Source organism: Gossypium hirsutum, chromosome A04, assembly GCF_007990345.1.
Source record: "Gossypium hirsutum isolate 1008001.06 chromosome A04, Gossypium_hirsutum_v2.1, whole genome shotgun sequence".
In the NCBI taxonomy this organism is placed as follows: domain Eukaryota; kingdom Viridiplantae; phylum Streptophyta; class Magnoliopsida; order Malvales; family Malvaceae; genus Gossypium; species Gossypium hirsutum.
The window spans coordinates 7,980,861-8,052,949 of record NC_053427.1 but is presented as its reverse complement, the minus strand read 5'-3'; the positions used below and the strand labels follow the sequence as shown (position 1 = coordinate 8,052,949).

The 72,089-nt window shown below is 29.6% G+C and overlaps 4 protein-coding genes, 2 long non-coding RNA genes and 1 pseudogene across 16 annotated transcripts; 1 reads left to right on the top strand and 6 right to left on the bottom strand.

Moving 5' to 3' along the window:
• The first annotated feature begins 6,188 nt into the window (after window positions 1-6,188).
• Window positions 6,189-8,485, top strand: LOC121227913 (uncharacterized). The gene is made up of 2 exons (XR_005925449.1): window positions 6,189-6,615; window positions 6,842-8,485. It is a non-coding gene; the product is annotated as an uncharacterized lncRNA (long non-coding RNA).
• On the bottom strand, window positions 6,723-9,338 carry LOC107948751 (D-amino-acid transaminase, chloroplastic-like; annotated as a pseudogene).
• A 39,038-nt stretch (window positions 9,339-48,376) lies between these two features.
• LOC107948753 (probable disease resistance protein At1g61300) lies at window positions 48,377-56,535 on the bottom strand. Of its 10 annotated transcripts, XR_005925445.1 has the most exons (5): window positions 56,281-56,535; window positions 50,739-53,744; window positions 49,662-49,858; window positions 49,034-49,351; window positions 48,377-48,946 (listed from the first exon to the last, which is right to left on the bottom strand). XR_005925445.1 is itself a non-coding variant. In XM_041110855.1 (3 exons), exon 2 carries the CDS (start codon window positions 53,732-53,734, stop codon window positions 50,783-50,785), a length of 2,952 nt encoding a protein of 983 aa, XP_040966789.1. In that variant the 5' UTR covers window positions 53,735-53,744; window positions 56,281-56,535; the 3' UTR covers window positions 48,377-49,351; window positions 50,739-50,782. The 10 variants fall into 10 exon arrangements, 2 of the variants coding, with proteins under 2 accessions (XP_040966789.1, XP_040966788.1); XR_005925444.1 differs by having other exon boundaries at window positions 49,662-53,744; XR_005925447.1 differs by having other exon boundaries at window positions 48,377-49,351; window positions 49,992-53,744.
• Window positions 55,985-56,913, bottom strand: LOC121227911 (pentatricopeptide repeat-containing protein At1g63130, mitochondrial). Its single transcript, XM_041110856.1, has 2 exons — window positions 56,754-56,913; window positions 55,985-56,633 (listed from the first exon to the last, which is right to left on the bottom strand). The coding sequence occupies exons 1-2, from the start codon at window positions 56,911-56,913 to the stop codon at window positions 56,404-56,406; spliced, it is 390 nt and encodes a 129-aa protein (XP_040966790.1). The 3' UTR covers window positions 55,985-56,403.
• Window positions 56,913-58,130, bottom strand: LOC121228033 (pentatricopeptide repeat-containing protein At1g62590). The gene is made up of 2 exons (XM_041111149.1): window positions 57,990-58,130; window positions 56,913-57,563 (listed from the first exon to the last, which is right to left on the bottom strand). Exons 1-2 carry the CDS (start codon window positions 58,128-58,130, stop codon window positions 56,913-56,915), a joined length of 792 nt encoding a protein of 263 aa, XP_040967083.1.
• A 6,246-nt stretch (window positions 58,131-64,376) lies between these two features.
• On the bottom strand, window positions 64,377-65,070 carry LOC121227910 (uncharacterized). Its single transcript, XR_005925443.1, has 2 exons — window positions 64,739-65,070; window positions 64,377-64,627 (listed from the first exon to the last, which is right to left on the bottom strand). It is a non-coding gene; the product is annotated as an uncharacterized lncRNA (long non-coding RNA).
• A 1,096-nt stretch (window positions 65,071-66,166) lies between these two features.
• Window positions 66,167-68,161, bottom strand: LOC107948755 (pentatricopeptide repeat-containing protein At1g63330). Of its 2 annotated transcripts, none has more exons than XM_016883392.2 (2): window positions 66,822-68,161; window positions 66,167-66,608 (listed from the first exon to the last, which is right to left on the bottom strand). In XM_016883392.2, exons 1-2 carry the CDS (start codon window positions 68,038-68,040, stop codon window positions 66,169-66,171), a joined length of 1,659 nt encoding a protein of 552 aa, XP_016738881.1. In that variant the 5' UTR covers window positions 68,041-68,161; the 3' UTR covers window positions 66,167-66,168. The 2 variants fall into 2 exon arrangements, with proteins under 2 accessions (XP_016738881.1, XP_016738880.1); XM_016883391.2 differs by having other exon boundaries at window positions 66,167-67,940; window positions 68,037-68,161.
• Window positions 68,162-72,089: the final 3,928 nt, after the last annotated feature.

Genomic DNA, 72,089 nt, shown 5'->3' with positions numbered 1-72,089 from the left:
TCCCTTTCTAACTTTGCTTTGTTCTCAACTGTTATCCTCTACTTTCGTCCAAGGATTTTTTCAATTGTCTCTTTAACTGTCTCTCTCTCTCCCCCCCCCCTTTTCCTCTTTCTTGTTGGGTTTTACACATCCTCCTTTAGAGTAGGCCCACCATCCCATGATCTTATGATCTTTTTCCTCTTTTTTAGGCTGATTTTTTTGGTACATGTACAGTAGGGCTGATAACGGTTAAGTGTTGACTAGGTTGTTTCCTGGCATTGCCATGACATTCGTGTTGGCAAATTGTCCAACCTTTTGCCACAACAAACCTTCACTCATTTACTTCTTTTCCTACAAAATTTGAATTTATTTTTATTATATAGTTTTGAATCTTACATTCTAAGCTAAAAACAAAGAAAAATATTTGCAATGAATTAAACTAATTACTTGTTGTTCATTCGGGTAAAGAAGTGATGAAAAAAATTTGAGTTTTGTTTGGCATGGTTTCCAAAACAAATTTGGCTTAAGAGTGTAAAAAGTCCTCAATTTTTTTCAAAAAAAGTAATTAAGCCCCTTCTTTTTTTGCATTAAATTGGGTACTTAACTTTCAAAATACATCAAAAAGACCCTCAAACTTTTTCAAAAAAAAGTAATTAAGCCCATTTTTTTTTGCACTCAATTGGGTACTTGAACTTTCAAAATGCATCAAAAAGACCCTTAACTTTTTTAAAAAAGCAATTAAACCCCTCCCATTTTCACTCAGTTGGATATTTGAACTATCAAAATGCTTCAAAAAGGCTTTTTGACCGTTAAAGTTAACCACCCTTTGTTTTTTCAGTTAAAGTTACCATGTGTCACAAACACAGTGTGACATGTGTGACAAAAAAAAAGATAAAAATAAAAATAAACAAAATTTATTAAATTATTAAATTTTAATAAAAATAGAAAAAATATAAAATTGTAATAAAATTATAAAAAATGTAAAGAAATATAAGATTCGTAAAAAATATATAAAAATTATAGTATCAAAAAAAGTATTTTATTATTTTTCTATATCTTTATTGAAATTTTTTTCAAATTTCGCCATATGTCACGTTGTGTTGCGACATGTGATGACTTTAATTGAAAAAAATAGGGGTCATTAACTTAACAATCAACGGTTAAAATTAATATTTAAAGGGCCTTTTTTATGCAATTTATAATTTTTTTATGATTTTTATAAAATTTTATAATTTTTATATATTTTATTGATTTTATTTTTTATATTTTTTTGCAACATGTCACGTCATTGGTGTGACACGAGGTGACTTTAACTAAAAAATTAGGGGTAGTTAAATTTAACGGTCACGGGGCTTTTTTGATGCACTTTGACAGTTCAAGTATCCAGTTAGTGCAAAAAAAAAGTAGGGGGTTAATTGCATTTTTTTGAAAAAATTTGAGGACCTTTTTAATGCATTTTGAATATTCAAGTACCCAATTGAGTGCAAAAAAAAAAGCAGAGGCTTAATTACTTTTTTTAAAAAGTTTGAGAGCCTTTTTGATACACCTTGAAAGTTCAGGTATCCAATTGAGTGCAAAAAAAAATGGGACTTAATTGCTTTTCTTTTTTTAAGTTAAAAGGGTTTTTTACACTCTTAAGCCAAAATTTTTGTATAATTTAGAAAGAGATTAATTTAATTAATTCCAATTTATAGTAACAAATTGACTACCACTACCAAGGGATAATTTTTTTTTCAATAATTTATTTTTATACTCCTATTTAAACCCTTGATTGAGTTGGTATCACAATTTAATTAGTCATCAATCCAGTTAGGGAAATCACAAAATTGTTCTTTCATATTTAAAATTAGTAACATTATTCGATGGTGCTTTAATTTTTTTTATATTAAAAACAATATGCACATAGAGAATTTGAAGCCAAACTGATAAAACCTTTACCACTTATTCCAAGTTTTATTTTGATTTTCCTTTTATACATTTTCCTTTACCACATATTTTATTATTAATTATTTAAATCATACATTTCATTATTTATTATATGTTATTTTAAATACAAATTTATGTTCAAAATACATGGTTTCCACACGTTGATTTGTGTGATAGAGTTTCTTATTAATAATGTTGTTAATAGAGTTAGTGTCATAAATTAATTTGACTCCAACTTAAGATTGATGTAGGGATGAGTATTCGATCGAGTCGAGTAAAAAAAATTTGAGTTGGTCGAGTTAACGAATCCTATCGAGTCAAAAAATTTTGAGTCAAGTCGAGTCAAGTTAACGAATCCTATTATTTATTCTCAATATTGCGTTTAAATAGATCGATTATTTAACTAGTAGACGAAGTATAAGATTATTTAACTACATAAACAATATAATGGTTTTGCCTTTTAACATAATGAGCAAACATTTATCAAAACGACGTAGTTTTGTCTTTTCTTATTCGGATTTTCAGATAACTTGAATTGTGTAATTCATATTCGAGTTAAACTGAAAATTTTATTTTTTTATTCGAGTTGATCTGAATAGCTTCATTAACTCAAATAATTCTAACTATTTAATTCAAAATTTAAATTTATTATCGAGTTTTTTGAATTGAATCGGATTTTGCTCACCCCTAGATTGATGTATTCATTTAGGATTCTTGATATGATGTATTTATATGATTAAATTTTGTTTTACTTACAATTTAATTTATCTTTTTTTATTTTAGGGTCTGTTTGTTTCACTGAAAATGGCTTCCAGAAAATAATTTTTGGAAAATTACTTACTTTACTGAAAAAGTTAATATTTTTTGTTGTTTGATAGATTTCTTAAAAATATTTTATAAAAGTTGTTTTCAATAAAACAAACATATATATTTGAGATTTTATTATCTTTTTATTATTTAATTGAGTTTATTTTATATCTATAAAATTATATTTTACATTGTTTTTGCATATATTAAAAATATTTTGTTAAATTCAGATTTTTTACAACGTCATTTTTTAGTTACATAACTATCAAGTGAGTACTTTTTATTTAAAATTGTGACATCAACAAAATTGAAAAAAAAAATAATGTCAACAATTAGACTTGATTTTCAAATATGAAAAGTAGAGGAGCTAAATTCTTGAAAATAAAAGTACTGAGACTAAATTACAAATTTGTGAAAAGTACATAGACTTATGACATATTTTAACCTTTATACTACAAAATATTAATATTGAATATTTTCAATAATTTGTGAAGAATATTATTTAAAATTATCATTTTTGAAATTTTTTGTTAAAATAAAATTGGAATATTAAATAATTTATTAAAATAATAAATTATATTAATAATTAAATATATATGTTTAATAATTTTAAAAATATAATATTTTATACTAATATTTAAATATTTTTAAATATTTTTAAAAATAAAAATAGAAATTATTATCAATATAATAATATTAAGCTTGATTTAAGTTAATTTTTTTATAAAAAATAAAATTACCTAAAGATGAACTCTTTTTCGAAAAATGACTTGCGCTTTCCAAAATAGTAAGTCATTTTTACAGAAAAATGGACTTATTTTACGTTGACCTGTAAGTTATTTTCCGTTGACGAAGTTATTTACTATGTAACAGACACTGAAAAATGCAGAAAACATTTTCTGTAAAAAAATTTACATGTAAGCAAATGGACCCTTAATATCGTACATATTTCATGTATTATTATTAATTAGTTTCAAATTATACATTTCATTATTTATTATATGTTATTTTTAAACACACATGTGTTTTAAATATTTGGTTTCCACACGCATACACACCTTATAGAATTTTTAATTTTTTATAAAGCATTTTATTGAGTTGGTGTCACCTATTAACCGAATCCTAACTCAGTTAGGGAAATTACTTTAATGTCCATTCGCATTTAAAATAAATTATATTATTTAAGGGTAGTTTAGTATTTTAAAAAATAATTAAAACATGCACATGGGATTTGAATCCACACCAATTGGATATTTTTCATATGTTTCATTTTGATATTTCCATATGTTTTTATTTTAATATGTACAAATTATTGCTTTTATCAGTTGTATATCTATACTATTATTTAGCCCTTGCCTGAGTTGGTGTCACGAGTCAACGAGACACCAACTCGATTAAGAAAATTACAAAAATGTCTTCCCGTAATTAAAATATGTTATACTTTCCAAGGGTACTTTAGTCTTTTAATTTAACAAAAACCAATAAAAATAAAAAATATATATTACATATGGTGAGTTTGAACCCAAATTAGTTGAATTGCTAAAATATTAAATTTACTACTCAACTAAGCCATCACTTTAATGTATTATATACTTTTTTTTATCTTAATTTTCACAATTTATTATCTACATTAGCCGAATTTATATTATTAATTGAGCTACTGAGTGAATTGATGTCACTAGTGATTTGAGCATAACTTAGTTACGAACATTATGAAATTTTTCTTCCATAATTAAAATAAGTTATATTATACGAGGGTATTTTAGTTTTTTTATTTAAAAAAACCAACAAAAATAAAAATATGCATATGTTCTTAATGTCACAAGTCAACTTGACACTAATTCATGATTAATGACAACACTATGATAAACGACTGTAGTGCATTTAGTATTGTTAATTTAATGTATTTATCTGTTTAAATTTCATTTCACTCGCAATTTGATCTACTTTTTATTTTAATATAATACATATTTCATATGCTATTATAATTAATTAGTTTCAAATTATACATTTCATTATTTATTGTATATTATTTTTAAATACACGTTTATTATATTCTAAATATGTGGTTTCCATACACATACATGTGTGATATGATTTCTAGTTTATTTAATTGATTTTGATGTTTTGAGATTTAAATTTTCAATATTGAAAAAAAAAAGTAAAACTTTCAGTAAGGGGATAAACAAATATAATTTGACAATTTTGTAAAGCATTATTTTAGTTTATATTACTTTTTCACTTTAATCCTTAATTTTTTTAGCCAGATAATACTTAAAAAGAAGATATTTTCGACTAATCAAAATGAAAGCGACTAAGAAACTTGGTGATTAAAATGAAAGTGTAAATATAATTTGGCTTGTACAATTTACCGTTGTTAGAGATTTCATAGTAAGGTGACTAAAATAAAAGAGTCTTAAAAGTTAAGTGACGAAGTTGCAAGAATTTCATTTTGGTTGCACCCTAAAAATTGGGTTCATAGGATGGTGAAGCTTTCACCAAAGTAAAAACTCTGTTAATGTATTGCTTGATGCTGATGGGGATAAGCTTGTTTCATTCCCAAGATTTCTCAAGAAGCAGTTTCCTCGTTCCGAAGCAATTATATCGATCATATTCTTATTGTCTGCCCTCAATGCCTTCTTTTTGTGCTCTTACAAACAGCAATACCAGAAGAAATACAAGCCGAAATGATCAGGCCTATCACAGGAGAAGAGATCAAGGCTGCTATGTTTGCCTTGAATGGTGATAAAGCTCCCAGTCCAGATGGTGAAACTGCCTACTTCTTCAAGACAACCTAAACATTGTTGGGAGATAAGTCAATTTCATGTCGCACGGTTTTCTTCAAATGCATTACATGGATGTTGGCTAATAGATCAAAAGATAGTCTGCCCTCCACTGTTAGCAGTAGCCAAAGTGCATTTATTGCTGGTCGAAGCATCACAGATTATGAGCTCCTTGCTCAAGAGCTGGTGAGGCATACGGAAGAATAACTGCTCACCCTGTTGAGCTGTCAAGATCAATCTTCAAATGCCTTGATTCGTTCCATTAGAGGCTTGTTGCAGTGGAATTGGGAGGTGAGGATTATGTATACATACAAGGCAATAGAGTTGCTAATGCTACAGCCAATCCGGCAATTAACAAGCCCGTCGGATTTCATGTTTACAACAATCGACCAGATGAGATATTGCAGGTTCTTCAGGATAATGTGGAAGGTATGGCTATTCCAAGCTTTATTGTGATGTAGTTAATTTCATTTTGATCTCTGAACTTTTGAAGACTTTAGCCATTGTAATGCCTCAAATTTAAGGTTTAACTCCATTAGTTTGTAGGGTCATTCTTAAAAGTTCACATTTCTAAAGAATTAATAATATCAAATTTACAACCCAAACTTCTGTATTCATATTGCACTTATATATTTCATCATATTTTTTCCTTTTTAATGTTGAGTAATCCAACTTTATCTAATATTACCTGGTCTAAACCCATGTGCATGCCCTCACAAAATGCCAAACTTCAACGCATTATTGAATCACTAGATAAGATAATGGTGGAAATTTTGAGTTTCTCAAAGAAAACATAGCATATCTTTCTCCATTTCATTATATTTATGCAGGCATGATGTTGTAAGATGAGAAACCAATGCTTTATAAAGTTCTAACGAATAAATAGTTCGATTTTGCAGTTTTCGTGAAATGATGCAGCTGGTCGCAGCAATAATTCGTTCTTCAGAATGGGTGGTGTCGGTAAAATTGTGCTGTTTTTTCTAGACTTAGAAAAGAGCTGAGAGTCGTTCTGCAATGACGAAACCTAGCTGTTTTCGAGATTGTAAAAGAAGGTAGTTACAGAAAACTTCGAAAATCTTGTGCCGTTTTGCTTCAGCACGAAGATATGAGAAGTACTCAAGTAAGAAACTCAGTTTCATATTCCGTATTTCATGTTATTTTGTATTACTATGTTCTGTACTTTAAGAGAATTGCTCTTGGAGTCATTCTATGGATGTGATGCATCAATTTGATCTAATAACTGAGTCATTAACATTATGTTCTTGCTAAATAACATGAACACGAACATGAACAGCAGTACAAGCAACCAGACTCTTATTCGGAACCTTTTCGTGAATTCAATTTAGGAGCAGAAAGAAAACATTTGGAGGCGATCTATCTTGGATATGCAATCGGAATTACTGAGATGCCAAGGTGTATGATCTCTTTCTGAGCACCCTCGATGAATTTCGGATTCAGTAGGGAACACAAATCCTGTGTGTATTAGAACCGGCTAACATATCATGCCAAAGCAGATCGGAGAGTGCCATTGTCAAATCTCCCACTTTTCCTGTAAGGGAAAATAAGCAGACTTTGGTAAGAACATATGCACTAATCCGTCGTTGCTAAGCCAAAAATCAGGAGGCGGACTAATCAAGCAAGGCAATATTATTACATATGCAAGGAATAGATGCACTCAAAACAATAAATCATGTTCGATTCTACTAGAAAAATAATGTCTAAAGCATGTTTGGATGTATTTTAAGGCTTTCGAAACATTAGATTGTACATACCATCTCCGATGGGCTGTTCGTCCCACATGATGATTGGCAATATCGGTAGGTACTTCCTATATACATCATTTCCGCTGCACCTTTGGCTTCCATGATGGTAAGATTGGAAGTTTTGACACTTTTAAGACGCCCTTGCTCGACCAACTTAGATGCTAATTCGAGAAGCCTTTTTGCAGTACATCCGCTTAGGATCTTATCGAATGGAGGCAAAATAAGTTCCTTATCATTGGTTATAAATGCGACATTCACATTAGGGCCCTCCGCGATAAAACCATCATCGTCAACCCAAATCGAAGCATATGCACCCTTGTCTTCGGCTTCCATTATTGAAAGAACATTCGGCAAGTAATTTACATTCTTCATTGTAGCAAACAGAGGTGCTTTCATAGGGATAGTTGAAGTTATCACTTTAACCCCGTTTTTGCATTGCGAGACGTTGTCGGCAATGACTACAGCGTAGAATGCAGAAGTAGGGCATTTGGCGGGAGATAGCAAGAAATTACCAGGACCGGCACTCAACCAGTACCGTAGAGTTCCTTCCTTGCACTGTGATGCGGCGGTCAATTGCACAAGAATACTACGAAGAGTTGATCGAGGAAACGGAGGGCTGATTCTTGCTTTCGATGCTGATCGAAGGAAGCGATCTAAATGAGCATCCAGCTCATAGAGGTAGCTACAAAAATAGGATAGGTTATATTAAGCTTATAATCATGGGTTCTTCTAACAGGTTCGGGATTCGAATCTCAACACCTATAACACCTCACTCGATCCCAAACTATCGGTCTCCTTTGTACCAAAAATAGAGAAAACAGGGACCTACCCATCTAGAATGACTGCAGTATCAAACACACCGTGGCCTTGATGAACCATGTGATCATCTATGGGAATTACCATCATGGCAGGGTCGAGAACAATCCCTCCGAAAACACTGGAATACATAGCAGGATATGGTTTCTTCTTCACCGGACTCCACTTCTCGTGCAGCTTTTCGATCAACTGATAGACACACACACAAAAAATCAGGATATACCAATGACACGAGACTGGTTAAAATATGCTTCTGGTCATTATCTTCTTCATATGTTTGGAATTTAGCCCCTTAACTTCTATTTGATGAAACTTAACACTCTACTTTTCGGATTTTTTCAGATTTAAAAATGCAAGTCTAATTGTTAGTGTTGCTTAAATTGTTCTATTAAATTTAAGTTCATTACAACATTTTATTTGTTACATGGTTACGAAATATTTGTTTATTTTAAAATGTCACACTAATGAACTTAACAAAAGAATTTAGAAGTGTTAATAATTGCACTTGAAATTCGAGAGACTAAATTTTCACATGTATGAGAACTACATATATTTGGAGCATATTTTAACTATTATTTCTAGAAAATTAGCAGTTAAATTTAATCTTTTTTTTAGCTTTGACCAAATGGAAAATTACATTTTTGACTCTAAAAAAATTAATTATTCAATTTAAACCATATTATCACAAATTAGCCCCAATTTTTTTAAATTTTATCTCGACCGAACACAAAATCCCATTGAATAAGGGGCTTAAACCAGAGTTCATTCAAGACCCGCCCCCAAAAAAAACCCAAAATTTTCTCTTCTTTTTTTTCTGTTGAACTAAAACAGATCAAAACATCAAATGAAAAATCAAAAGTTGAGGTCCTGGGTTCTAAGTTTTAAGTTTAACCTCTGATGATGAAGAGAAGACATGAACTTTAACATCATTGTCATTTCCAACCTCCATCGAAGCCATTTCATCTTCCAAACACAAACAAAGAAGAAACAAAAGCAACAAATAAGCTCAAAAGTTAAAAATAAAAACACCCAAAGAACTATCATTAAGAAAAAAGAAGAAGAAGAAGAAGAATGGTTCACCTGGTTTCTGATCAGAAGAAGGGTTGCAATAGGCCATAGTTGTTGAATGAAAAGAAATGAGGCTTTGGATTCTATATATAAAAGAAGTGGAATGGAAAGTGAGGGTCTTTCCTTATTATTATAATTATTTTGTTGAAGGGTCTATTGCTGTTTAAGAGAGTGGAATCTACTGAGTGTTTAATTTGTCTTGCAGTGCTTGGGTTTTGGAGAAACGTGGTTTTACTAGTTTTAAGATAGTACAAGTTAAAAGAGCTCCTGGTCATTTTGACGTTGGGTTCTCTTTGGTGATACGGTATATTACATTATAGGTTAAAATTAGTTTTTCCTTTTTTTTATCCGGTGCTACGGACGAGTAGAATTCTACATAGTAGTGTGCAATTTTTAGATAAAATCGAATTAATTCGGTTAATTGATCGAATTTAGTTAATCGGTTGATTAATCAAAATAATTCGATTGGAGTTATTTAATAATTTTTTGAAAGTTCGGTTAATGGTTAATTCAGTTTGAAATCGGCCGTTTAACCGAATTAACTGAACTTAATAAATATATTATAATATATAAGTATTTAGTCAGGGGTCGGTCGGTTCAGTTAATTTTTTGGAAGTATAAATTAATCGGTCGATTAATTTTTTATATGTTTTATACTTGTTTTAACCAAAAATCACAAAACATATAAATTTTAATTAATTTGGATAACCGAAAAAGTTCGATTTGGTTAATTGTTTTTGAAAAAAATTTGGTTCGATTAATGGTCAAGGGTTTAAAAAGGGTGGTTAATTCGATTAATAGTAGTTCGAGTCGATTAACCGATTGAGCACCCCTAATTGTACAAGGATCGGGCCAAGCCCTAATAAAATCCTAGGTTCGGTCTTGTTTGAAAAATGAGTCTAAATTTTTGCCCAAGTTTAGTCCGGATAAAAATACTAAAACCCGAGTTATATAAAAAAATTTAAAAATATAATTCACTAAATATACTAAAAATATTAAAATAAATGTTTCCTAACAAATTAAAAATAAATTTAAAAAAATCTTTAATACTTAAATAACACTAAGATAAGTGCAACTTAACAAACAAATGCCTCTAAAATAGTAGCAAAATTAACAATAAAACAAGTGTTATACAATATCCAAATATTAACAACAAAATAGTAGTAACTTAATAGTGAAATAGTAGCAAATTTGTGGTTAAAAAGTAAGGAAAACAATAATAAAACATGAAAAAATAGTAGCAAAACAGTAAGGTTTTTTTTTAAATTGCAAATTTGGGCTGGGCCGGGCAAAAAAACATTATCAAGGCTTGACCCATGTTTTAAATGGGCTTTATTTTTTTACCCAAACTCATTTTCCAGGCCTATATTTTTGTCCAAGCTCTCTCATTTTTCGAGCAGGTCTTCAAGCCGGGCCCATGGAAAACACTATGGACGAGTTAGTTTTATGTATTAATTTTAAAAATATTAAATTTATTTGTAAAAAAAATTAAAATTGTGTACATTATCACAAATAATATGAAATAATATATAAAATATTTGCGATATATTTAAATACCGTAAATATACATATATTGTATGCTATAAAAATTTAAAATTGTATAGATATTGTTTGAATTTTGAATAATTGTATAAATAATTTATTATAAAATTTATTAGTTAATATGTTTTTAATTAATTATTTTAAAAATTATTATAAGTATAATTTTTATATTAATTATAATCCTTGAGTTGAAATTGGATAAATGTACTATGAGCTTTCCAATAAATTAAAGAACAAAGTAAGAAGATAAACTTTACACTTAATTAAAAACATTTAAAACAAATTAGAGTTAAATTATATGCCTGGAAAAGTTGAAGGACCTAATCTGAAAATATTTCAAACCCCACTCACATTTAGGAGTGTTCAAACGGTTAATCGGATCGAACTAGTATTCGGATTAACGAAACTTTTTAATCCTTTAATCGTTAACTGAACCGAAATTTTTTCAAGAAAAATTAATCGAACTTTTGGTTAATTCGGTCGGTTAACCAAATTAACTAAAATTAATATGTTTTTTGTTTTTTATTAAAACAAGTATAAAACATATAAAAAATTGATAATATTTGTTTGACTGAATTAACTGAATTATAACTACATATAATTTGTATTATTAATTATTAAGTTCAGTTAATTACCCGATTTAGAACCGAATTAACCGAACTTCCAAAAAATTATTAACTGACCTCCGTCCGAATTAGATCGATTAACCGAATTAAATCTGTTCAATCGATTAATTCAATTTTAATCGAAATTTAAACATCCCTATTCATATTTATTAATTTCCAATAAAAACTTTTTATAATGTTGAGTATACCGGTTACATTTGATGCGTGAAATAATGGTAAACAAATATTAATTTCAAACAGCGACTTATTTAGAAATTTAATTATGGAAATATGATAGAGAATATATATATATATATATTATGGGGATAATTGCATAAATTTGCATTCTTAAAATTTGATATAATATGATGGAGATCAATGAAATTAAATAAATGTGTATTATAATAAAATATGTTACTTAGTTAGTGATCCAACTGATTGGAAAAGTATAAAATAAAATAAAATAAATATTAAGGTAAATTCACTAATAGTAACTCAACCTTGGGGTAGCTAACAAAACAATCACCTACGTTTCATTTCAGTCACTCAACTTTTAAAAAATAACAAAATAGTTACTAACATAATAAAAAAGTGACAAAACAATCACTAAAAACAGTTTCCGTTAGTGTCTTAACGAGACTACTGATGTGGCTAGTTAACTTGCCACGTTGGATGTCCACAGTAAAACTAACCAAATTAAGAAGAAATTGAAAAAAAAACCAGAAGAAATAGAAAAAGAAAGCATCGAATGATTTGCTAAGGTTTGAAATTTATACTTACAAGTGGCATTCAACATCGGTGCCATTGTTACAAAAGGGACAGCTGAAAACAGTATCAAGCCTATCCATTTGCTTATTAGAAGTAGGCTTTGCTCTTGATTTCCTCTTTCCCATCCTTAAATCCCTTCAACGCATCAAAATTACAACCAAAATCAGCATGAAATTTTCCAAAATCTTGCAACAAATTTAAAGTTCTTACTAGAAATCAGATTCAAATTTCAAACCCTAGAAAATCATTTGATGCTTTGTTTTTAAAGATAAATAATTAGGTTAAGCAACAAAAAAAAAATCTATTTTCTTAAATTTTCTTTCTCCGGAAGAAAAACGTAGTAGAAAATTTTGGTTTTTTCTTCTTCTTCTTCTCTGTTATTAAGGGTTTTTTTTCAATTTCTTCTTAAATTGGGTGGGTTTCCACTGTGGACGTCCAACGTAGCAAGTTAACTGGCCACATCAGGTAGTTAACTTGCCACATTAGCAGTCCCGTACAAAAACTGTTAATCAGTGATTGTTTTGTTATTTTTTAAAAGTTGAGTGACTGAAATGAAACCTAGGTTACTGTTTTGTTAGCTACTCCAAAGTTAAGTGACTGTTGATATGATTTACCCTAAATATTATCTTGATTTGTATAGAGTGCTGATTAAAGTTCTTATCAAACATCTATTTGGTACGGATTCGAACCATGTGACCCTTATCCCCTGCCAGTGGTAGAGCTAGGGGGTCTTATAAAATGGAAAATTTTTCACTCAAGTCCTTTATGATTTATAAACTTTAAATTAATAATGGAAAAATTGCACTTTACTCTCAAATGATAAAAATTTAATTTAATTCTTTAAAAATTATAAATATATAGATTATTAAAATGATAAAATTTTATTTTTATTATCGTAAAAATACAATTTAATTTTGGCTCTGCCAATATCTTCTACCTCAATATTGTATAAGAAAGAAAAACATTATTTTAAAAATGTATCTAATATGTATATTGAAATTAGGAGCAAATTAATTGTATAAGAAAGAAAAACATTATTTTAAAAATGTATCTAATATGTATATTGAAATTAGGAGCAAATTAATTATAGTTATTAATGTTAAATATTTGTGATTAACTAAGTTTGAATTGATTCTTATAATCGAGATTATAGGATACTTATAAAGGCATCTTGAAGTTGTAGCAATTATGTTGCCATTTTATTTTATTTTCATATCCTATACATTTGAAAATTAATTTTCCTCGATACTATATATAGTGGTCGTATTTAATCGGTAAAGATATGAAATTAAATAGTATATTAACTGCTAAAACGACATACAATGGTGGGAGTTCACGATGTTTATGGACAAACTGCTGCAAAAATCAGAGTAAATTATATCTCTATTTTTTAAAAATTCACCTTCAACAACTTCTCTATAAAAAAATTTTATTTTTATTATATATAATATTTAGTGCATAATAAATTATTAATATTTACAAAAACAATATCACCTCCTATAAATTACAGACTTACTTCCAAGTTTGAATCTACTTAGGGCACATGTGAAAAGTAATATTTAGTTATTTATATAGAGATTAAAATCTAGGTCTTAATATATTTAATACTTGCCATAGATTAAAAATTAATAAAATTTATTTTGCATATTTTTTTATATTTTTTTGGTTATTAAATTTTAACTTATAAAATTTAAATAACCAATTTTTTTTAAAAATTAAAATGATACATTTTAAAATTCTCGAAAAATTTAAATTAATTTTCCCACCCAAACAACCTTTTAAATATGTTTTCATGCCGACCGGAGATTGATAACAAGACATCGCCAGCCGGCGAATGCAAAGGACAAATGATTTTTCATGTCAGACCCTGTCTTTTGCTGCGTCATTTTCTTACACTAAAATGTCAAGCAATTTAATTATATAATAGTGAAAGACATAAACATACTATATATGAGCACATGTAAAGTGTTTATAATTTTCAAAAAAAAAAAAAGTTAGGGTTGCGTAATTTAAACTCCTGTTAAAAAAATAAAATATATTGGTAAGATAAAGAGATTTGTGACGATGCAGGTCGAGCACCGCAGTTTGTGGTACGGTACAATTTATACAAAAAGAATCCGTATAGAAATTTATTTCTTCTATTTAATATTGATTAAGATTTTTTAATTTTATTACACTGTTTCTATTTGACATTGATTAGAATAATATTTTTTAACCTATAAATAGATGTAATCATAACTCCTCTTGTATCATTCGAATTCAACATTAGTGAATTTTCTTCATCTTTGTCTATGTTTTTTCTGAAAAGTTTTCACGTAAAATCTATGTGTTTTACCTTTCTTTTTTTTTTACGATACATTTTCATTATTGACATTCAAATTTCACCGAAAATATAAATTTACTAAAATTTATATAAATATAAAACACAATTAAAATATAAAAAAAAATACCAAATCCATACATGGGCAGGTTTTAGTGAAAGATTACATAAAATCAAAGCATTGAAGTCCAAAAGTTGTTGTGGGAATAATGGAGATTTGTATTTTGGCTAAATGGCCTTCTTGATGTACGAAGAGTTTTACCTAACATTGCTTTACATTATCTAAAATTTAGAATCCTACTGTTTTCTTTAATCATTCAATTAGTGATCATGAATGTGTATTTAATATTGTTGCACTTATCTTATTCTAAATGGAGTGAATGCGAAACTATAAATACGTATTTTTATTTTAGTCACTTAATTATAAAAAAATTTTAATTTAGCTACTAACGTTTTAGATAATTTTTGTTTCGGTCACTTACGTTTGAGATCAAATCTATTTTGTTCATTCTTCGTTAAATGGTTAACGGAAGTGATGATGTGATCTTTTTTTAAACTGGTATAATAATACATTTGGTCCTCAATATTTACATATTCTGTCAGTTTGATCTAATTTAAAGTAATTCAATAAATTTAACCATACACTTTTACAAGTTCTATTGATTTGATCCTCAAACACATATATTAAATATAAATATAATTAGATTTAAACGCATATAATTAAATCTTGTTAAACTTATATATAAATTTGTGATTTTGGTAAACCCAAAAACTCAGAACCCTCCAAAACTTAGTAAATTTATAATTTTTATAAACTTCATTCATGATCGTACTAATGGCATTCTCAACAGAGGAACTTGACTTTTCTTATGAAACCTAACAAATAAAAAAAAATTCCTATAAACCTTTTTCAAATCATCATATTTTGCATTCTTATTAACATGAAGAATTATCTAATAATCTGCATCCATCTCTAAGCATAAAATTTATAGTAAAATTTATCTTCATCTAATTTGTTTGCAATTTATTTAGAAAAAAGATGTAAATTTCAAGGTTTTTTATTTTTTAAACTTGAATTTTAGATTTTTTGTAATATTTTTAATTTTTTAGATACACATATTTTTATAATTTATAATTTCTTTTATATTTTAAAAATTTTATATATTTTTATATATTTTCTTTTAAATTTTAAATTTTTTTATAAAAAAAATATATTATGGTATCGTTAGGGCCACATGTCACAACCTAAGAGTGCCATGTGTCCTATATTTAACATTGTTACAAAAAAAAAGTACCAAAACCCTTGATGTAATGAAAATTTGGTTATTCCTTCAACCATATATGTTTTTAATAAGTCTGGTAGCATGCCTGATTAGTTTAATCTTTTTTAGATCAATATTGGGTTTAGATATTTTAAATTTAAATTGACTTTTCACAACTTGTTTTACTATTTAAAAATAGATTAAACTATATTTAATGCCACTAAACTATTAGTAAATTTACGTTTTAGTTACCCAACTTTAAAAACTATAAAATGGTCAATGAACTATCAAAAGTTTTCATTTAAGTAACCAGGTTGTTAAAATCGCTGATGTTGGCCTTCTCCGTTTGTGCCACCTATACCAATAGAAAGTTCTTTTTTCCCATTTTCTTCTACAATTCAATTTTTTCATGAAATAACTCGAAATGTTACTAATCTGCAAACAAAAATCCAAATAATTTTTTCTTTGATTTTTGACACTAGCCATTAGCTTGACTTGTATATAAGGTATGTTCTTCAACTAGTTACTGGATATTGATCTACCATACTGATCATCGAGTCATCGCTTGGAGCTCACTAGTCAAACTAAAAAAAACTTAAACAGTCTAGTGATTTAAATAAAAAAATTCAAATAGTGACTTGAATGAAAACTTTTGAATAGTTTAGTGACCATTTTATATATTTTTTTTTTAAAGTTGAGTGACCAAAATATAAACTTACAATGTAACATTCCAAAAACTAGGTTAGAAGAAATTGAGTTGTGAAATCAAGAATGGTTATCTCTTAACTTTGAGTCTAGATTTTGGAAACTTTAATAAGAGTTTAAATTTGGTCCAATGATTAAGTGTTGTGTTAAGGTGTGTGAGGTTCTAGGTTCAAATACTATTTTTGGAAATTTTGCTATTTTGATTAAACCTCTATCTTTGGACATATGGATTATAAGTTATTTTTGATCAATTAATATCAAGAATGAGCTTTTTGGTTCAATAGTTAAACTTTTATCTACCCTCTGGTCTTGTGTTCAAATCTTTGCGAAAACATTATGGAAACTTTTTTTATATACAGCTTGTGAGTTAGTTTTGACTTTTAAAAAGTTAATGAACTTCCCAGAACTCCGATCTCATTCACTTCATTTATTTTTTTTCTTCATATCGTTCTCTTCATTTTTCTTCTTAATGGGATTGATCCCTTCTGTTCGAATTACTTTTCTTTTAGTATGTTACGTTAAATAGCTTCCATGCAGGCTTGATCTTGTCTCTCAGTTCCTTTCTTAGCATCAGTAAGAGTCCAGTTCCTTATATCATTAGTTGGTAGTTTTTTTGTCAGTTTATGTGTCTTGGGAATCTGTTAATTAGTTGTTTGAATCAAGACAGGATTGAGCGACATCTTGCATTCTTTCAACTATTTAAGAATTGTATGTCTACTATTCGTTTTCCGGTAAGTTTTGATCTAGGTTGGTATCAAAAAATTATTCGACATAATTATAGTTCGAATGTTTGTTCAAGAGATTTAATCTGGTTTAATCATCTAATTTGGTTAATGTAACATTGTTTTTAGGTTTGAGAATCGTCTCTGTTGCTTCCACGTCAAAACCGTATCAAGTGGGTATCAGAAACCCAAACTTTTGCAATTTGCAAACGTCGAAAAACGTAGCCTCTGACGCCACACGACTGTATGGTAGGTTGTGTGGTAGACCGTGTGAGGCACTGTTTAAGGTCACACAGGCTAGGGACACAGGTGTGTGTCTAGGCCGTGTAACTCATTATTTGGGACCATATGGTTGTGTGCGAGGCCGTGTGAGTCATTAAAAGAGCCACAAGGGTGTGTTGGTTGAAATTCTAAAATTTTCCCTAAGACCGTGAACGTCATCTGGTTCGAATGTAGGCCTTCCATAGGGTCTATATAGTCTGTAAAGCTATAAAACTCAAGAATTGTTGATCTGTTAGTGTATAATCTGTTATCTGTATGTATGACTATTTTGAGTTAAGATAAGTAAAGATGATTGCTAATGTATAAGGTACCTCTGTTTGGATGCGTTTAGATATATGACTTATTCAGGTATGATCTGTATTCTGTTAACTATGATGGTACACCCCTGTGTTACTCTGTTGATTTATAAAATGTGATATCCGAATATGTTGAATTGAGTGGTATTGCTTCTGATTTATAATCATGCGTATGTCTTCATGGCAATCTGATGTGATCTATTGAGATTTGATAAATCTGTTTTATAAAGAATGAACTCCCACGCCTACTAATTTTGCTATTGTACGATAGCATGACCTACATGTTTATCACATTGACTCTATATCTGCATACCATGACATATTGCATGGGATTTGGGGTGATGTGAAAGGAAGAAGTTTCTAACAGTTTAATTATTTGCATTAGCTAGTGGTCTATCCACAATTTTGTTTTGGCAGCTTGACTACAACATAGTAACTTGACCACACATGTCTCTGATCTGACAATTTTCACTGCAAATTCAAGTGGCGCTGTCCACAGTTATATGCTGGTGTGATTAGGCTGGACGAGTTCTAGGGAACTTTATTTTGGTGTGTAGCAGAGTTGGATACGATATTTTATGATAAATCTGTATTATGATTTGCTTTGAAAAGAACATACTGCATCGACATCGATATATATTTTCTATTCTGTTCTACTTTGTTTGATTTGTTTTATTCAATTTTGTTGCACTACCATTGTTGAAATATCTGTGACACTCTAGATCTGTTCTATATTAGGTATACTTGTTACTAAGTTCTCTACATTACTATGATTTGTATGTTATGATCTGTTTATTTGTATTTGAGTTTGGTTATACGTTGTGCTTGGTAGCTCACCCTTTGTCTTACCTTTATCTGTTCAGGGGGACGTCTGACTTAGGATCGGACGGTGTACAGGAGTTTGGATTGTTTTTGCATTGATGTAACTATGATTTGATCTCTGGGATTTGTAATTTGTTTTTGAACCTGCCATGCTTTTTGATAAACTCGTTAGTATCTGACAATTCCAAACACGAAACTACAAACATCATTTAAATCGACTAAAAATGATTTCTTGTTTTCAAAGTTAAAACTATAAAAAGATTTTCGCTACAAATCAAGTAAATTTTTGAATAGTTTCTGAACACTTACCGAAATCAATTTTCAATATGTTAGTGTAACTCTTCCAAATTTGAATTAAACTTCTAGGCCAGATTTGAGTTGTTACATACAAATAATTTCGTGACCTTGGGTGTAATTTACCTTATTTTTCTCTTTGATTTAATGTTGAAGACTAATTTATCATTTTTTAAATAGAATTATAAAATATAATCTAATTACATCATTACATGACTAAAATCAACTAGAGTTTATTTTATTTTATAAAAATCAATTAAAGTTTTTGTTTTGGATAAATTGCAAAAATAATCACTAAACTATTCACTTGTTTTGTTTTAGTCACTCAGTTATTAATTTTTTTCAATGTAATTATTAAAATTTTCAAAATTAAATATTTTCATCATTCAACATTAATTGTGGTTAAATTTTTAACAATAATTTTTTTCCTTTTTTCCTTTATTTTCATTATTTCTTGTTAAATTTGTAACAATAATTTGTTTTTTCTTTTTTCCTTTATTTTCATTATTTCTTGTTAAATTTGTAACAATAATTTTTTTTCTTTTTTCCTTTATTTTCATTATTTCTTCTTATTTTCTCTTCTCCTAGCCTTAGTTGCCGCACTTACGTCACTACCGTTCATAGCTTTCTTCGACCAATTATGACACCAACGTGATTCTCAGTCACTGTTGAATCCCAAGCAGTACATATCTTAATAAATGGTATAAATTATACTAAATTTGATTGAATCTCTTCTTCTTTTTCTTCATGTTTTATGGTGAAAAGAGAGAAACACCACTATTTATTATTAACCAAATTTGATATTAAAAGTTTTAACCCAACATTCATATCTTTAATAAATGGACTAAATTGTACTGTTTGATCCACTTTTATTTTCTGCAAAATGTTTTCATTTAAAGAGTATAAGGACTAAAAATGATTAAATTAGATACATAATAGAAGACTAGTAGTAGAATTTTACTTACGAATTCAACTGTTACTATTTTGATTAGAACTGAAATTTTAAATTTTAAAAAGTACAGACTAAAATTGAATAAATTAGAATACATGGACTAAATTCACAACTTATACATAGTATAAAGTCTAAAGCATAATTTTACTTCAAATAATATGTTGTCACCAAGGTTTTTAGAACCAAACAAATTCAACCAAATTTTAACATTGTTCAACCAATTCCGAAGGCAATCAATCTAATACTTTTCTCTTAATCAGTAATTTCCAATTCGACCAATCAATTAAATACGGTTCAAGCAATCATGGTTGTCTTGCCATATCTCATATTTTGTTAAAATGGCATTAATTATTTTTTGAGCCTTTTTTATCTATCAACCTTTGTTCATTTTTCGATATGTTTTTTTCTAACATATTTAATGAAAGTACCATTAAAAAAGTTAACGGGATGATATAGAATTTCATATATGGAATATTTTTAATAAGATGTAATTTGTTACTTAGATAACCCAATAAAGTAATTACAAGTGGAAAATAATAAAATAAATAATACATTAAATTCAAAAAAAATTCTTAATTTAAAGAAAATAAACGTAATTATCTAAAAATTAACTCAGAATTTATTCAGTAAATCTATTAGAAAAAACAGATTGAAAAAAAGAACAAAAGTTGATGACCAAAAAAAGGCTCAAAAATACAATTAGAGCCATTTTGACAAAACATGTAAATGTTAGTGGCGAAATTTGTTATTAAACCATTTTTAAATATCATAAATGTCAGCATGCATTGCATTTGGAAGACATCTCATGCTTTTAGAAAGAGTTAATCTGTTGACTTTATTCACATAATACCATTATCTTCATAAAGAACATGATGATGCACCTGGATACCTACAGGTTCATAACATGTGAAACTACATATATATATATCATTTCAAAGGCATATATCACTGTGAAGCTAGAGACATTTAGAATACAATAATACATTTGGTATAATAATATATTTGGTATAATAATACATTTGGTCCTCAATACTTACATATTCTGCCAATTTGATCCTAATTTAAAATAATTCAATAAATTTAACCATCCACTTTTATAAGCTCTATTGATTTGATCCTCAAACACACAAAAAAAATATAAATATAATTAGATTTAAACACATATAATTAAATCTTGTTAAACTTGTATATAAATTTGTGATTTTGATAAACCTAAAAACTCAGAACCCCCAAAACTTAATAAATTCATAATTTTTATAAACTTCATTCATGATCGTGCTAATAGCATTCTCAACAGAGGAACCCGATTTTTTCTATAAAACCTAACAAATAAAAAGAAAAAAACTTTCTATAAACCTTTTTCAAATCATCATATTTTGCATTCTTATTAACTTGAAGAATTGTCTAATAATATGCATCCATCTTTAAGCATAAATTTATAGTAAAATTTATCTCCATCTAATTTGGTTGCAATTTATTTAGAAAAAAGATATAAATTTTTTAGGTTTTTTATTTTCTAACTTGAATTTTAGACTTTTTTGTAATATTTTTAATTTTTTAGATACACATATTTTTATAATTTATAATTTCTTTTATATTTTAAAAATTTTATATATATTTTTATATATTTTCCTTTAAATTTTAAATATTTTTTATAAAAAAATAGATTATGGTATCATTAGGGCCACATGTCACAATCCGGGTCCGACCCGGATAAAAATGCTAAAACCAGGTCCAACCCAGCCCGACCATATTAATTTTTTATAAATTTAAAATATATATAAGACATAAAAAATACTAAAAATATCAAAATAAATATTTCCCAATAAATTGAAAATAAATTTTAAAAAATATGTATACTTAAATAACACTAAAATAGATGCAACTTAACAAGCAGATGCCTCTAAAATAGTAACAAAATTAACAAATGTCTTTAAAATAATAACAAGGTTAACAATAAAATAAATTTTATACAATATCCAAACAATAACAACAATATAGTAGCAACATAATAGTAAAATGGTAGCAAAATAGGGAGAAAACAATGAGAAAATATTATTTAAAAATAAAAAAATAGATTTTTTTGTCCTCTAGTTAATTCGGGCCAGGCCAGGCCTGAGCCAAAAATGTCTTGCCCGAGGCTGGGCCCGTATTTTAAATGTGTCTTTTTTGTCCAAGCCTTTTTTTGGGCCTATATTTTTGCCCAAACCCTCCAACATTTTGGGCGAGCCTTCGGGCCGGACTGGGTGGCCCAACCCATGAACAGATCTAGCCATGACATACTGCATCGGATTTAGGGTGATATGAAAAGAAGTTTTTAACAGTTTAATTATTTGCATTATCTAGTGGTTTATCCACAATTTTGTTTTGGCAGGCTTGACTGTAATATAGTGACTTAACCACGTGTCTCTGATCTGACAGTTTTCACTACAAATTCAGGTGGCACTGTCCACAGTTATATGTTGATGTGATTGGGTTGGATGAGTTCTAGGGAACTCTATTTTGGTGTGTAGAAAAATTGGGTAGGATACTTGATGCGGTCGTTGAGAGCACCAAAAATATCCTATTCCCTGCAAAATAGTAAAAATAACAATAAAGGGGAAGTAGGGTCAAATTCTCAGGAACCGGATTGTACGAATGCTCGTTCCTTGAAATCTTGGACAATTTCTTGGCCAAGAAAACTTGTGTTACTGAAAAATAAAAAACAGAATTAAGAATTTCGAAAAATAAAAATAGAATTTAAAGTGAATTGAAATTGCGAAATTAAATAAATTGCAGAAATTAAAATGAGGAAAAATAAATAGAGTTGGGAAAAGAGAAAGTTTCTTATGTGGCGAGATTCTAGCCTCCGGTTGTCTCGTTCCGCCTTGGGTTCAATCCTTGGCTTTTAAATAACCCTTCTCGAGCAGATAAGCCAGTTACAGTGGAAGAGGACGCCTACGACCACCAGCTCCAAAGATTTAGACTTAAGATTTGGCGGAACCTGATTCTACCCAATAATCGCTTTTGTGGGACTATCTTCTGCTAGATCACCATTTCCCAATAGCGAATACCACACCGTTTTGTCTCTTGTATTCACCAACCTCTGACGCAGAAAGCCAACGAACCGACTGTGTAATCTTCCCACAAAGTACAAAGCGGCCGTTCTTTGCACAAGTTGAAAAGATCACCTATTAAGGGACATGGACGAAAGCGTCAGCCTCGTAGTGCGGAGAAGCGATGAATACCCTGTTGAGAAGACTAAGCGCAAGCCTCATGAACCTTTTTGGGGAATTTTGACAACCTTCGACTAGATTGGTTTAGTGGCTCATGATTTTTGGGAAAGATATAAATAAAATAGATATGAGATTTTTATTGAAGAAAATATAGAGAGAACAAAAGATAGAGTTTTGGGGAGAGGGAGTGATTACAGAAAAAAAAGAGATGTCAAATATGTGTCACTCCATCCCCTATTTATAGTACTAGAAAACCTAGTCTATTCCTAATGAAATTCTAAAAGATAAATACAAATAAATAAAGATAATTAGAGATAAATAAAGATAGATGGAAATAAATCCTAAAATTTAAATCTAAATAGAAATCCTTAATAATTATCCTAATATAATTGAAATTAAAATAGTCTTGTGCTATAAAATCTCTTCTTTTGCATTTTAGTCTTCAGTCTTCCATGTTTGCATTTTTGGCACCACTTCTCTCTTTCTTTGCATGTTGGCCCATTATATCTTCAAATTGATACTTTTTACCCTTAAATTTCCTCTTGCCTCCAATTTAGTCCCTAAAAAATAAAAGACCATAAAAAGCCCAAATTAGTATCATCATACTCAAAATAAATATATAATTAGCACATAAAAATAGGACGTTCTAGAGTATTATCAATATTAAAATATGTATTATGATTTGTTTTGAAAAGAACATACTCCATCGACATCGATATATATTTTGTTCTATTCTGTTCTGCTCTATTTGATTTGTTTTGTTTTGTTTTGCTTTGTTTTGTTTTGTTCGATTTTGTTGCACTACCATTGTTGAAATATCTGTGATACTCTAGATCTATTCTATACTAGGTATAATTGTTATTAAGTTCTTCGCATTACTACGATTTGTATGTTATGATCTGTTTATTAGTATTTGAGTTTGGTTATACGTTGTGCTTGGTAGCTCACCCTTTATCTTACCTTTATTTGTTCAGAGGGACATCTGACTTAGGATCGGATGACGTACGGGAGTTCGGATTATTTTTGCACTGATGTAACTATGATTTGATCACTGGGGTTTATAATTTGTTTTTGAACTTGCCATGCTTTTTGATAAACTCGTTAGTATCTGACAATTCCAAAAACGAAACTACAAAAATCGTTTAAATTGACTAAAAAGGATTTCTGGTTTTCAAAAAAAGATCTTCGCTACAAATCAAGTAAAGTTTTGAATGGTTTCTGAACACTTACCGAAATCAGTTTTTCAATATGTTGGTGTAACTCTTCCAGATTTGACTTAAACTTCTAGGCCAGATTTGAGTTGTTACATACAAATAATTTCGTGACCTTGGGTGTAATTTACCTTATTTTTCTCTTTGATTTCATGTTAAAGACTAATTTGTCATTTTTTAAATAGAATAATAAAATATAATCTAACTCTTAGTTAGGTGTCTTGGTACTTTTACCCTTGATAAAATCTTATGAATGTTTACATCATTACATGACTAAAATCAATTAGAGTTTATTTTCTTTTATAAAAATCAATCAAAGTTTTCGTTTTGGATAAATTACAAAAATAATCACTAAATTATTCATTTTGTTTTGTTTTAGTCACTTAATTATTAATTTTTTCAATATAATTATTAAATTTTTCAAAATTAAATATTTTCGTCATTCAACATTTATTATGGTTAAATTTTTAACTATACTTTATTTTTCTTTTTTCCTTCCTTTTCATTATTTCCTCTTATTTTCTCTTCTCCTAGCTTTAGTTGCCGGCTTTTTTATAAAAATAACCCAAAAATTTAATTAATTATTAAAATGACCCATTTTTTAATTAAATACGAAAATAACTTGAAATCTACAGTAAAAGTTGGTGGAGCCAAATCATTTGGCGCCACCAACATGCCACGTCAGCATCCATGAAAAAATTATTTTTTTTGTGGAGCCATGTAGAATGGCGCCACCTATATAAATACCAGGAAAATACTAAAATTTTTAAAAATATGAGGGGACTTAAAAACAATTTACCATTTTTGGTGGAGCCAATTAATTTGGCTCCACCACATTCCTGACACCACCTTGCTGTTACTTCCTTTTTCTTTTTCTTTTTTTTTTTACTTTAGTTTATTTTTATTTTTTTATGTTTTGTCTTTTATCTTTATTTATTTATTTTGTTTATTTTATTTTATTTTATTTATTTTTTATGATTAATTTTAAAAAACTTGAAATTTATATTTGAAATATTTTATAATATATATATTTTTAAATTATTTTTCTAAATTTTAAATATTATTTTAAATTTTAAATTTTAAATATATTTTTAAATGCTAAATAATATTTAATATTTAAAAAATAATGTTTAAAATTTTAAAAAAATATTTAAAAAATATTTAAAAAAATATTTAAAATTTATAAAAATAATTTAAAAATATATATTTAAAATCTACAAAATATATTATAAAATATTTCAAATATACATTTCCAAGTTTTTTAAAATTAATCATAAAAAATAAATAAAATAAAATAAATAAATAAAGATAAAAGACAAAACATAAGAAAAAAACGAAAGTCAAAAAAAGTAAAAAAAGAAAAAGAAAGTAACAGCAGGGTGGTGTCAGGAATTTGGTGGCACCAAATTAATTGACTCCACAAGAAAGTGGTAATTTTTTTAAGTCCCCCATATTTTCAGAAATTTTAATATTTTCTTAGTATTTATTCAGGTGGCGCCATTCTACATGGCTCCACAAAAAAATTAATTTTTTTCATGGATGTTGTCGTGGCATGTTGGTGGCACCATATGATTTGATTCCACCAACTTTTACTGTAGATTTCAGGTTATTTTCATATTTAATTAAAAAAAGGTCATTTTCAATTAAATTTTTTGAGTTATTTTTATAAACAAGCCCTTAGTTGCCTCACGTCACTACCGTTCATAGCTTTCTTCGGCCAATTATGACACTAACGTGATTCTCAGTCATTGTTGAATCCCAAGCGGCTCATATCTTAATAAATGGTATAAATTGTACTAAATTTGATTAAATCTCTTCTTCTTTTTCTTCATGTTTTCATCTTTTATGGTGAAAAGAGAGAAACACCACTATTTATTATTAACCAAATTTGATATTAAAAATTTTAACCCAACATTCATATCTTCAATAAATGGACTAAATTGTACTGTTTGATCCACTTTTATTTTCTGCAAAATGTTTTCATTTAAAGAGTATAAGAACTAAAAATGATCAAATTAGATACATAATAGAAGACTAGTAGTAGAATTTTACTTACGAATTCAATTGTTACTATTTTGATTAGAACTGAAATTTTAAATTTTAAAAAGTACTGGACTAAAATTTAATAAATTAGAATACATGGACTAAATTCACAACTTATACATAGTATAAAGTCTAAAGCATAATTTTACTTCAAATAATATGTTGTCACAAAGGTTTTTAGAACCAAACAAATTCAACTAAATTTTAACATTGTTGAACCAGTTCTGAAGGCAATCAATCTAATACTTTTCTCTTAATCAGTATCCCGACCAATTTCCAATTCGACTAATCAATTAAATTCGGTTCAAGCAATCATGGTTGTCTCGACATATCTCATATTTTGTCAAAATGGCATTAATTGTTTTTTGAGCCTTTTTTTATCTATCAACTTTTGTTCATTTTTTCAATATGTTTTTTTTAACATATTTAATGAAAGTTTCGTTACAAAAGTTAACCAGATGATATAGAATTTCATATATGGAATATTTTTAATAAGATGTAATTTATTACTTAGATAGCCCAATAAAATAATTACATGTGAAAAATAATAAACTAAAAAATACATTAAATTCTAAAAAAATTCTTTATTTAAAGAAAATAAACGTAATTATCTAAAAAATTAACTCAGAATTTATTCATTAAACCTATTAGAAAAAGCAGATTGAAAAAAAAGAACAAAAGTTGATGACCAAAAGAAGGCTCAAAAATACAATTAGAGCCATTTTGATAAAACATGTAAATGTTAGTGGCCAAATTTATCATTAAACCCTTTTTAAATATCATACATGTCAGCATGCATTGCATTTGGAAGACATCTCGTGCTTTTAGAACAAGTTAATCTGTTGACTTGATTCACACGATACCATTATCTTCATAAACAACATGATGATGCACCTGGATACCTACAGGTTCATAACATGTGAAACTACATATGTATATCATTTCAAAGGCATAAATCACTGTGAAGCTACAGACATTTAGAATACAATAATACATTTGGTATAATAATACATTTGGTCCTCAATACTTACATATTCTACCAATTTGATCCTCAAACATATATATTAAATATAAATATAATTAGATTTAAACACATATAATTAAATCTTGTTAAACTTGTATATAAATTTGTGATTTTGATAAACCCAAAAACTTAAAACCCCCCAAAACTTAATAAATTCATAATTTTTATAAACTTCATTCATGATCGTGCTAATAGCATTCTCAACAGAGGAACCCGATTTTTCTTATAAATCCTAACAAATAAAAAGAAAAAACTTTCTATAAACCTTTTTCAAATCATCATATTTTGCATTTTTATTAACTTGAAGAATTGTCTAATAATCTGCATCCATCTTTAAGCATAAATTTATAGTAAAATTTATCTTCATCTAATTTGTTTGCAATTTATTTAGAAAAAGATGTAAATTTTCTAGGTTTTTTATTTTCTAACTTGAATTTTAGATTTTTTTTGTAATATTTTTAATTTTTTAGATACACATATTTTTATAATTTATAATTTATATTTTAAAATTTTTATAAATTTTTTATATTTTTTCTTTTAAATTTTAAATATTTTTATAAAAAATAGATTATGGTATTGTTAGGGCCACATGTCACAACCTAAGAGTGCCATGTGTCCTATATTTAACATTGTTAAAAAAAAGTACCAAAACCTTCGACATAATGAAAAAAAAATTTTATTCCTTCAACCATATATGTTTTTAATAAATCCAGGTAGCCTGTCTGATCAGTTTAATCTTTTTTAGATCAATATTGGGTTTAGATAGTTTAAATTTGGATTGACTTCACAGGACTTGTTTTACTATTTAAAAATAGGAGTTTAAATTTGGATTGACTTCGCAGGACTTGTTTTACTATTTAAAAATAGGTTAAACTATACTTAATGCCGCTAAACTATTAGTAAATTTACGTTTTGGTTACTCAACTTTAAAAACTATAAAATGGTCAATGAACTATTTGAAAGTTTTCATTTAAGTAACCAGTTTGTTAAAATCGTTGATGCTGGCCTTATCCGTTTGTGCCACCTATACAAATAGAAAGTTCTTTTTCCCCTTTTCTTTTACAATTCAATTTTTTTTCATGAAATAACTTGAAATGTTACGAATTTGCAAACGAAAAACCAAATAGTTTTTTTTCTTTGATTTTTGACACTAGCCGTTAGATTGACTTGTATATAAGGTATGTTCTTCAACTAGTTGATGGATATTGATCTACCATATCGATCATCGAGTCATCACTTGGAGCTCACCAGTCAAACTAAAAAAAGACTTAGTAGTCTAGTGATTTAAATAAAAAATTCAAATAGTTTAGTGACTTGAATGAAAACCTTTGAATAGTTTAGTGACCATTTTATTTTTTTTAAAGTTGAGTGACCAAAATATAAACTTACAATGTAACATTCCAAATATTGGGTTAGAAGAAATTGAGTTGTGAAATCAAGAGTGGTTATCTCTTGACTTTGAGTCTAAATTTTGGAAATTTTAACAAGAGTTTAAATTGGTTCAATAGTTAAGTGTTGTGTTAGGGTGTGTGAGATTTTAGGTTCGAATATTGTTTTTGGAAATTTTGCTATTTTGATTAAACCTCTATATTTGGACATATGGGCTATAAGTTATTTTCGATCAATTAATATTAAGAATGAGCTTGTTGGTTCAATGGTTAAGCTTTTATGTACTATTTGGTCTTGTGTTTGAATCTTTGTGAAAACATTATGGAAACTTTTTTTTATATACCGCTAGTGAGTTAGTTTTGACTTTTAAAAAGTTAATGAACTTCCCAAAACTCCTATCTCCCTCACGTCATTTTTTTTTCTTCTTCCTACCATACTCTTCATTTTTCTTCTTAGTGGGATTGATCCCTTCTGTTCAAATTACTTTTCTTTTGGTATGTTACGTTAAATAGATTCCTTGTAGGCTTGATCTTCTCTCTCGATTCCGTTCTTAGCATCGGTAAGAGTTCAGTTCCTTATATTGTTAGTTGGTAGTTTTTCTGCTAGTTTCTGAGTTCCGTAGTAAGGGACGATGTTTCTTGGGAATGTTAATTGGTTGTTTGAATCAGGATAGGATTGAGCGCCGTCTAGCATTCTTTCAATGATTTAAAAATCGCATGTCTGCTGTCCGTTTTTCGATAAGTTTCGATCTGGGTTGGTGTTGAAAGTTATTTGACATAGTTATAGTTTGGATGCTTATTCAAGAGATTTGATTCGGTTTAATCATCTGATTTAGTCAATGTAACGTTGTTTTTAGGTTCGAGAATCGTCTACGTTGCTTCCACGTCAAAACCGTATCACGTGGGTACCAAAAACCCAAATTTTTGCGATTTGTGAATGTCAAAAAACATGGCCTCCGACGCCACACGACTGTGTGGTAGGTTGTGTGGTAGACTATGTGAGGCACTGTTTAAGGTCACACTGGCGTGTGTCCAAGCGATGTAACCCACTGTTTGGGACTACATGGTCGTGTACGAGGCCACGTGAGTCATTAAAAGAGCCATACTGGCGTATTAGTCGAAATTTTAAAATTTTCCCTAAAGCCGTGAACATCGTCTGGTTCGAATGTCGGCCTTCCATAGGGTCTGTAAAATCTGTAAAGGTATAAAACTCAGGAATTGTTAACCTATTAGTGTATAATCTGCTATCTGTACGTATGACTATTTTGAGTTAAAATAAGTAAAGATGATTACTAATGTATAAGGTACCCCTGTTTGGATGCGTTTAGGTATGTGACTTAACCAGGTACGATCTGTATTCTATTAACTATGATGGTACACCCCTGTATTACTCTGTTGATTTAGAAAATTTGATATCCGAATATGTTGAATTGATTGGTATTGATTCTGATTTATAATTATGCATGTCTTCATGGCAATCTGATGTGATCTGTTGAGATTTGATAAATCTATTTTATAAAGCATGAACTCTCATGCCTGCTAATTCTGCTATTGTACGATAGCATGACCTACATGCTTATCACCTTGACTTTGTATTTGCATGCCATGACTAGAAGTGTGCATGGGTCGGGCCGAGTCGAGTTCAGTACAGACTCAACTAAAAATTCAAGCCCGTTTGCTAGGCTCGGGCCTGAAAAATGGGCCTAAAATTTTGTCTAAGCCCGACCCGAATAAAAATGCTAAAACCCAGGCCCGACCTGGCCCAACCATATTAATTTTTTTATAAATTTAAAATAAATATAATACATCAAAAATACTAAAAACATCAAAATAAATATTTTCCAACAAATTGAAAATAAAATTTAAAAAATATGCATACTTAAATAACACTAAGATAGATGCAATTTAACAAGCAAATGCCTCTAAAATAATAACAAAATTAACAAATGTCTTTAAAATAATAACAAAGTTAACAATAAAATAAGTTTTATACTGTAATGGGCCAAATTTGCCCGGCCCACATAAACAAAGAACAAAAAACCAAAAATAAAATGAAACCCAAAACAAAATTAAACAGTCCATTTGCAAATCTAACCCAGACACAAGCCCAACATTACAAGGCCCGGTTGGCCCAAAATATTTAAAATTTTCAAAAACCCTAGGGTTTCTATCCACTTCAGCGCCGCAGCCTCGGTCGCCCCGCACCCCACGTGCCTCCGTCAGCGTACCCTCTACCCGATGACTACCTCCTTGCACCAAAATGGCATGTTTTCGCCCTCGTTGACCCTCTAAGCCTGCAAAATAGAAACAAAAAGAAAGCAAAAGGCAGAAACGAAGCAAAACAGTAGAAGGAATAGACTAAAGCACTTTTTTGTATTCGGCTACATAGCCACAAACACGAAATATTGTAAGGGGGGAGATCTTTTTTTACAGCATATTAATCAAAAAATTTCAAAGCCAAAAAAGGTGATTCTTTTTTCGATTTCGCAACTATTTCTAGCAAGTTTTTTCTTATTTCGGTATTATAGGGATTATTTACAAAAAAATAAGAGGAAAAGGACAAAAGAAGGTCACTTACCCAAGCCTTGAATCGTTGGTATCATCAGAGTTCTTCTCCGTTAAAATCAAATCCAACAAAAGGGGGAGACTTTCTTTTTGATTCTTCATAGTTGAAAGCGTTAAATCCTTGAATATGGATATAAACGGGGTAAAGAACGAGAAGTCCAACCCTTGTCGACCACCGTTTGCGGTGGCTACATGGTGGCTAGGGTTTGGTCTCTTCAAGGTTCGCATAAGTGGGGGAAAAAGGGGCAGTTTTCCTTTTTTTTTTTAGAAAGGAAAACAAATGGCAAAGAAAGAAATGGAAAACTAACCTAAAAGGCAAAGCAAAACGGTATCGTTTTGCGTCAAGGAAATCGGCGCTAAAACGGCGTCGTATCGGGTTATCCACGGGTGACCCGACCCGCTCCAAAGGGTCCGCGCGTTTTTAGACATTGGGCTATTTGCCACTATGATCCTTTCGTTTCTATGCGATTGTCGACTTAATCCTTTACTTCCTTTTATTTTATTTTTAAATTTTGCCCCAGGCTTTTGTGTCTGATTCATTTTAGTCCAGCGTGAAATAGTACGCAGAGAATTTAAGGGTTAATTTCTGAATCAGTCCCCATTCTTTTTTTACGTGTTCATTTAAATCTCGATCGATGTTTTGTAATTTTTATCTTTCAATCCATACCCAAGTTCTATTTTAATTTGCATTTCCATCCTTAATCTTTTAGTTTCATCTTTTTATATATTATTTATTTATAAACTGCCTATTCATTTTAATTTATTTCATGTGTTCTAAGTTATGCTTATATAATTTATTGCAAAATGTTTTATTATATAAAATTGTTCATGCTATTTACCTTAAATTACCTTATGTATATATTGCTTGTTTATTTATTTTTTTATATACACATATTCTGCATGTTTCGAAGACCATATTATTATCATCATTATTATTATCTTTTCTACTTTATTACTATTATTATATTGTTACTAATAGTATTATCATATCATTAAACTAATTCATTTTATATTAATCCTGTCATATTATATATATATTCTTTTATTCTTTTATTCTTTTGCATTTATTTATATCATTATTACTATTATTACTGTCATTACTTTTGAACATATCACGTATTTTTTAAAAATTATTATCAACTTTAAATATTTTGTATGTATCATTTCTTTAAAACTATCATACGTAACATTTATTTTGGAACTTTTGTTAGGATCGTCCCGAATAAGCAACGAACAAGTAAAATAGTAGAAGAAATTGAGAAGATGAACACACAAATTTAACGTGGAAAAACCCCTCAAAAGAGGATAAAAAACCACGGGCAAAGATAATTTTACTATAATGGCAAAAGAATGAAGAGTACAAAAGATGGAGATAAAAACTAAACCCCGAAAACCCGAAAAACAAAGAACCCTCAAACGTAAACACAAAATTCTCTGAATGTGTTATGAGTTCTAATCTAATGGTGTCTCTTAATTCTAAGATTGTAAAGGAGCCTATTTATAGGCTAAATTAGTAAGTCAAATAAACTATACTAATAAATGCTAAATATATTATACTAATAAATACTAAATCTTCTAGAAAGAAAATATATTTTTGTTTAACTTGACTTGCAAGCAATCTCTTAGAATTTGGGTCACACAATTCTAACAATCTCCACCTTGACACGAATTCTTTCAATGCCATCTTTGCCAAAACCCGCCACGAGCCTATCTTGAACTATGCAGGGAATTAACTGAGTCGAATCTATGCTTAGAAGCTGGAAGACTTCTAGCCTTCGACTTGTGCACTGCCAAATCAAAACTAACCCGGGTCTGATTTTCACGAATACAGTGCCCTAACTTTTCAAAACCTGCATCCAAAAGAGAACCTCTCTTCAACGAAACGGTCATACCTTTTTCCCTCCTATGACCAAGTTGCCTCCGCTTCAAATGAGTTGACTTTGACTCCGTAACGGACGAGGGACGTCCGATTTCACCGGTCACTGTAGAACCTTCCAGAATATAAAGACTGCCGGTTCTTTTACCTTTTAACAAAACGAGAGCTCCACGAGATACTTTAATGTCGCTCGACTCGATGTTGATTCTGCATCCTTTCAAGTCTAAAATACTCAAGGAGATGAGATTCTTTCGTAAATCAGGTACATACCTGACATTTGAGAGTGTCCTAATCGTCCCATCGTGTATCCTAATATTAACAGTACCAATACCGATTATTTTACTAGATGAATCGTTTCCCATGTGCACAACTCCACCTTCAACTGAACTGTATGTGGAGAACCATTCTCTATTGGGACACATGTGGAAAGAACATCCTGAATCTAGGATCCACTCAAACGTAAGCTTGGAGTTATCTCTCGTTGACACTAACAAGAAATCATCACCGCCTTCATCGACCAAATTAGCACCAGCTACATCTTCCTCGTTACTCTCAGCAGCTCTTTTATTTCGCAGTTTATAACAATCTGCTTTGACGTGACCTAACTTTTTGCAATAGCGACACCTTTTGTCTCGTTTCTTTGATGCTACCAAAACGGAAGCTTGTCTATCTGCTTTGCTATTCAAATCAAACTCATTGTCGAGTTTGTCTCTACTCAACAAATGACCCTTCACATCTTCGAACGAGAGTTTGTCTCTGCCATAAATCAGGGTCTCCCTGAAAGACTTGTATGAAGAGGGTAAAGAGCACAATAATAGCATAGCTTGATCTTCATCGTCAATATGAACCTCAACGTTCTTTAAATCATTTAAAAGAGTAATGAATTGACTGATGTGATCTTTAAGAAGCTCACCTTCGTTCATGCGAAACGTAAATAGACGTTGTTTCAACACTAAACGGTTAGCCAGAGACTTAGTCGCATAAAGAGTTTCTAACCTTTTCCACAAGGCGAATGAGGTCTTCTCCATCAATACCTCCTGCAATACTGTATTCGCGAGGCACAACTAGATTGCAGACAAGGCCTTTTCATCAAGCTCTTCCCATTCTGTTTGATTTAGATTCTCAGGCTTTTTCCCTGTAACAACCTTTTTCAAGCCATTTTGAACTAGAATTGCCATCATCCGAACTTGCCACAGATTGAAATTTGTCTCACCATCGAACTTCTCAATTTCAAACCTTGTTGCTGCCATCTCTGACCGGGCTGATCTATGAAAGTTAAACTAGCTCTGATACCACTTGTTAGGATCGTCCCGAATAAGCAACGAACAAGTAAAAATAGTAGAAGAAATTGAGAAGATGAACACATAAATTTAACGTGGAAAAACCCCTCAAAAGAGGATAAAAAACCACGGGCAAAGATAATTTTACTATAATGGCAAAAGAATGAAGAGTACAAAAGATGGAGATAAAAACTAAACCCCGAAAACCCGAAAAACAAAGAACCCTCAAACGTAAACACAAAATTCTCTGAATGTGTTATGAGTTCTAATCTAATGGGTGTCTCTTAATTCTAAGATTGTAAAGGAGCCTATTTATAGGCTAAATTAGTAAGTCAAATAAACTATACTAATAAATGATAAATATATTATACTAATAAATACTAAATCTTCTAGAAAGAAAATATATTTTTATTTAACTTGACTTGCAAGCAATCTCTTAGAATTTGGGTCACACAATTCTAACAACTTTCATATGCATCTTTGCATTTTAAGTTAATATATATATTCATACATATTTTTACATTGTTACTCTTATTACTATCATTTTATCATTCATTTTATTTATACCTTTTTAAATAATTTCAAACTTTAAAATATTTACTATTATTATTATCATTATTATTATTATTATTATTATTGTTATCATTATTATTATTATTACTATGAAGTCATTCATTTATTTGTTACCTATTCTTTGCATACTTTTATAAATCAACTCATTTAGGTTTTCACTTATAATATTATTATTGTCATTCTTATTATATGGTTATTATCATTATTATTCTCACCATTTTTTATTTGTTTTGCCCAATATTTTTTTTATCTATTTTCTTAATTAGTTCTTATCATTATCATTCGAGCTTCCTTTTGTGTTATTAAGTAATTTTTGTTACTTATTTTTTTCATTGATTCTTTATTTATTTTATCGATTATTTTGTACTCATTATCATCATTTATGTCATTACATTACTACATTTTCGGTATGCATGCTATTATAATTTCATTTCGCATAACACAATAGAATCGTACCATAGCCTTTATTCGATACATAAAAAAGGGATTTTTTTTGACATAAAGGAAATATTCCGTTGTTTGGAAATTTCGAGGAAATTGTGCCCTACGTGTTGGTTTTCGATTTATCGATTGACCGAACGACCAAATATCCTTCTTAAGGCTTCAATGCATAAATTTGGAAATTATGAGACGATTTTGATATCGAAGGTTTGAAATATTGTGTCCTACGTGTTGGAAGTGATATTTTATTTCTTCAAAACAAGAGAATCTTGATCGTTTCATATTATTGCATGTTTGCTCAAGGCCCTTTTTTTTAAAAAAGAGGCAATGTTCCGTTGTTTGGAATTTTTGAGAAATTGTGCCCTACGTACTGGGTTTTGATTTATCGTTTGACCGAACGATCGGATATCCTTCTTAAAATTTCAATACATAAATTTTGGAAATTATGAGACGATTTTGGTATCGAAGGTTGAAATATCGTGTCCTACGTGTTGGATGTGATATTGTATTTCTTCGAGACAAGAGAATCTTATTATCCATTTCAAGGTTTTTTTTTTGAATATTCATAACAAGGGATTGTATTTTAAAATTTATTTCAAAATCCTTTCAATTTTCGACATTAAGACGTTAATTAATCAATTAGGTACCAATTTTGAGCGTGACAGGGTGCTAATCCTTCCTCACACGTAATCGACTCTCGAACCCGTTTTCTCAAACTTCGTAGACTAAAATCGTTGTTTTAGTAAATATTTTATTAAAATGACCAAACTTCAAGGTGATCCGATCACACCTAAAAAGATTGGTGGTGGCTCCCAGTTTTTGTTTTTTTTTCAAATATAAAGTTGATCCTCGTTCTTCAAAAAATGGTTTCGACATATACAATGTCCAAACAATAACAACAAAATAGTAGTAACATAATAGTAAAATTGTATCAAAATAGGAGAAAACAATAAGAAAATAATATTTAAAAACAAAAAAAATAGATTTTTTTGTCCTTTAGCAAAAATGCCTTACCCGAGGCCGGACCCGTTTTTTAAATGAACCTTTTTTGTCCAAGCACATTTTTCGGGCCTATATTTTTGCCCAAACCCTCCAACATTTTGAGCGGGCCCGACCCACGAACAGATCTAGCCATGACATATTGCATGGGATTTGGGGTGATATGAAAGGAAGAAGTTTTTAACAGTTTAATTATTTGCATTATCTAGTGGTTTATCCACAATTTTGTTTTGGCAGCTTGACTGTAATATAGTGACTTAACCACGTGTCTCTGATCTGACAGTTTTCACTGCAAATTCAGGTGGCACTGTCCACAGTTATATGTTGATGTGATTGGGTTGGATGAGTTCTAGGGAACTCTATTTTGGTGTGTAGCAAAATTGGGTATGATATTTTCTGATAAATTTGTATTATGATTTATTTTGAAAAGAACATACTGCATCGACATTGATATATATTTTCTATTTTCTTCTGTTCTGTTCTGCTCTGTTTGATTTGTTTTGTTCTGTTTTGTTTTGTTTTGTTCGATTTTGTTGCACTACCATTGTTGAAATATCTGTGATACTCTAGATCTGTTGTAACACCCCTTACCCGTATCCGTCGCTGGAATAGAGTACGAGACATTACCGAGGAATACAAAACACTTACAGATAATTTAAATATATTTTCATAATAACTTGTCTCGATTTCATACTATTTCATATTTAAGTTTTACTCACCAAAGTATTTGAAATATCATCTTTATGCAAATAGCACACATGAGGTACATAATTCCATAACTAAGAATGAACACATTTATCAAACATATTCCACATTCATATATCAATAACCGTTATTTTTCTTGTTTTTCAGATAATTATATGTAACCATTGATAAGCATGCAATTCACTGTTTCTTCCTGTTAATCACAATTTCAAATGACAAATTCGTGTGAATGAGCTCAACCTCATTAGGTGTTTAAATTCTGTCACTTTGATTCACATACTCATAATTTACTAACATATCTTGTCAAACACAATCTCTGAATGACAAAATCACATAATTGAGCTCAATAATAATAATGATAACATTACTTACATTTCTTTTTCCACACGTTACATTTATGACTTACCAACTTGTCCATTCAAGGAACGGCTTACGGATTTGAGTACATCGTGATCTGAAGCCCGAAGTCTAGTTGAATCACATAAGTGCTAAACGGAAGACCGAAGGCTAACTGAAGCACATAAGTGATAAACGGAAGCCCGAAGGCTAACTGAAGCTCATTAAAGCTGAACTGAAACCCCAAAATGGTTGACTAAAACTCATATGAGTTAACGGAAGCTCATAAGAGCTAAACGGAAAGCAAACACGAGAATTCACAACAAATGCTGAATCTCGGTTTACTTGGGTAATTTACCGTCAATTCATCTTTTTCACTGAAAGATCGTACTCATTTACTGCGTTCCGTTCCTCCGAAATTCTCAGTTCAATTTCATAACTTTTGTACATAATTTACTTATTTTCAACAATTAACATACATAAATATTAATCACCATTCATAAAATAATATTGAAATTTAATAATATTAACAAATGGTCACTAAATTTAGTTATATAAACTCACAAGTTCGATTTTTGTATTATAGCGATAATCATAATTTCATGATAAATATTCCAAATAAAACATTATATCGTTTCTAATTCAACACTTATCGATTATAATCGGGCATGTGATCAATTTATACACGAGTCATTCATATATTTTTTCCTCCTCCTCCTCTCCATCCACATCCTTGGTATAAATAACACACTTGTAAGTACCTTATCCATAATTTTCACTAATTACTTATGTGAATATTCAAGCTACCCACCCGTGTCATAGTCACTAAATTATTTATATTTGAAGCTACGAAACTCTAAATTAAGATCAAATAATTTTCTCTAAAACTAGATTCACATATCTTCTTACCATAAATTTTTCATAATTTTTGGCTGGGCCAATTAATACAGTTTATTCATTGAAGTCTCCCCTGTTCTGCTGTCTGATAGTTCCGACCCTTCTTCACTAAAATTAATTATCTCCTCGTACAGGATTCGAATGATGTTCCTATTTATTTCTCTTGAAAATAGACTCATTCAGGATTATAAAAATATAAATTTAAGCCCCTAATTATGTTTATCCAATTTTTTATGATTTTACAAAGTCAGAACAGGGGAACCCAAAATCATTCTGACCTTGTCTCACAAAATTTATCATATCTCATGATTTACAATTCCATTGCTTACATCATTTCTTCTATAAGAAACTAGACTCAATAAGCTTTAATTTCATATTTTATTAATCCTCTAATTCAATTTATACAATTTTTGGTGATTTTTCAAAGTTAGACTACTGTTGCTGTCCAAAACAGTTTCAGTTCAAAATGTTAATTTCCATTTTGCCCCAAATTTAGCAATTCATACAATTCAGTCCTTGCTCAATTAACCCCTCAATTAAGATAATTTTCTCAATTAATACTTTTACTAGACATTATAAGTTATTTCATAACTATTGAAATTCATAATTTCCACATAAAACTCTAACTTAAAATTCTTTTACAATAAGGTCCCAAACATTCACTTTCTATTCAATTCTTTCAATAAAATCAGCATATAAACAATTTAAAGCTCTAATTCCATGTAAAATCATCATATAATTCCAGCACATATTCATAGAAACTTTCAATTTCTTTCATAGAATCAAAAACTAATGAATTCAAAAAGTGGACCTAGTTGTAAAAGTCACAAAAACACAAAAATTTTAAGAAATAATCAAGAATTGAACTTACTTGAAGTACAAATATGAAAAACCAGATTAATGGAACTCTTCCATGGCATTTTTTCTGATGAGAATGCAGAAAAATAAAGAGAAATCTAGATAATTCCACTTTAGTCCTAGCTTTATTAAGTAAATTTTGCAATTTTTCAATTTTTCCCTTAATTCTCCTTATTTTCTTGTTGATTTCATGTCCTTGCCGTCCAGCCCAAATAGACCTTGGGTCTATTTTCCTTTTAAACCCTCTTTCTTTTATCAATTAAGCTATTTAATCATTTCCCACAATTTTGCATTTGATACAATTTAGTCCTTTTTGTTCAATTAACTATCAGAACTTTAAAATTTCTTGACTAAACTTTAATACTAACATATTAACACTCCATAAATATTTATAAAAATATTTATGGCTTGATTTAAAATTTATGAGGTCTCGATACCTCGTTTTCAATTTTAATTATTTTAATATTTATTTTTAGTACACTATTCACTATTTCAAAATTTTTCCTAACTTCACATTTAACTTATACTCACTAAATTAATAATATTTCCTACTCATTTTTCGGATTTAGTGATCTTGAATCACTGTTCTGACACCACTGAAAATTAGGCTGTTACATCTGTTCTATACTAGGTGTAACTGTTACTAAGTTCTTCGCATTACTATGATTTGTATGTTATGATCTGTTTATTTGTATTTGAGTTTGGTTATACGTTGTGCTTGGTAGCTCACCCTTTGTCTTACCTTTATCTGTTCAGGGGGACATCTGACTTAGAATCGGACGACGTACGGGAGTTCAAATTATTTTTGCACTGATGTAACTATGATTTGATCTCTGGGGTTTATAATTTGTTTTTGAACTTGCCATGCTTTTTGATAAACTCGTTAGTATCTAAAAATTCCAAAAACAAAACTACAAAAATCATTTAAATTGACTAAAAATGATTTCTGGTTTTCAAAGTTAAAACTCCAAAAAGATTTTCGCTACAAATCAAGTAAAGTTTTGAATGGTTTCTGAACACTTACCGAAATTAGTTTTCAATATGTTGGTGTAACTCTTCCAGATTTGACTTAAACTTCTAGGCCAGATTTGAATTGTTACATATAAATAATTTCGTGACCTTGGGTGTAATTTACCTTATTTTTCTCTTTGATTTAATGTTAAAGACTAACTTATCATTTTTTAAATAGAAAATATAATCTAACTCTTAGTTAGGTGTCTTGGTACTTTTACCCTTGATAAAATCTTATGGATGTTTACATCATTACATGACTAAAACCAATTAGAGTTTATTTTCTTTTATAAAAATCAATTAAAGTTTTTGTTTTGGATAAATTACAAAAATAATAACTAAATTATTCATTTTGTTTTGTTTTAGTCACTTAATTATTAATTTTTTCAATATAATTATTAAATTTTTTAAATTAAATATTTTGGTCATTCAACATTTATTATGGTTAAATTTTTAACGATACTTTTTTTTTCTCCTAGCCTTAGTTGCTGCCTCTTTTATAAAAATAACACAAAAATTTAATTAATTATCAAAATGACCTATTTTTTTTAATTAAACATGAAAATGACCTGAATCTACAGTAAAAGTTGGTGGAGCCAAATCATTTGGCGCCACCAACATGCCACGTCAGCATCCATGAAAAAAAAATATTTTTTTTGGTGGAGCCATGTAGAATGGCGCCACCTGTATAAATACCAGGGAAATACTGAAATTTCTAAAAATATATGTAGTGACGTGAAAATTTTTAGCTTAGCTTGGTCGCTAATTGTGGCGATTTATTGAAAATTTGAAAAATAAAGTTTGATTTTACAAAAAAGGGAGTCGCCACCGATCCTTTTTATAGGTGTGATCGGACACCTAATAAATTTATTTTTAAAACAAAAAGAAGGCCGAGTTTACGTCAACGTCAAAATTCAGAGAAAAAGTAGGGTTCGGGAGTCAGTTACGCGGGAGGAAGGTATTAACACCCTCGCGACGCCCAAAATTGGTATCTCATAAACACGTGAAGTCTTGATTTCAAAAATACGAGTTCAATGTAACATTTAGTCGTGATCCGATTGAAAAGACGAGAAATTTTAGTTTTTCAGTTTTTTGAGAAGGACATACCGTTTTAACACGAGTCAATTGATATTCACCCAACATAGCGGTAAAATTCGATGACTTAATGTTAAAATTAGTACGTAGCCTTATTTATTAATTAAAACATGGAAAAAAATATTTATAAAGTAAGAATTTAAAATAAATCAATGATGCAAATAATGACATTATTAATGAAAAATGTTAACATGGAACACTAGAGCATTAGAAAAACAATAACAATGATATTTACAAAAGAAATAAAAATAAAGACAAATCATGAACAAATACAAAATATACTTAGTAATAATAATATAAAATAATATGTACATAAGATAACATAAAAATATATATACCACTAATATAACATAAAAAATACATATACAATTAATAATATGAGAAATACATACATAATGTGCGGTTAAAAATAATGTGCATAAAGTAGTTAAAAATATATATATATTCATAAGATAATATGTAAAAATATAATATAGCATTAGAAATATACATATGGATTAGTATATGAAACTAACTAATAGAGTATAAACATATATATGATGTATGCACACGATATATAAACGAAAGTATATGCGTGAAAATATATATACATAAGATCGTATAAAAATATAACTATGATACTAAAGTATATACTTAATATATGTGACAACGTAACATAATATTAGAAATATACATACATAATAAAAATACATATATATGTAGTACATATTAAAAGAATACATATAATATACATATATTTCAAAAAAGATAATAATAACATTAAAAGAGTAACTATTAATTATGTTACGTAAAGTATATATATGCATGTTAGAATATTTATTGAAACCAAAACTAATACTAATGGTAGTAAAACTAATAATATAATATAATATAAAAATAGATAATTAAAACACTATGATATGAATACATATATAGTAATAATACTGAGGATAATATAAGTATATACACGAAATAGTATATAAAAGCATATAACTAATAATATTAAAATATATACATGATAATATATAATAATATTAGAAAATATATGTACATAATATACATATGAAAATATATATATAATATAGTATCAAAATATCATAATACAACATTAATAATATATATGATATATATAAAATATAATATTAAAAGTATGTATAACGTATAAAAATATATATAATATAATACATAAGTATATTAAATACATATACATATATAAAAGATCATACACTAATACATGTAATGAATAAATATAATAAGTATATAGATTATAATTAATAATAATACATAATAGAAAATAATAACAAAATAATTTGAAAATAAACAGTAAACTAACAAAAAGAACTAAATCGAGCATAAAACAAAATTTTGGGGCGAAATTTGAAATAAAATAAGCCACGGGGCCGAATTGCAACGCGCATGTGACTTAGAGGGACCGAGAGCGCAATATTCTCATTTATTAAAACGCTGCATATCGGTGGGGACCAAATTGAAAAGCGTGAAAAATCCCAAGGCCGAATTAAAAAAGACAAAAGACTTAATTGCAAAGGCTTGAAAAGCGGAAGGGCCAAATGCGCAAATTGCCCTTCCGCTCAAAAACACACGGATCCTGACCTGGAGCGGGTCGGGTCGACCCGACCCGGGGCCAAAACGACGTCGTTTTTGTTTTAACCGGGGGGACCAAAACGGTGCGTTTTGGTCCCCTATAAAAGATAATTTTTTTTGAAAAAATCATTTGCACCGGGGAAAGAAAAAAAAAGAAAAGAAAGAAGGAGAGAAGAGGGGGAAGGGGAGAAATCCGGTGGGGAGCCGGTTACATGTCCGTCACCGGACCTGCCCCGGCGCCGGCCACCGTACACGGTGGCCGGAAAGGTAAAATTTCTCTTTTTTTTTTCTTTTTTATTATATTATTTTTATATGTTTTTATTAGTATTATTTATTTATTTATTTATGTGTTTATAGTTATTGAAAAATAGATTCGAATATAAAACTAAAAAAAAAAATAGAATGTTCACCTTAGGTTTTGGATTTGATTCTTTGATTCGATGTTTAAAGTTTGATTTTATGTTGATCTTTCACTTGGATATCGATTGGATTACTACTTTGATTCTGGATTTGGAATGATTTTCTTTCTCTTTTGTGTTTTCAAACTGCCGAATCCCAAAAACCCCCATTTACATTGATTTTTATGGCTTTTTATAGCCTTACAATTCCATTTTCTATTAGTTTTTGTCTTGTCTGATTGCAGGGGATGGGCAAGCGGTGGAGACATGACCGGTTGGTGGCCGGTGTTGCAATGCTGTCAGAGGGCAGGTGGGGTTCGGCGTCGAATGCAGTTTAGGGTTTCAATTTTCCGAAACCCTAAGTCTAGAGTTGGGCTTTTTTGGGTTTAGATTGGGTTTTAAGGTTTGGTGGGTTAATGGGTTTAGTTATAAATGGGTTAGGGATATTGGGCTCTGGGTATTAGGGTTTTGGGCTTTTGTGATTGGGTTTTGGGGTTTTTGGGTAGTGGTTATGGGTTTATTGTATCTGGGCCAAAATTGGCCTGTAACAATATAAGGGGACTTAAAAAAATTTACCATTTTTTAGTGGAGCCAATTAATTTGGCGCCACCAGATTTCTAACACCACCCTGCTGTTACTTTTTTTTTCTTTTTTCTTTTTTACTTTTTTTACTTTCGTTTTTTTTATGTTTTGTCTTTTATCTTTATTTTTTTATGATTAATTTTAAAAAACTTGAAATGTATATTTGAAATATTTTATAATATATATATTTTTAAATTTTAAATATATATTTTTAAATTATTTTTCTAAATTTCAAATATTACTTTTTAAATATTAAATATATTTTTAAATAATAAATATTATTTTTAAATATATTTTAAATATTGTTTTTAAATAATATTTAATTTTTAAAAATAATATTTAAAATTTAGAAAAATACTTTAAAATATATATATTTAAAATATTTAAAATATATTATAAAATATTTCAAATATACATTTTATGTTTTTTAAAATTAATCATAAATAAGATAAATAAAATAAAATAAATAAATAAACATAAAAGAAAAAATATAAAAAAAAGAAAAGAAAAGATAGTCAAAAAAGTAAAAAAAAGTAAAAAAGAAAAGAAAAGAAAGTAACAGCAAGGTGGTGTTAGGAATCTGGTGGAGCCAAATTAATTGATTACACTAGAAAATGGTAAATTTTTTTAAGTCCCCCATATTTTTAAAAATTTCAGTATTTCCTTAATATTTATACAGGTGGCGTCATTCTACATGGCTCCACCAAAGAAATAATTTTTTTCATGGATGCTGACGTGGCATGTTGGTGGCACCAAATGATGTGGCTCCACCAACTTTTACTGTAGATTTTAGGTTATTTTCGCATTTTAATAAAAAAATAGGTCATTTTGATAATTAATTAAATTTTTGAGGTTATTTTTATAAAAAAAGCCCTTAGTTGCTGCACTTACGTCACTACCGTCCATAGCTTTCTTTGACCAATTATGACACTCAGGGGCGAAGCAAAAAATTTTTTTTAGGGGGGACCGGATGAAATTTTAATTTTTTATAGTTTATATTTTTATAATTTGTAAATGATTAAATTAAATTTTTATAATTTTAGGGGGGGCCAAAGTGGAATTTTACCTTTACTAATTTAAAATTTTTAAAAAATTTCAAGGGCCTAAAATGAAATTTTCCATTTTAGGAGGGGCTGGGGCCCATGCCAGCCCCCCTGGCTACGCCCCTGATGACACCAACGTGATTCTCAATCACTGTTCAATCTCAAGGAGTTCACATCTTAATAAATGGTCTAAATTGTACTAAATTTGATTGAATCTCTTCTTCTTTTTCTTCATGTCTTCATCTTTTACGGTGAAAAGAGAGAAACACCACTATTTATTATTAACCAAAATTGGGCTTTTTTATCAAAATAACCCAAATAATTTAATTAAGTATTAAAATGACCCACTTTTTTAATTAAACACGAAAATGACCCTAAATCTACAGTAAAAGCTGGTGGAGCCAAATTATATGGCGCCACCAACTTGCCACATCAGCGGGGAGCATAAAAAAATTAATTTTTTGGTAGAGGCATATAAAATGGCATTTTATATTTTTCTTATTTTATTTTGTTTATTTTGTTTATTTATTTTTTATTAATTTTAAAAAATTTGTAATGTATATTTGAAATATTTTATAATATAATTTTTTTTAAATTTTAAATATTATTTTTAAAATTTTAAATATATATATATTTGAAATTATTTCTTATAAATTTTAAATATATATTTTTTAAATATTAAATATATTTTTTAATAATATTTAAACATTAAAATTTTTAACTAAAATTTTTATAAAAATTTTAAAAACGTTTAAATATCTTTAAAAATATCAATTTTTACATAAAATTTTTTAAATTATTATTATTTAATTATTTTTAAAGATATGTAATCATTTTTTAAATTTTTTATTAAAAATTTTATTTAAAAATTTTAAATGTTTAAATGTTTTATATAATTAAAAAATAAAAACGAATAATAAATTTGAAAGATCATATCTTTTAAATGTTTAAATGTTTCATATTATTAAAAAATGTATTTTATTTTTAAAAAATAATATTTAAAATTTTAAAAAATAATTTTAAATATATATATTTAAAATTTTAAAAAAATAATTTTAAAATAATATTTAAAATTTTAAAAAATATATATTATAAAACATTTCAAATTTACATTTCAAATTTATTAAAATTAATAATAAATAAAATAAATAAATAAATAAATAAAATAAAATAAGAAAAAATATAAAACTTAAAAAATAAAAAAATTAAAGAACAAGAAAAAATTTTAAAAAAAAAGTAAAAAAATTTAAAAAAAAATCAGAAGCAAGGTGTCAGCATAGATTTCTGGTGGCGCCGTTTAAATAGGCTCCACTAGAAATTGAAAAATTATTTATAAAGTTCCTCATTTTTTCAGAATTTTTTAAATTATGATTTTTAAATTATTTTTAAAGATATTTAAACCTTTTTAAAAAATTTTATAAAAATTTTATTTAAAAATTTTAAATGTTTAAATATTTTTTAAAAATATATTTAATATTTTAAAATTTTAAAAAATAATTTAAAAATAATATTTAATATTTTAAAATATATATTATAAAATATTTCAAATATACATTTCAAATTTTTTAAAATTAATAACAAAAAATAAAATAGATAAATAAACAAAATAAAATAAGAAAAAGTATAAAACTTAAAAAAAGAAAAAAATTAAAGAAAAAGACAAAAGTTAAAAAAAAGTAATAAAAAATTAGAAGCAGCTTGTCACGTCTTTGACTCCACCAGAAAATAGAAAATTATTTTAAAGTCCCCTATCTTTCAGAAATTACAGTATTTCTCTTGTATTTATACAGATGACGCCATTCTACATGGTTCCACTAAAAAATTAATTTTTTATGCTCCCTACTGACGTGGCAAGGTTGTGGCGCCATATAATTTGGCTCACCAACTTTTACTGTAGATTTAAGGTCATTTTCGTGTTTAATTAAAAATGTAGGTCATTTTGATACTTAATTAAATTATTTGGATCATTTTGATAAAAAAAACCCCCAAATTTGATATTAAAAGTTTTAACCCAACATTCTTATCTTTAATAAATGGACTAAATTGTACTGTTTGATCCACTTTTATTTTCTGCAAAATGTTTTTATTTAAAGAGTATAAGTACTAAAAATGATCCAATTGGATACATAATAGAAGACTAGTAGTAGAATTTTACTTACAAATTCAACAGTTACTATTTTGGTTAGAACTGAAATTTTAAATTTTAAAAAGTATGGGACTAAAATTAAATAAATTAGAATACATGGACTAAATTCACAACTTATACATAGTATAAAGTCTAAAGCATAATTTTACTTCAAATAATATGTTGTCGCCAAGGTTTTAAGAACCAAACAAATTCAATCAAATTTTAACATTGTTCAACCAGTTCCGAAGGCAATCAATCTAATATTTTTCTCTTAATCAGTATCCCGACAAATTTCCAATCAATTAAATTCAGTTCAAGCAATCATGGTTGTCTATCTCATATTTTGCCAAAATGGCATTAATTGTTTTTTGAGCCTTTTTTATCTATCAACCTTTGTTCATTTTTTCAATATGTTTTTTCTAACATATTTAATGAAAGTACCGTTACAAAAGTTAACGGGATGATATAGAATTTCATATATAGAATATTTTTTATAAAATGTAATTTATTACTTAGATAACCCAATATGATAATTACATGTGGAAAATAATAAAATAAATAATACATTAAATTCAAAAAACAATTCTTAATTTAAAGAAAATAAACGTAATTATCTAAAAAAATTAACTCAGAATTTATTCATTAAATCTATTGGAAAAAGCAGATTGAAAAAAAGAACAAAAGTCAATGACCAAAAAAAGGCTTAAAAATACAATTAGAGCCATTTTGACAAAACATGTAAATATTAGTGGCCAAATTTATCATTAAGCCCTTTTTAAATATCATACATGTCAGCATGCATTGCATTTGGAAGACATCTCATGCTTTTAGAACAAGTTAATCTGTTGACTTGATTCACACTATACCATTATCTTCACAAGCAACATGATGATGCACCTGGATACCTACAGGTTCATAACATGTGAAACTACATATATATATATATATCATTTCAAAGGCATATATCACTGTGAAGCTACAGACATTTAGAATACAGTAACACAGTTATATGATGCCATATGAATATTGAAGCACCGAATCCGAGCAGTAATCCCAAATTTAGGGGAAAAAGGAACTATGTGAATGAACACATAATCAAAATCCATTAAACCTGATCCAGTAGTAGCAGGAAACGGTGGTAGACATAGGAGCAGTCCCGACAAGTTGAGGCACATTTCCCATAGGATATGAATCGTCGTGGCGCATAATATCCAAGTTAACTATAAAACAATCTATCAAAAAAACCTAGTTAATCGAAGTAATCAAAGACACACATCAGACACCTTTGTATCAAAAACCAAGAAATAATTCGGAGTGACTCATTTGACATTTTGAACTGACAATCCTAACATTAAAATCCAAATTCCATATTCAATTACATCCAATGTAACTATAAAATTTAATTAATAATAAGGAAAAGAAGAATGGATTTATTAGATTCTAAGATGAGATCAATGGATCCGCAGACAAGTCCTTACCGAAGAAGCTGTGTTGCCCTTAAGATATAGCTGTTTTCAGGAACCACTGGATCATTACATTATCACAGTAGCTATTAGGACAATAACCATTATCTCGATACTCCTAACAACTGGTATGCATCATCCAGAAAACCCACTTTACAAAGTCCATAAATCATTTTAGGGGTTACTATACATGTACACATTCGGTTTTAAACCATTGACTGATATGCCCAGCTTTGCACAAGGTATCAATTAGTATACTATAATCAAGTTAAATAAATATGCCACTTTTCCGGATTTCCATTGACAGCAGCAACAGTTTTAGATCCTGGATTTCCAGTTTGAGCAGCACGAGAACTTGGGCTGACCTGGATGCATCTGGATTCTGCTTCTGCATTGTCTCAGCTGCTGAATTAGTAACCTTCGGTGCAGTTGCTGTAGAAGGTTCCGTGTTAGTTTTTTGTTTGGTTAAGGGTTGACGGCAAATCTTCCCAAAGGCACAATGTTGTAAGGGTTGAAAAAGATCTTCAAAGTCATCAAAATGAGAGACTCAAACAATGAAATATGTAGTAACCGAAAACCCAACCAAAATCTATAATGATGACTTCTTACATTGTGCTTCCGCCTTTGCACATCAAGGTAAGGGCTGAATCTTTACCTTCCAGAAAATTTTGAAAGCATCCGGAAATTGAACCCTAAGAAGGGTTTGAGTTTAAAGAAATATATACTCCCTCATGATGCTTGATTGCTGTCATGGTTTGGAAATTTTTGAGAGGAAATCAACCTGAAAGCAATGTATAAGATCCCCAAAAAGAATGCTTGAACGCACTCAGGTGCTTCACACGGGAGAGACCATTGCCTGGCATGCTTGCTAATGTTAACCCGGTCATCGTCCTCGAGTCCAAAACCAGCAAACTAAACCTAAACTTCCTGCAAAAAACAGCTAAGACATGCTGGTGTCAAATTGTGGTGTTTCTGAGTGCACAGTATACCATTAGAAAATTTATAGAAGAGAACCATAGAAATGTTTTATTTGAATGCGAAACAAAAATTGCCTAATGGTGGCAAATTTCAAAAATATTGAACCAATTTCAGAAACATATAGAAAGATAAGATCATGTAAACACAGGAAATAAGAAGAGAATATATAGACTCGGCAAACTCTTTGTAACTCATACATCTGTGAATCAGTACTTGCACCGACATTTGTAGTGACATTAGATGTCAAAATTCATTCTACCTGTAGTAGGAGGGATGGCAACTGATATTGGAGAAGTCTTAGGGAGTTAAAGGGAGGCATTGTAGCAGCAGCTGGTTGAGGCATATTCCACACAAGATTTGAATCATCCCAAGGCATAGAAGTAATATTTAACTTCCCAGGAACCTTACTTGATTTCGCCCTAATTGCTAGCACAAATTTTGGAAGCAATAACATACCTACACAAAAGTTTTCTAGCATAAAGGACTATAACTATTTCTTCATTACCAGAAAAAGATGAAACAAGTCCTTACTTGCTCAATGCCTCACTTTATCATTGTGTCAAAAATATCCTCAGCTTTAGAAACATACCTTGCAATGACTTGCTTGTCATAGTGTCAATGGTATCTAAAGCTTCAAAAATCATCACCTCCATGCAATGTGATTACTCATACCAAGAATTAAGCAAGGAAGGGATGATTTCTGAAGTTGTAGATAGCAACATTTCATCAATTACACATACCACAAATTAACCAATTGGTAATAACAATATCGATCTAATGCCCTTACCCTTCAATTCCAAAAAAAGAGATAAAGAGCATCCTTTAACAAGCTGTTTGTACAAATACAGCAAATGACAGTGCTAATACCACAATATTGGGGTTCAAGACCTCTTCCTTCCATCATACTTAGAAACCCAACAGCTTTATCAGTATTGTATTGTAAGCAATTAAAAGAAGTTGATACCCTTTTTCAATCATTTCATCAAACAAACTCACCGCCTGAAATATCATAGTCCATTAATCAAAGTGGAAAATGTTATAACATCAGGTTGAACACCTAACTTGAGCATATCCCTAAACGGAAAACCCAAAATCAATTTGGCTTAATTGACAAAAAATCACTTAATCAAAATGCTAAAAGAATAAACATAATTGGAAACTCCGAATAATTCCATCTGGCTACGCATAGAAACAAACAGTGGCAAAATGTTTCATTCTAATAATGGCTACTAATAATTTTTTACATTTTAAGTACAAGGACGAAATCTCAAATTTTGTCAAAGTATAGAGACTAACAACATATTTTAATCAAAAAATATAAAAGAATGAGGCTTACTTGTTTGTTGATCAATTCATCCATTTCATGTAAAAATGTTCCCATCAATCATACCAATGCTTCACCTCCCAAAGGGGTTGAAGAACGTTTTTAAAGTTTGGATGGTCATCCCATTCCAATGATTCCCACCATTTTTTGCTTGACATGATCTTAAGAGAAGGTGGAGCATATGCATATGGCTTCCCATTGCCAACAAGGGGAACAAATGGAGGGATTCTCTTTATCTTAGGACAAATATTAACGTTGATACGTCGAAGACAATCACAAATCATCACTCCACTTTTGCTACAGATGCTCTTCAATTTTGGTAATTTCATCAGTCTCAACACTCTCAATTTGGGAAGATGGAACTTGATTGACGCATCACTTCTTTTGTCTTCATCTTCTGATGTTGGCGCTGCTAATATTTCTACTAGCTCATCACAAGATTCCACTTGAATTACTTCTAGGTTCCAGAGGTTGGGAAGCAACCAATGTGGAAGCAATGCCTTCATACTCGAGCAGTTGTGAATATAAATTTGTTTAAGATGGGAAAAAATAGCAGACGGAGTTAATATCGATGTTGTTGCTGAACCAAATCCTTCGAATTTGATAAGTTCACTCAACTTTGGCAATCGGGAAAGAGACAACAGCTCGAGGCTTTGGAATGGATGAGTCCAAGAAGAGGAAAAAGAGGACAAGGAGACAACACACTCTATCCCTTGGCAATCCATAATTATAGAAGCCCTCAAGTCCATCACATTTTTGAAGGAAGAAATATCTTCACTTAAGCTTCTCAAATTGTGGCAGTTGCAAATGTGCAACTCTTGAATATCAGCTGGTAGCATAATTAACTCATCTCCACAATACTCGAGTTCATTGATTGATATGATTTTATCTCCTTCATACATGCAAGGAGATGAGCCCACTTGTAATAGGTACTTGAAGAGGCTTTTCTTGCATTGTTGCATTGAGGACACGAACTTATTCAATTCATGCAGGTCTTCGAAACGGCCGTAAAAGAATTCCAACTTTTCCAACGGCGTTACCTCCTCTGCCTTTAGGCTTATTTTCTTACCTCTGAATAATTTAAAGTGCTCAAGGCAAAAGAGTTTTGGTAAAAGTCCAGTGGGTACATCTTTTAAAGTCCTCACGTTAAGATCAAGATACCTTAAATTTATCAACATATCCATGCCTTCAGGTACCTCTTCAATTATTGTATAGCTAAGATCCAGCTTCTTCAATCCTTGAAGCTTCGAAAGAGAAGGCAATTGACTTAATTCTTCACAACCACAAAGCAGCAATGCTGTGAGATTCTTTAATTCAGAGATTGAATTTGGTAAACACTTGATCTTCGTGGAGGACAAATTAAGAACGCTCAGACAAGGAATGTTTGCAAAAAAAGAATCTGAAATCTTCTTTACAGGGTTGTCCTGCAGTAACAAGGTTGTGAGCCGTTGGCATTTTAGAGGAACCATGTCTATGGAAATCTCCGATATGGAGTTATCCATAAGCGACACTTTCTCAATATCCACCGTCCATTCCTCCTCCTTCGGTAACTTTTGTAATTGGAAACCTGCTTGTATCATATATCGAGGATTCATACTTGTGATGGATAATGCCATGTCTCTTACTGCATCATGCATCTTCACTTTCTGATCTGAATAGCTAACATTTTCCAACAAGCTGTTATCCTCCAACTTCTTCAAAATAGCATGGCCCTTATCTTTCATTTCTTGTCTTGTATCCATTTCATCTATGAAGCCTTCATCAATCCAACTTTCGATTAGCTCATCCTTCCAAATTGAATAGTCTTCAGGATATAATGCACAATGTAAGAAACAATGCTTCATTTTCTCATCTTTTAAGTGATTGAAACTAAATTTCAAACGCTCGATCACTTCAGCTTCCACTCCTTCCACTTTCCCTATTCTCTCTTTCAAATCCTTGAGAGCATTTTTCCATATACGAGGGTCATCTTCTCCTTTCATGGTACCAGCTATGACGACAATTGTAAGAGGCAGACCTGCACATTCCTTGACAACAAGCCTCAAAGTTGGCATTAAAGTTGGACTTTGCAATATATTTGGTCCAACTTTATTCAAGAATAGTGTCAATGCCTCTTCTTTTGAGAGGGGCTTCACTTTTATCACCTTACATTCCATATATTTACAAACTTGCTCCACACGGGTTGTCAGCACCAACTTGCATCCATTGCTGCTACTCGGCTCGGGGATCCCAACTTCCTCTAGAGAGACTTTATCCCACACATCATCTAGGATTAGAACATGTTTTCCTACTTTCTTCAGCATTTCTGATAAGATTGCAGCTCGCCTGACCTTGTTTCCTTCTTTGGGCATATATCCATTCAATGCACTTGCAATATCATCTTGTAACTTCACAATATCGAACTCCTTTGATATAGTAACCCAAATCACTCTTTCAAATCGTTGTTCTTTCAAAAGATCATTGTGGATGTGCTTCATGATGGTCGTTTTACCCACGCCGCCCATCCCCCAAACCCCAATCTTGCTCACCTCCTCCTGCATCAAACATGGCCAAATCTCCTCTCTCACAGCTTCCTCTCCAACTAGTTCAGATGTTAGCAGTGGCAACCCACCACTTGGACCATCAATGACAAGACTTTGAGAGAGATTAGGAGCTTTATCAAGAAATTTCTGCATTTCTCGAGTCATTTTATCAACCAACTTTCCATTGCATGCACGGAAAAAAAATCTCCCATTTCCGACTTTATTTTCAACATCTCGTGCTTCCCTAATCATCATTTTCACATTTTCTAACCAATTTTCAACTCCCTTCTTTGGTATCTTCCCCACATGATGAAGCAGCTCTGCTTTCAATAGCATCTCTATATCTTCCATTTGACTATTCAGTTCATCTCTGATTCTCTTCAAGTTCCTCACATAATTATTCAGCTTTCTATGATACTGCAAGTAAGTAGAAATCGGAGTTCCGAGACAATTCGCAATGCAAACTGCAGGCTCTACATACTCCATTGATTTGTCCCTGCAATCATATAAATAGATGCATGTAAAAGAAAAGAAAAAAAAAAGCTCCAACAAAACATAGCCCTGCAATCAATTAAGAACATAATGAAGCAGTAGCTTTTATTGTATACAATTGTGGGATGAACCAAGAGGGGTTCTGCAATAATCAAAATCTGAATGATGTATTGGATATTGAAGAAGTTTTGATAGCCACTCTAAGCATGAAAAAGGCACATGTGATGTAAAACCCCAAACCTTGAAATGGTTGAGACCTAAATCAAATGATTTTATCCCAAAGTCATAAACAATCCATGACCAAAAAATCATAAACAATCATTGCGTAGTGAATAAATCTTAGTGAAAGTGGGAAAGAAGTATAAAACCCCGACCCAGATGAAAGCATGCCATGAATTTATTAATAAGCTTGAAAGAGAAATAAAGCAAGCAAATTACCCTTGGTTCGCTGGCTCACAGCTTCTGACTGGAAGAAATTAAAAACAGTGAAGAAAGGACCAAATCATAATAACAGTAAGAGTTGTGGTTGACAGACACCGAAATGTATGAATCAATTTCTTCTCTACCATTATTGTTTTATCTAGTTGATACAGATTTCTTCATGAATACAACTTGTGTCTACCAAATAATTAATTACTTTCAACTCCTCCTTACATAAATCTCAAACTTATCCATAAATTTTGATTGAATATGTAGTTTAATACTACTTTTTTTTATAAATTATTTTTTTTTACATCAATTGATTGGTGTTCAACCTGATATGATGAAAATATTTTCAAGCAGATTGAAAATAAAGGTAATTATCTAAAAAAAATTTTAAAATATTTTGAAACTTTGAATTTATGTTGAAAAAAAGCAGATTGAAAAAAAAAACAAGGGTTGATGGTAAAAAAAAGACTAAAAAATATAATTAGGACTATTTTGACAAAACATACAAACGTAAGTGACCAAATTTGTTATTAAGCCTATTTTATAAGTTACTAAATTCTCTTATTTTAGCAATTAAAAATTTTAAGGTAACAGTGCCACAAAATCCCTTATACCCATTTTAAGCTTCCTTATTAAAATTTGTTGTTTATAAATTAAGTATAATAAAAAATTTAATCCTCAATATTTACATATTTATTCATTTTGAACCCTATTCTTTTACTTGAAAGTAATTAGAAACTTATAAAATTAATAAGGTAAAGGGTCAAAAAAAGCCTTAATATCAAATTTAAAGAAAAATCAATTAAGCCCTTTTAAATTTTAAAAATTACTAAAAACTTATATACACCTTTTAAGACTCTTTAAAAACTCTCAAATACATAATTTTTTTAAAAAAATAATTAAATATACTCATTTTAAATATATATATATGTATGTAAACTCTTAACAGTTTTTTTGTCTAACATTAAAAGAAAAGAGAAATTAATCAAAATAAGATGTCAAGATTAAAATCAAGAATAAATATGAAACTAAAGCAAATAGATATCCAAATTTCAACTCTACATCACTTTCAAATTGGAAATTTGCAACCCAAATAAATGAGAAATTAGACATGATACCAACTACAACATTCATTTTTAATTATTTTCACCATCACTACAAATTTTGGTGGTTTTGGGACTATTAAGTCATTCCTAATTCTTTGAAAAGTTTTGAGGATGAAAATGAAAATTGCCCTCATAATTAAGGATGAATAGGGATAAATAAAAACATACCAAAATAATCACCCTTGGTTATCAAGGTCTTTAATTTGAAGCTTCTACCTAAATTCAATTTAGGATAACCCCTCGATTAGATCGCTGGTGTAGGGTAGATGACTGGCTTTCAATCTACTTTCCCTTAAAATTTTCGTTAAACTATCTGTCACCTAAAATTAATGACATAGGTGCAAATAAAAAAATTAAATTGCAAATTTAGTCCTTAATCCTACCAAACTTCCAACCACAATAAAAATAGTCAAATGAAGCATATCAAAAGAGAAATAAATAAATAAAACTAAGTAAACCTAAAATTAATTGTAATCCACAAGCATAATCCTTCCTAAGAACAATGAAAATAAACTAACAAAAACTGACTCTTTATATAAAGTTTTTAAGGCAGTAAAAATAAAACATGAAATCAAAGTGCAGAATTAAGTGAAATATATAACACAACATTAAAAAAGATATTAAATGTATTCAGAGAAAAGATATTACATTTTTCAAAAAGTTTATATTATTTTCAGAAAAATATTTTCAGTTAATCAAACACCCTAAATTTGATTGAATTCTACACTTTTAACAATAGTTAAACTGATGCTATTGTCACTGCAACAGATATTGATTTTCCCCTAATTTCTTAACATCATTCTCACTTACTACACAACAATATTGAAAATAGACACCAAAACTCATTCTAGTTTCCACTGTACAAACAAACTGATTCACGTTTGAAAGTGATGATCTTTACACAATTTGTGAAACATTTCAGAGCAAGATTGATCCATTAGAGTATACGATGAAATCCATAAATAAGGTGGCAGTGAATATATCTGCAGAAAAGCCTTTACCGACCATTTCTGTAAGAAGTTGTGTTGCCTTTGAGGTATAGTTGTTACGAAGGAACCCCCGGATCATTACATTAGAACAACAGCTATCAGACGAACAACCATTATCTCCCATGCTCCCAAACAACCTCTATGCTTCATTTGGCAATCCATCTTTACACTGCCCATTAATCATTACACGATATGTGCAAACATTCGGTTTTAAACCTTTGTCTGAGAGTTGATGAAATAATTCTTTTGCAACCTTGACAAGCCCAACTTTGCACAACCCATCAATTAGGATAGCATATGGGACAACATCAAGTTCCAACCCACTGTTCCGCATCGCTTCAAAAAGTTTCAATGCCTCTTTGATATGACCTGTTTCACATAAACCATTCAGCAAAATCAAACTGGTCACTATATCTGGAATTTGTCCAGAAGCAAGCATCTTTCTAAGCAGTTCACAAGTAGTTGAAACTCTCCCTAACTGAAACATACTCTGCAAGAGAGTGGCGTATGTGACAGTATCCAGGATCGGTCCCTTTCGAGATATTTCATGAAAGAGTTCCATTGCTTTGTCTAACCTTTTACCTTTGCAATATCCATTGATCATGGTGCTGTAAGTAACTATATTAGGTGCACAACCCTTCTCAGTCATCAACTAGTTTCAATGCCTCGCTTTATCATTGCGTCAACAATATCCTCAGCTTTAGAAACCATCCATTCTTTGCAATGTGCATCAACCAATGGGTTATACGTAACAATATTGGGCTCCATGTCTTGCTTTCTCATTATGCCAATAGTTTCTACAGCTTTGGAAAGCAACCCCTCCTTACAAAGTGCATTGATCAATATATTATACGTGACAATATTAAGTGAAATATTGTTATCCACCATTTCATTCAAAAGCCTTGTAGCCTCCTCCTGCTGGCCCGAATTACACATATCATGAGTTAAACAACTATAAGTAATGATATTTGGTCTAATGCCCTTAACCTTCACTTCGGAGAAGAGATCGAGAGCCTCCTTCAACAACCCTTTCTTACAAAGACAGTCAAGGATGGTATTATATGCTACAATATTAGGTTCAAAACCTCTGCTTTCCATCAGCCTTAGAAACCTAACAGCTCTATCAGTATTGCCGGTCTTACACAACCCCTTAAGTACTGTATTGTAAACAATCAAATCAGGTTGATACCCTCTCTCAGTCATTTCATCGAACATACAAACGGCCTCAGAAATATTACTTTGATTACAAAGCCCATTAATCAAAGTTGTAAAAGTTACAACATCAGGTTCAACACCTAACTTCAACATTTTCCCAAAACAGAAAACCCAAAATCAATTCGACCTAATTGACAACAGCAATTAATCAAGATGTTCAAAGAATAAGCATTGTGAGAAACTCCCAATAATTCCATCTGGCTACACAGAGAAACAACAATGGCATAATGTTTCATTCTAACAACGGGTGCTAATAATTTAGTGAATTCCACAATTGAAGGCTTTGGCTACTTTTCAATCATCTTATTGAACAAAATCAAAGCATGACCAACTTTATCGAAGCGGTGGTGTCTTTTTCCCTTCCTCTAACAGGCATGGACATGGGCCTCTTAGTTAGGGCCTCGATGTGGGTAGCAATGGTGTTAGAAGAAGAAGAAGAAAAAGAGTGGAAATTAGAAAGATGGCTTCCAGCATTAACAAGTGAACGAAGAATAAAAGAAGGAAGCTTACCCATGTCTTGAAACTAAGCAGAATGGGAGCAGAAATGGCGGCGGCAGTAGCAGAAGAAGTGTAAATTTTGGGTTGCGAAGTGGTGTTGACGGAAAGGGTTGGGAGCGTAATTTGGGTTAATTTGCCATTAAACCCATCCATGTTTAAGTTTTTTTTTTTATTTTGGTTAATTAATAAATCTTTCCGAAATCAACTATTTATAATTTAGCCTCTCCATCTAATTTAATCATTTTTAATAGTAACCTCTTTATTACTTTAAATATTTATTAGTTAATTAATGTGACATTAAAAAAATTCCTAAATATGAGATTGAAAATTATTATTTTTTAATTGACATAGCATTGAAAATAACTTTTTTTTATATTTACACCTTTAAATGATGCTTCAAGATTTAAAAAATAACTCAACATCAATTAACTGTTTTACAGTCAAAGAAACAAAAAGAAGAAATTCTCATTCACTGTAGAAGATAACAATCTCTTATATTCTAATTTTATATTTTTTACTATTTAGTCCTTAAAACCAAATTTTTACTATTTTACAATTTAATTCCTCAAAAAAAGATTTTTTTTTATTCTATAGTTCATTCTTAAACCTCGTTTTTGCACAATTTTGCAGAACAGTCCCTTTTTCAAAATTTTTAGATTTTATAATTTAATTCTTACAACTAAAATTGTCAAAATTTCCAAAATTTAGTACTTGATTTTTGAACGTTTAAACTTTCATATTCTATTTTTCAAAATTGTAAGTCCTCAAATTATGTAAATTAGTCGTAAAACTCAATATTTGAAATCTTTACAATTTAACCTCTATAGTTTCAAACTTTACTATTTCATGCTCAATTTTATAAATTTTCATATTTCATAATCATATAATTTAAGTACTACATCAATTTTCAGATTTCACTACTCAAACCCTTAGAATTAGGAAATTTAAAAATTTTACAATTTAGTCCTTACTTCAATCTTTATCAAATTAAATCATTTTTCAACTTACTCATCCAAATAATATTCAAAATAAATATTTACCACTTTCAACTTAATTAGACATAAAATATAAATTTATATTCCCTAATGTACGAAATTAACAATTAAGCTCAATTAAGTAAATTAAGATTAATTAAAACTAAAACATGATTAATTAAAATATAAATAATTTTTATGAAATAAACTCTAACTAAACAATAAAAAGATAATAAAATCCCAAATGTATGTTTGTTTCATTGAAAACAACAATTTCTATGAAATATTTTCAGTAAATCTGTCAAACAACAAAAAATATTAGCTTTTCAAGAAAAGTAAGTCATTTTTCAGAAACCATTTTCAGTGAAACAAACGCAACCTAAAGCTTATATGCTAAAAATGTAAGGCATATTATATTCTTAAAGAGAGACATAAGTTTGAATCTTAGAGACAATATTGTCAAAAAAATTAGTCATGAACCTCAAATATAAACCCTAAAATAAACACAAAAAACACTAAAAAAGACAACATAATTATACTTTTTTCAGATCAAATCATCTACAATATATATATATTGTTATGGTTGGCTTTTTGCAGGTGAGGCTGGGATGTGGGAGGAAAAAAAAGAAGAGAGGGAGAGGGAATGAAAAAAGAGATAAAAAAAAGGGAGGGAGAATTAAAAAATAAAATAAAATATTGTATTTTTTAATTTAAAGTACATTATATATTTATTATTATAAATTTTAAGAATTTTTACTAGCTAATAAATTGTTTGATATAAATTTCCATACATTTATTTACTTTTTTTTTTAAGTGCAATGAATTGGCTCATTTAATATTTTTAGTCTTATTGTAAATATAATCACAACAATGTATCGATAACTATATCTTGAATCAAACTAGAATAAAATCTAGAGATAACTCACACAGTTTTACATAAAGTAAGGCTCGAACTTGGAACTTGAGAGTTCCGAGGATCTTAATCTTAACATTAATGGTCCATTTGGATAGCTATTGAGATTGGCTCCGGTGGAATTAAAAACAATGGTGATATAAAGTTAGTTATTGTAGCTATAAAATTGAATATTGTAGCTGTGAATTTAAAACAAGTGATTAGATATATCTTAGGATTCAAATGCAGTTGTAGTAGTGAGGTGAAAATAAGAAATGACTATTATGGACGTTACGATGTGTAATGAAATTAATAAAATTCAATTTATATCAATATAATATATAGTAGAATCATATTTATTTTAAGTAATAATTAACAATTTTCCATATTATATTTATATCAATAAAATAAAAACAAATATTTTAAAAAATTGAAGGGTAGTACATGAGAATATTTGTATATATATTTGAATGATTTTTTTACTCAATTAAAACATTAGTATATATTATTTACTTGTGATCTTATAATATTTGAACAAAATTATTTTATACAATAGTAAAATTAATTAAAAAATATTGTAAAAGTAAAATACAATGAGTAAAAGTGGAAAAATGTGTCGGGGTGAAAGGTAATTTTTTTAGGAGATATTAGTTAATACAATGGTGGAATTGCTTTTTAACTACTATCAAAATTCATAAGTTAATTCCGTCTCCCCTCCTTCGAAATTTTTTAACTTCGCCTTTGCACCATGTAATTACTAAAAAATTATTATTTTAATTAATTATTTATTATGAATTAGTTCATATTACTTAAAGGCATAAGAGAAATCATATGATTATAATTACACTTCCATTTAATTTTTTAGAGTGTTTTTTTTAATTAATCATAATATATTTTTATTGTATTTCAATTTATCTCTTATTTTATATAGTTTATCAAAATATTTGAGTGCAATACTAATTTTCTTAAATATTTTCTGTATATGAATTTATTTCAAGTTTTGTATAATTTAATAAAATTATTTCAATTTAATTCTAATATTTAAATAATAATTATTAATAAAATTTAAAATTTATAATAATTTTTAAACCCGGGCATAGCTAGGTAGAAAATTCTAGTTAATATAATTTTAAAAAATTTAATATTTGATAGTATTTTCTTTAAAGGGAATAAATTATAATAGGATTATCCTAAAAATATTTGTTTCTTGGAGAGGATGCATCCAATCCTCAACTTTCTCTCTTCTTCTCCTAAAAACAAATCCTTTGATTTCTTCCTTCCTTGTGCTGCTTATTTAGATATTTTAGTACCCAATTTTGATATTAAATACAGTTATAGGCACGTTACCCCTCCATACCTCGCTCGGAAGGCTTAACGCTACTAAAAGACTCATTAGTTTATAATACAGCTAGAGGACTATAGCCAATAGCCCCCTCACTCTACCCTAAACTCTCCGTGTGGCTATCGCCCTCTCTCCCTAATTTTATGGAACGCTCAGGAGGGGTAGCCACTAAAAACTAACAACAACAATAACAGTAACCTTCGGGTGCTATAGCCAATAGCCAATAGCCAATAGCCAATAGCCAATAGCCCCCTCGCTAGTGTTTGTGCCCCACAATATTTCATAATACCATAACAACAGTGGAGCATCCGAACTGGAGTAGTAATCTCAAATTTAGGGGTAAATAGGAACTATGAATGAACACATAATCAAAATCCATTCTACCTGACCAGTAGTGCGGGAATCGGTGGTAGACATAGGAGCAGTCCCGATGAGTTGAGGCACATTTCCCAGAGGATATGAACCGTCTTGGCGCATAATATCCAAGTTAACTGTAAAACAATCTATCAAAAACACCTAGTTAATCGAAGTAATCAAAAACACACATCAGACAACTGTGTATCAAAAACCAAGAAATAATTCAGACGGACTCATTTGACATTTTGAACTGATAATCCAAATTCCATATTCAATTGCATTCAATGTGACTATAAAATTTGAAACTAATAATAAGGAAAAGAAGACTGGATTTATTAGATTCTAACATCTAAGATGAGATCAACAAATCTGCAGACAAGTCCTTACAGACAATTTTCTGAAGAAGCTGTGCTGCCCTTGAGGTATAGCTGTTTTCAAGAACCCCTAGATCATTACTTTATCACATTACAAAGTCCATAAAACATTCCTCAAAGGTACAATTTTGTAAGGGTTGAAAAGGATGTTCAAAATGAAAGACTCAAACAATGCAATATATAGTAATCGAAAACCCAATCAAAAACAGCTAATAGGTATACCATTAGAAAATTTATAGAAGAGAATCATCGAAATGTTTTATCTGAATGCGAAACAACAATTGCATAATGATATTGAACCAATTTCAGAAATATATAGAAAGATGAGATCATATAAACACAAGACTATAACTATTTCTTCATTACAAGAAAAAGATGAAATCAAGTCCTTACCTGCTCAATGTCTTGCTTTATCATTGTGTCCACAATATCCTCAATTTAGAAACATACCTTGCAATGACTTTCTTGTTCATAGTGTCAGTGGTACCTAAAGCTTCAAAAATCATCACCTCCTTGCAATGTGATTACTCATACCAAGAATTAAGCAAGGAAGGGATTATTTCTGATGTTGTAGATAACAACATTTGAACAATTACACATGCCATGAATTAAGCATAATTGGTAATAACAATATCGATCTAATGCCTTTCACCTTCAATTCCAAATATTGGGTTCCAAACCTCTTACTTCCATCATACCTAAAAACCCAACAGCTTTATTAGCATTGTATTGTAAGCAATTAAAAGAGAAATTTTAATTTGATTACAAAATCCATTAATCAAAGTGGAAAATTTTACAGCATCATGTTGAATACCTAACTTTAGCATTTCCCCTAAACAGAAAACCCAAAATCAATTTCGCCTAATTGACAAGAGAGCATTTAATCAAAATGCTAAAAGCACTATCGAAGCGTGAAATTCTTACTTAACATTGGTGTGGGTAGCAATAATGTAAAAGGAAGAGTGGAAAATAGAAAGACTCCTTCCACCATTAACAAGTGAAAGGAGAATAAAGCGTAGCCATACGGCGGCACTGCCAGAAAGACTTGCATTCTCATCAATAAATCTATAAGCTCCATGATCTAAAATCGGAGAAACAATATAAGAGTTGGTTTATGTTAAACGGTCAAATTTTCCTATTAGTCCCTGTACTCTGCTTAAGTTATGAATTTTTTTAATTTTAGTTGTGCAAAATAAATTATTTTAGCAAATTAATAACACTCAGACATGTTTGTAAAAATAGAATCTGAAATCCTCTTTACAGGGTTGTAATGCGGAAACAAGGTTGTGAGCTTATGACATTTTAGAGGAAAGATATCTATGGAAATCTCCAATATGGAGTTATCCATAAGCGACACTTTCTCAATATCCACCGTCCATTCCTTCTCTTTCAGTAACTTTTCTAATTGGAAACTTGCTTGTATCACATTTCGAGGATTCATATTTGTGATGGATAATGTCATGTCTCTCACTGCATCATGCATCTTCATTTTGCTATCTGGATAGCTAACATCTTCCAACTTTCTTCAAAATAGCATGGCCCTTATCTTTCATTTCGTCTTGTATCCATTTCATGTATGAAGCTCTCGTCAATCCCATCATTCCAAAAATCATACATGTAGTTTTATTAAATTTTTTTACTTCAATTTCTACAACACTTGTTCTCTCAAATGCAAGGCATTAAATTTTGTATTCTTAGATATATATATTAAAAATTTTAATATTATATTATTCGATATTTATGAAGTTTTGAAATTAAATATATCCTCGGCTTTAGAAACCATCCCTTCCTTACAATGTGTATTATACGTAACAACATCAAGCTCAATGTCCTCCTTTATCATCATGTCAACGGTTTCTACAGCTTTAGAAATCATGCCTTCCTTACAGAGTGCATCAATCAATATAGTATACGTGACAATATCAACCAAAATATTGTTATCCACCATTTCATTCAAAAGCCTTGTTGCCTCCTCCTACTGGCCTGATTTACACATATCATGAATTAAGCAATTATAAGTAATGATATTTGGTCTAATGCCCTTAACTTTCACTCTAAAGAGATCGAGAGTCTCCTTTAACATCCCGTTCTTACAAAGACAGTCAATGGCAGAATTATATGCTAGAATATCAGGTTGAAAACCTCTGCCTTACATCAGCTTTAGAAACCTAACAGATCTATCAGGATTGCCGCTCTCACACAACACCTTTAAGCACTGTACTGTAAACAATAAAATCAGGTTGATACCCTCTTTCAGTCATTTCATCGAACATACTAACAGCCTCAGAAATCTTATTTTGATTACAAAGCCCATTAATCAAAGTCGAAAAAGTTAGAGTAGGCTCAACACCTAACTACAGCATTTTCCCCAAAACAGAAAAACCAAAATCAATTCGGGCTAGTTGACAAAAGCAATTAATCAAGATGCTCATAGAATACAAAAGCAATTAGTCAAGATGCTCATAGAATAAACATTATGGGAAAGGCCTAATAATTCCATCTGGCTACACATGGAAACAACAATGGCATAATGTTTCATTCTAACAATGGATGCTAATAATTTAGTGAATTCCACAATTGAAGGCTTTGGGTACTTCTCAATCATCTTATTGCCCAAAATCAAAGCATGATCAACATTATCGAAGCGGTGGTCTCTTTTTCCCTTTCCTCTAAGCTCTAACAGGCATGGACATGGGTTTCTTACTTTAGGCCTTCGATGTGGGTAGCAATGGTGTTAGAAGAAGAAGAAAAAGAGTGGAAATTAGAAAGATGGCTTCCACCATTAACAACTGAACGATGAATAAAAGAAGAAGGAAGCTTACCCATATCTTGAAAGTAAGCAAAATGGGAGCTTGAAAATGAAACCACAAATGGCGCCGGAAGTACCACAAGAAGTGTAAATTTTGGTTTGTGAAGTGCTGTTTAGGGAAAGGGTTGCTAGCGTAATTTGGGTAAATTAATTTAAACAGTCAAATTATCTAATGCATAAATTACAGATTTAGCCTCCATTTTTAATAGTAACAGTTTGTTAAGTTCAATTAGGCCTGCCCTTAAAGTCATTTTGAGGTGAGATCGTCCAGGATCCAAAGTTGAAAGGATCCAAAATATTATTTTACAGTTTTTAAGGGGTCTAAATTTTTTTACTAACTTTTAAGGGATCTAAAAGCAATTTTTCCAACTTTTAAGGAACTTAAAACTCTATGAACCTGAGTTCAATTTTCTTACTTTCAAAATATTATGTAACAAATATATTATCAGATATTTAATATCATGTCCGTTTATTATTTTCACATAACACTCATAAAAAAATATTTTATTCTAATTAAATGATTTAATAACTATCATGAGACCGAATTTGAAGTAAAAGGATTGAAAATAATCAATTTGTACATATAATACAAGACTAATTATATAATCTTATCTCTCAAACTCAACTGTAACCGTTTACGTTAGAACTCAAATTACAGATTTAAATTTAAACAAATTTAAATACATGAAATAAATTCATAACTTCAACATAATATAATGACTAAAGCAGAGTTTCACTTCAAAGAATAATTTGCTAATTATTTTGTCTCAACATAGCTCACATTTTGCAAATTATCATAATTATTTGATTTAGAATATATCTTTCATAATTAAGTTTGTTAACTTCAATTTTATTATTTTCATATAATTCTCACAAAAAATTATCTTATTTTAATTAATAACACTTAAATAATTTTAAACCAGAGTATAGCTAGGTAAAATTTTCTAGTTAATGTAATTTTAAAAAACTAATATTTGATAGTATTTTTTCTAGAGGAAAAAATATCATATGAAACTGTTATTTCAATATAAGAATATTAAATCAGATTTTTACTCCTCGTTTTCAACATTTTTCACCTAAAAAAATCATATTAAATAAGTATTTAATAAAAGATTTAATCACCTCTTCATTCAAGTCAAGACTTTAAATATTTATATTTAAAATACATCTCTTCTTCTTATTCACATCTTTAGAAATTTAATTTAAAGGCTTAAATATAAAAATCTTTAGTTAAATTATCATTTTCGCCAATATAATATATTTAATTTGAAGATTTATTTTTTATATTTTAATTTAGACATAATTAATCCTTATACCACTATTACAATTATGTTTTTGTCCAAATTATAAACACGATTAAAAATTTAGTAGTTAATTAATGTGAAATTAAAAAAATTCCAAATTGTACATGATTTTTTTTAATTGAGAAAGCAGTGGAACATTTCAGAGCAAGATTGATTTATTAAAGTGTAAGATGAGATCTATAAATAAGGTGACAGTGAATATGTCAGCACAAAAGCCCTTAACAACCATTTCCGTAAGAAGTTGCGTTGCCTTTGAGATATAGCTATTTCGAAGGAACCCCTGAATCATTACATTATAACAGCAACTATCGGGCGAACAATCATTCTTTCCCATGCTCCCAAATAACGTGTATGCTTCATCTAGCAATCCATCTTTACACAGCCCATTAATCATTATACAGTATGTGTAAACATCTGGTTTGAAACCATTGTTTGAGAGTTGATGAAATAATTCTTCTGCAACCTTGATATGCCCAACTTTGCACAACCCATCAATTAGGATAGTATATGGGACAATATCAAGTTCCAACCCACTGTTTCGCATTGCTTCAAAAAGTTTCAATGCCTCTTCGATATGACCTGTTTTGCATAAACCATTCAGCAAAATCAAACAGGTCTCTATATCTGGAATTTGTCCAGAAGCAAACACCTTTCTAAACAGTTCACAAGCAGTTGAAACTTTCCCTAACTGAAACATACTCTGAAAGAGAGTGCTGTATGTAACAATATCCAGGATTGGTCCCTTTCGAGATATTTCATGGAAGAGTTCCATTGCTTCGTCTAACCTTTTACCTTTGCAATATCCATTGATCATGGTGTTGTAAGTAACTATATCAGGTGCACAACCCTTCTCAATCATCAAGTTGAAAACTCCTCTAGCTTTATCCATTTCATTCTGCAAGCAATGACCATTAACTAATGCACTATAGGTAATAACATCAGGCTCAATGCCTCGTTTTATCATTGTGTCAACAATATCCTCAGCTTTAGAAACCATCCCTTCTTTGCAACGTGCATCAACCAACGTAGTATACGTGACAACATTGGGTTCAATGCCTTGCTTTCTCATCGTGTCAACGATCTCTACAGCTTTAGAAATCATTCCTTCTGTGCAAAGTGCATCAATCAATATAGTATACGTGACAATATCAAGTGAAATATTGTTATCAATCATTTCATTCAAAAGCCTTGTTGCCTCCTCCTGCTGGCCCGAATTACACATACCATGAATTAAGCAATTATAAGTAATGATATCTGGTCTAATGCCCTTAACCTTCATTTCCGAGAAGAGATTGAGAGCCTCCTTTAATAGCCCCTCCTTACAAAGGCAGTCAAGGATGGTATTATATGCTACAATATCAGGTTCAAAACCTGTGCCTTCCATTAGCCTTAGAAACCTAACAGCTCTATCAGTATTGCCAGTCTTACACAACCCCTTAAGTATTGTGTTGTAAACAATCAAATCAAGTTGATACCCTCTTTCAGTCATTCCATCGAATATACTAATGGCCTCAGAAATCTTACTTTGATTACAAAGCCCATTAATCAAAGTCGAAAAAGTTACAACACTAGGTTCAACACCTAATTTCAGCATTTTCCCAAAAACAGACAACCCAAAATCAATTCGACCTAATTGACAAAAGCCATTAATCAAGATACTCATAGAATAACCATCGTGGGAAATTCCCAATAATTCAATCTGTCTATACATAGAAACAACAATGGCATAATGTTTCATCCTAACAACAGTTCCTAATAATTTATTAAATTCCACAATTGAAGGCTTTGGATACTTGCCTATCATCTTTTTGAACAAAATGAGAGCATCATCAACTTTATCGAAGCGATAATCTATTTTTCCCTTTCCTCTAACAGGCATGGGTTTCTTACCTAAGGCTTCGATGTGGGTAGCTATGGTGTTAAAAAAAGAAGAAGAAGAGTGGAAATTAGAAAGATGGCTTCCACCATTAACAACTGAACGAAGAATAAAAGAAGAAGGAAGCTTACCCATATCTGGAATCTATGCAAAATGGAAAACCAAAGAGCTGAAGTTGAAAATGAAACCACAAATGGCGCCGGCGATACCGCAAGAACTGTAAATATAAATTATAGATAAATATGGATATAAAGATTCCCAACACAACTTAGAAATGACAGGTGAAGTGGTGTTTAGGGACAGGCTAATATTGGCAGTTTTGAGGGCAATTTGGGTAATGTAAATTTTGGCTAATTTTAATTTGAATAGAGTCAAATTATGTTATTAGTTGTTATTAGACCCGCTAATGGGTCGGGGCATTTGGTTCGAAGGTCCATTCAAAAAGTGAAAAGTTTTTTACATAAATATAAGTTTGAAAAATGGGTTTGGACAAAAAAAATAGTGTTTGTTTTTTAAAAAATGAACTAGGCCTCGGGTAAGACATTTTTGCACAAGTCCGACCCAAATTCACAAAATGAGAAAAGAAATGTTATTTTTTATTATTTTAATATTATTTTATTGTTGTTTTCTTCCTATTTTACTATTATTTCATTATTATGTTGCTACTATCTTGTTGTATACATATTTTTAAAATTTATTTTCAATTTGTTGGGAAATATTTATTTTGTTATTGATGTATTATATATATTTAAAAATTATATAAAAAAATTAATGTGGGCGAGTAGGGCCAGATTCAAATTTTAGCATTTTTATTTGAATTGGACTTGGGTAAAATTTTAAACTCATTTTTCAAGTTGGGTCAGGCCAAACGAATGGGCCTAAGATTTTTGTTGGACCTGGCCCATGAACACTTCTAGTTCTTCTATTATATGTAAATTACAGATTTAGTCTCTATGCTTTTAACTAGTCATTTTTAATACTTCTATTTTTTTTTAATTTTAAAATTTCAATCTTGACCTAAATAATAATGGTAAAGGTATTTTCATATAATTAATGTCATGTCAGTTTCAGTTGTATTTGATAAATTGAAATTTTAAATGCTAAAATGTTAATTACTAAATTCATCACAAATTCTTAATCCGATCAACTAATTTAATTCAATCCCATTCAAACAACTACAATTATCTCATATTTTGTATAATGTTATAATTATTTAATTAATATAAGTTCATACCACACATACTTAAAGGTCCAATTCTATTTAGTTTTTTTTATGAAACTTTAAATTTATTTATCATTTGGATACCTATGTTATGGCCGCAAATAAAAGGCCGTGATGAATGTACACAAAATATATTATAAAAGTCAATTGATTAAATGAAACTCATTTAATTCACTTGAATCAACTCAATTTGTGAACATATGGAGAATGATTAAATTAAGATGCGAACTTAAATGATGTATTTAAATCTACACTCAATCAAGGGCAATGGAAGGGGGTCGGGGCCTAACACTCCCAGACAAGGGAAATTATGTTTTTTAACCTTTAAAATGAATAAAATTAAGAATTTGTAATAATAAAATTGTATTTTACCCTCTAAAAATAATAAGATTTTAATTTAGTCCGTTAAAAATTTATAAAAATATTAATTAATACAATAATGAAATTATTTTTTTAAGGAATTGCACTCAATTCCTCACGAATATATTTAATCAAATTAGGCTATGTAATTACTAACGAATTATTATTTTAATGCAATACTAATTTTCTTAAATATTTATTGTGTGTATGTGTGTGTATGTTAGTGTTTGGTCTCCTCTCCTCTCATTCTTTCACTTTACTAGTTAATGTTTTGGGAAAGCTCTTTATAATATGGAGACCTTAATCATCTCTTCGGTTTAAGAATACAATCGAATGGGTTTTTTTGACACATCACTCCTTTTGACCCTTTAGATACTCAAACCAATAGTTCAATTTATGTAAACCCAATATGAGTTCAAACTAGGTTTTTCTACTTTGATTTTATTTTGGCTACTATTATATTCATGCAAGACTCTTTCACTTTTTTTTGTATTTAGCTTTATTGACTTTGGTATGGATGATTTTTTTTTGGAGGTTTCGTTGATTGCAAGGCCTAGATTTGGTGGAGGACAAGGTCATCGTTAGGAGGTAGATTGAAGGAGAGGTTTGTGAGGTTTCAGTTTAGTGTCTATTAGCAATTTAAGAGCTTGGTAGGAGATTGGGAAGTGGCTAATGGTGCAGTTTGAAGATAAGTGGCTGCAATGGTGATTATGGTGAGGTGAGTGGATGTTGGGTTTGATAAAGGTAGTAAAGAACTTGGTATAATGATGGTGAAGTTGAAGATGAAGTAATGGAGCAATGGTGACAAATGGGTGTGCCAGTTCAAGAGGAGGTGGTAATGGTGATGGTCGGATGATGTAAGGAAGGGTGTTCAATGATGGAGATAGCTTGGGGTAGCTGGTGAGGTGAGGGATGTGAGGTAGTAAAGATGGTGAAAATGGCAACAATGATGTTGAAAGGGAAAGACGAGGGAGGAATGAGAAGAAAGAGAAGAACAAGAAATGAAACAAAGGCTAAAAAATTAAAAATATGTTTAAATTATATGATGATATATGAAAGCCATGTTAACTTTTAATGGACCGCATGTAATTTTTATTACATTCTTAATATCGACTAACAATATAATAATTAAAATGTTACAAGTCCATAATATTAATGAATGTTCTATAACAAATTAAAGTTAAATTACCAAAATATAAGCTTAATCAAATATAACTAACTATTTATTAACCAAGCTAAAATGCTAAGAGTCTAGTAAATTATGGTGAAATAGGTTGTTAGTAATAAAATAGTGTTTTTCCCTTAAATTATTTACTGAACAAACTTCAGTTCAACTTTAAAAAATCAGTTTAAGAAAACCTTTTTCTTCAATTGAAAGAGTTGAAATTTTTAATTTTTTCTAGGCTAAAAATAATTTTGGCTAATTAATTACCTTTTTGTCCTCGTCATTTTTCATAGTAACAGTTTCTTCTTCATTCCTTCTTCTCTCCAGTTCTTTTTTATTTTCCTTCCATTCTTTCATTTTCTTCAAGATCTTCAAGGTAAGGTGCTCTCACTCTGTCTCTTTCTTTCTAGTTTCTCTAATCTCATCTTCTCATTTTAACTTCCCATTTAATTTTTTCGTTTTTTCCATTTAAATATTTAAAATATAGTTTATATATTCTAATTACATTTTATAAGTAATTAATATTAATTACTTAGAATTATTTAAAATTAATATTTCATATATTAAAATATTAATAATAAGTTATAATAATTTTTTTATATTCTTGTTAAAATATCATAATATTAACTAATTTGAATATTATTTAAATGCATATTTGTTAATTTATCATATTATGTCTAAAATGGACATTTTATTTCTCAAAAGTATTTTTTGACAACAATGCTAAACACTCAAATCTTAAAACAAACTTTTCAAAAATAATTCTCAAAAGCACTTTTTCACTACACTTTTTAAAAGCACTTTTCAAAAATAATGTTAAACTAATTGTCAACCTCATTAGTTTAAATAGAAAACGCGATCTTCTACTAACTAAATCCAAATCATTGATTTATTGTTTCTTTTAAGTTTTCATTGGAGTAAAGGAGAATCAATATTTTTCAACATTATTTTTGAAGGTTACCTAAAATAAAACTTCATCAAAGTCAAATTTAGGACAAAATTGAGAATAATAGGAATAAATCTCAAAAGTATATACGAGCTTTAGTTTAATGTGTAATTTTGTACATTAACTTTGATTTTGTACAATTTTATACATGAAATTTTGATTTGATCAAATTCTCAGAAATTATCAATAATATTATTGATATAGCATCCTTTTATGAATTGCATATACAAATAATTAGATTTATCCAATATAAAAATACTTTGACGTATTTATTTATTTCTTTTTTTTTTGTAAATGATGTATTTATTTCTTTAAATGTGCATAATTGATCAAAATTAAATTTTCATGTGATAATTGCACCAAATCAAAGTTGATGTATCAAATTGCACATTGAATTAACTCCATGTATACTTTTGAGATTTTTCCCAGAATGATATTATAAAATATTAAAGACGAATGCAAAAATTTTGTGTTAAAAAGTGTAACATCCC

Coding starts and splice junctions, on each gene's coding strand:
- LOC107948753 (XM_041110854.1), bottom strand. CDS start 53,734: ATGGAGTATGTAGAGCCTGCAGTTTGCATTGCGAATTGTCTCGGAACT.
- LOC121227911 (XM_041110856.1), bottom strand. CDS start 56,913: ATGACTGAGAAGGGTTGTGCACCTAATATAGTTACTTACAGCACCATG. Junction 56,634..56,753: donor ATACGCCACTCTCTTGCAGA/GTATGTTTCAGT, acceptor TATGTGAAACAG/GTCATATCAAAGAGGCATTG.
- LOC121228033 (XM_041111149.1), bottom strand. CDS start 58,130: ATGGATGGGTTTAATGGCAAATTAACCCAAATTACGCTCCCAACCCTT. Junction 57,564..57,989: donor TGCTTAGTTTCAAGACATGG/GTAAGCTTCCTT, acceptor AAAATGTTGAAG/TTAGGTGTTGAACCTGATGT.